A 60948-nucleotide genomic window follows, 5' to 3' on the forward strand; every position below is an offset into this window, starting at 1 on the left:
ACCCCATTTAATGAGGCCAAGAAGGATTTCAGTAGGCCTTACTGAGTTCCCTCAAGTCTGTTCTGTTAGGTATACCCTTCTTGTGTAAGCACATTTGCCTGTTACATTGAAGTATAAAAATGGAATTTTCCCTGGACCTTTTTGATTTTTATGCTGAAGGCTCTCTTGTGTTGTATGAAACAGTAAATGAATACATAAAACTTAAGGCTGTAGCTGCTATGGCATTGGATTGAATTTTCAGGTGTTGAGGATAAGAGCTAAATTACTGAATTGTGGAGCTAAGAAAATGTCTTACATTTTTATTGAGGAAGTTACTAGAAGAGAATCCGGTTTTGGGTACTGGTGGGAGAGAGACCTAACATTTTGTCATGTTGAATTTTATGTTTTAAAGATTTATTTATTTACTTAAACTTTATTTTTGCTATATCTATGCCTGTTTGAGGGTGTCAGATCCCCTAAAATTGATGCTACAAACAGTTGTGAGCAGCCATGTGGGTGTTAGAAATAGAACCCGGGTCCACTGAAGAGCAGCCAGTGGAGCATCTTAGCCGTAGAGCATCTCACTAGCCACTGTCATGATGAATCTCAAATGCCTTTGAGACAGCTGGACTCATGGGGCTTGAGGCTGAAGATACAGCTCACTTGGTAAGTGCATACCTCATAAACCTGAAAGAAACACTGATTTGTAGCACTGCAAATATTTCATTCAGGTCTGTAGCTCAGAGAGAAGAAAGTCAAGCTAGGGGTAGTATAGGAGTAGTATAAAGGGTGGGAGCAAGGGTAAGGGTTACAATTGTTGTTTTCATTCACAAACATCCAGTGTAAAGCTTTCTAGAGGTAAAGGGAGATGGGAAGAAACAGAGAGTCAAAAGTGGTAAGGACTAAGAAAAATCCTCGTCATAGAAACGGAATCAACAGAGAAGCTAAAGTTAATAGGCTTTAGCAATTCAGCCTCCCTCCTGGTTCTTCCTTAGTCAGACCTGTGAGTAGTTAAAAACTACAGCCTGAAAGACATTCACTGCCATCACACATTTGTATAGCTGGAGAAGAAGTACAAGTGCCCCAGTGCAATTATAGAAGTCTTTACTGAAAATTTTCCTCCTACTGGGTTGAAAGACTGCGTTTTCTCAGTTTATCCTTAGAAGGTTGCCTGAAGCAACTCAGATAACAGAGTAAGTATTTTATATGACAGTTCTTGAAATATTTGAAAGCTGCTATGTTAACCTTTGTTTATTTCTATCATAATGAACATACCATTTTCAAACCAGGTAATTTGTTAAATTAGTTCATGTTAACAACAACAAGGAAAACCTGGGTATGTGTAGTGAGTCATACCTGTGTGGTCCAGTGTTCAGGACATTGCAGTAGGATTGTCATCAGTTCTAGTCCCAAAAGCTACAGTGCGAGGAGACAGTCTTAACAACCACAAAATTGTGTGATAATGAATTTACCTCAGAGAGTTAATAGCCTTGTGAAGAGATCATCAGAGAGACAGATGGAATTCCCCATGAGTTTACCTTTGCCTATGGAAATTCAAGCACTGTTCCTGGGTGATGTTTGCTGGGTGTTGCCCTGAAACTATATAGCCAAGTCACAACTAATATATTTAGATGGCACATTCTAATTCGGTATATATATAAATCACACACACATCATACCATATATACATATACATACATACATATATATATGACAGTAGAGATCTCAGCAAGTAATAAGGAGAAGGATAAGCTGAAAAAGAGAGGGAAGGCAAATAGACCATAGCTAGATATGTGGGCTTCAGCAGGGGATGCTTTGTGGAGTCTCGGACTGTGATGGTGAGAAAGGGAGAGAAACCTGGAATCTCTTGCAGGTAGAGGATGAATTCAGATGAAGGGAAAAGAGAAAAGCTGGAATTTTATTATAGCAATAGCTGGTAGTAGAAAGTCCAAACACTGTGTAGTATAAACTTCTAGTCCTGGGACAAGAATCCATGAGGTGGTTTCTGCTAATACATACTGAGAAAATAAAATTGTCTCCTTTCTTCACTCCAGAGGTTCTTTTTGCAGTAAATTTTGTGTACTAGGTAAGAATATAAAGTGTATGGTGATAGTAGCTGCTTTAAAATGGAAACATAGGTTGTTGCTAGTTTTCTATGGAATAAAAAGATCGAGAAGTATTTTTGCACAGCCTTATCCCATGTGAGCAGTTCAGGAAATGTTGCTTTCTACTGAAGAAGAAAAAGATTTGATTACTCTCCTATCTCATCTGTCCCCTAAAAGAGAAAAGGATTTGGAAATATCTCTTTGCATTTGCAGTGACCTGCACATTAACACTGACCCAAAGGCCTAGAAGTCCCTGTGGAGGCAACTTCCTGATTGTATCAGCTTCCTGATGAGGGTTCTCTGAGAAGAGTGAGAGGCTGCATTTCAGCCCTAAGTCAGAACACAAGTGAAAGAATCATCCACAGTCTAGGGAGACAGTTTGTTTCTGCTCAGCTTCTCTGGTTAAAGAAACTAACAGTAGATGTAGAGAGAGATCCTGTCTCAAAACAAAACAAAACAAAAAAACAAAAAAAAGAAACTGACAGTAACATAATCTGGGAAAAATTTTAACAGCTCACGCTTAAACCCTGGACTTTTCCATTTAGAATGCCTTCAGAGGAAGCTGCAGATAGGCTCTTCTGTGATGCTGGCCTGGGCCTCTTGATGTGGTTAGAGCATCACAGTCAGCCCGGAGTATCAGGAAAGGCTATCCCATGGGAACTGCCTCCTCCCCCCCCTTCTCCTCCCACCAGTGAGTGCCCTCAAAGACTATGGAATCAGTGGTGCTTTGATAACAGAGCTTTGCACCTCCTGGCTTGCTCCTGGTCATTGCTGGTAAATATGTGACTGTCAAGTCTTGTAGCTCAGTGTCCAGCTATTTCTCTCACTTGCTCTCAACTGTTGATGCGCCTCCCATTGGCTCTCAGGTTTTGAAATGAAGATTAAAAACAAAACTGAAAATGCCCTGGAGCAGTCCTGCTGCCTCCTGCTGTTTCCATTTGCTTCCTCTGATAGCCACTGGTCTGGGGAGACTTCCCTTTCCTGCTCCAGGCAGTGGGCTGTGCACAATAGCCCCTGGCTCATCGCCCATCAGATAGCAAGGCTGGCTTTCTGTAGGCCGCAGTGTGGATTGGAAAAAGTGAAAGTCTCTGGCTGGAAATAAAAGCCCAGAAAACCTATGCTCTTACCACCCCCAACCAGGCCCTCCTGTGTCTGCAGCTGTGGCCCTGTGTGCTAGATTCATCCCAACTGCCAAAGCAAGGGGAAGCAGTATGCTAGTAGAGGAGGGAATGCTGTGGACAGTGTCAGATATTACCAACAAGAAAGGCTTTTTCCCTTCTAACTAATCGCTTGTAGGAGACCTTTTAAAAAATTTGTCCTAGGGGTTGGGGATTTAGCTCAGTGGTAGAGGAGCCCTGGGTTCGGTCCCCAGCTCCAAAAAAAAGAAAAAAATTGTTCTGAGTAAAATTATAGTATCTTTTTATTCTAGAGCACGCTAGAAAAGAACAATTGTAACTTGTTTCAGGAAAAGTAAAATTCTAGATTATGGAACCAGTGAGAGAGTGAGAGAAGCAGATTCTTATGCTCAAACACACAAGAGGCAAGGATCATCTAAGCATTTTTCAATGCAGCCCTGGCCATGCTGGAACTCACTTGTAGACCAGGCTGGCCTTGAACTCAGAGATCCAAGTGCCTCTGCCTCCTGAGTGCTGGGATTAAAGATGTGCACCACCGCCGCTTGGCATCTTAGCTGATTTTATTGCGCAGTGAGTTCACAGCAAAATATCCCTAAATTTATACTCAAAGCAGCTTCAGTTTCTATAGAGCTTTAAATACCTAGACAAACTGTCTCCTACAGGCTTCTGAGATCATTTCAATACCATGGCTCAGGTACTGACTTACTTCACTCTGCGATGGAGAGGTTGAGACAGTAAATATGCAAAATTCTTTGCCTATTTTCAATATAATATAGCTTTATGTCAGTCTTCTCATCTGAGACTATGTCCTTGGGTTGATGCTGTTGGGCTTCTGGAGTTGCCCCACAAACTACATGGACACCAGTCTCAATCAGACAGGGATAGTTTATTGAATGCACGTTCTAAGGCTGGTCGATCAGGGACATAGCTTGGACTTCAGGAACTGAGAGCTACTGCCTGGAGCATTTCTCTTTTTTTGTTTTTGTTTTTGTTTTTTTGTTTGTTTTTTGTTTTTTGTTGTTGTTGTTGTTGTTGTTGTTGTTGTTTTCCAGACCTGAGGACCGAACCCAGGGCCTTGCACTTGCTAGGCAAGCGCTCTACCACTGAGCTAAATCCCCAACCCCGAGCATTTCTTAGGGCGAGCTTATAAAGGCTGAAATTGCAAAACCCACAGTCAGCTCCTCCACAGGTGCAGGAAGTGCTGCCTGGTGGTTAGCCCTGACCCAAGCTATTTTAGACATAAAAGTTGATATAAACTTCAAGATGATGGGCCCTAAGCGAAGCTTATGGTTGTAGAATTTCTTGGTGTGTATGTTTAATAAACTATTCCTGTCTGACTGAGATTGGTCTTCATGTGGTTTGTGGGGTGGCTCCTGAGCCCCAACAGATACCTCCAAGAATCAATTGAAGTGTTCTTGGTGGTAATTCATCGAATGTCTTCAGTACAACCAAATGAGCCATATGTTGGAGCAACTGACTTCATGTGGAAGAATGTCTTGGTGAGAATCATCTAATCTCTCTAGAAGCTGTCCTTTAAGCACAAAATGTGAGACTTCTGTCATTCCAGCGCACAGGAGATAGAAACAAGAGGATGTGTTCAAATCTAGCCTAGAGTATATGGCTCTATCAAAAGCAAACAAAAACAAACCTGCTTTTCTCTAGGCATGGCGGTAGTGTATGCCTTTGATCCTAGAGCTCAAGAGACAGAAGCAAAGGGGTTGGGGATTTAGCTCAGTGGTAGAGCGCTTGCCTAGCAAGCGCAAGACCCTGGGTTCGGTCCCCAGCTCCGAAAAAAAGAAAAGAAAAAAAAAAAAAAAAAGAGAGAGAGAGAGACAGAAGCAGATGTATTTGAGTTCAAGGCTACCCTGGTCTTTCAGGCCAGCCAGAATTATATAGTGAAACCCTGTCTCAAAACAAAACAACAAAAACCCCACCCTTTTTCAAGCAGTAGTTTGCTGCACTTTTTTTTTTCTTCAAGTATTTTTCTTCCTTTTGTTGGTCCTTCTTGGTTTAGGAGGAGCCTCCCTAGCTCAGAAAGTTTTGTTGAGGCCAATTTATGTTCAATATATTTTCTCTGGGTATTAAAAGCATCTCAGCCAGACTCTTCAGCAGTCCTTACAGTATACATGGGCCTAACATCTCTCTGTCCTGGAGTGCAGGCTGAGTAAGCTGTGTACAAAATTAATACAGTACGAATACTAAATTTTCCTTCTAAAACTGGCATCTGTCAGGAAAGAGTGAAGTTGGGATGGCTGGTTACACCTTCCAGGGTAGAATGAGTCAAGTTCTTCCCCACACCTGCAGCTACTAAACTTGTTGTTCCCTTAGGCATTTCCACAGAACATCTTCCCTGCAGAGTTCTATCCCAGAAAACCCAATTTAATAGTTGTGAAATAATTTGTTTTTTTTTTTTTTTTTTTTTGGTTCTTTTTTTCGGAGCTGGGGATCGAACCCAGGGCCTTGCGCTTCCTAGGCAAGCGCTCTACCACTGAGCTAAATCCCCAACCCCGTGAAATAATTTGTTAAGGGATGACACTTTGCTAGAAGGTATAAAAGAGAAGGGATTCTTTTTTTAAAAAAATATTTATTTATTTTATGTATATGAGTACACTGTAGCTGTCTTCAGACACACCAGAAGAGGGCGTCGGATCCCATTACAGATGGTTGTGAGCCACCATGTGGTTGCTGGGAATTGAACTCAGAACCTCTGGAAGAACAGTCACTGCTCTTAACCACTGAGCCATCTCTGCAGCCCAAGAGAAAGGATTCTTATGTTTTTGGCTTTCTTCATGATAGAATAAATATGTTCCCCCAAACAGGAAGCAGGCTAGGGGAGTACATCTGAAGGCCAGAAGACAGCATGGTAGACTGAGCTCCCTCTTTAGACTGTGTAGGTCCTGAGGATTGAACTCATTTTTGTGAGGCTTGGTGCTGAGCCAGCTCACTGGCCTTGTTGGTATTTTTCTTCAACTGTTTAAAGATTGCTTTTTTTTTTCCTCAAGTAACAAAAATACCTTGCAGGGTGCCTGCCATTTAGCAGTTAAGCAGAAAATCTTTGCCAAAGGTCTTTTGCAAATTGTTGAAAATCAAATGAAGTAATTACTATGAATGTCCAACAAAAAGGAAACTTGTAATTAAGGACAACATAATATCACTTGTAGTAATCAGGAAGTGTGAGAGTAAATGGTAATGAGAGGCAGCCTCTGGTCACTGGCCAGAATGCCCTCACTGAGGCTGGTACTGCCTTAGCTTCTGGAGCGCTGGGATTATAGCATGTGCCGCCAGCCTAGCTCAGAGTTAACTTATCTGATACAGGTAGAAAATGGGTTAGAGCAGGTGCTTTGAGGCGCTGAGCCCCAGGACATAAGCCTAGGTATATCCAGGTAATTTTTCCTGGACCCCAGCTTCAAAATGTTGTTGGGGCCAAAGCTCAAAAGAACTCAGCTGGTAAACTAATGTGCAGGACCTTTTACTTCTTTTCATAGTTTCAGTCATTACCAGTCAACTATTTAGAATTTATGTTTGTTTTATTCATGGTCTCTTATATCCCAGGCTGGCCTTGAACTCATTATGTAGCAGAAATGATCTTGATCTTCCTGCCTCTACTTCCTAGGTGCAAGGATTATGGGCACATGCCATCGGATCTGGCTCTATTTTTAAAAAATTTTTTTTAAATTTATACTTGTGCCTTGGTTGGCTTCAGACTCAAATGGTCTTCCTCCCTCAGTTCTGACTCAGTCAGAACATATTAAATGAAGACATTAGGATGGAGGGTGGGGGCGCACACCTCTAATCCCAGCACTCGGGAGGCAGAAGCAGGCAGCTCTCTGTGTCTACAGAGTGAGTTCCAGGATAGCCAGGGGCTACATAGTGACCCTCTTTCAAAAATACCAAAGGAAAAAGAAAAGAAATCAGAAGTACACAGTTTCTTGATTACTTTTCTATTGCTGTGAAGAGACATCGTGACCAAGGCAATTTGTAAAAAGAAGCATTTAATTGAGGACTTGCTTAAAATTTCAGAGGGTGAGTCCATAGCCATCAAGGTGATAGACAGGTATGGCACTGGAGCAGTAGCTGGGAGCCTACATTTGATCCATAAACACGAGGCAGAGAGAGACTAGACCTGGGTGAGCTTTGAAACCATTAAAAGGTTTGAAGCCTCAAAGCTCACCCCCATTAACAGACACGCCCCTTAGATCTTCCCAAACAGTTCCATTAACTAGGGACCAAGCATTCAAACTTCTGAGCCTATGGAAGCCTATTCTTACCCAAATCACCACACATAGAGAGCTATTTTTGAGATAGAATCTTACTATGACTGGCCTGGAACTTGATATGCAGACAAGGCCAACTTAGAACTCACAAGAGATCTGCCTGATGTTAAAGGGCTGCAATACCACACTCAGGCTGAGGTTTTTTGGTTTGGTTTGGTTTATTTTTCAAGAGAGGGTTCCTTGGCTGTCTTGGAACTCGCTCTGCAGACCAGACTAGCCTTGGACTCAGAGATCCACATGTCTCTGCCTCTATAGAGTCCAGGGATTAAAGACCTCAGACACCATTGCCTGTCTTTTGTTTTTAAGATAGGTTGCATTTAATTATATGGATATGTGTATGAGTGTGCCAGTGCCAGCTGAAGCTAGAAGCATCCGATTCCCCTGGTGTTGTAATTACAGGCAATTGCGAGCTACCCAACAGGATGCTGGGAATCCAGCTCTGATCCTCTGCAAGAGCAGTGTGAATTCTTAACTGCTGAGTTCTTAACATGTCTCTAGGCCCAACAATAAGTTTTAAATTGTGCTTTACTCCGAGTTTCATGATAAAATCTTACACCATTCTACCTGGAATGTGAGTCATGCCTTTGTCCAATGTATCCATGATGCATTTGCTACTGGTCCATTTGTCACTTAGTAGCTACCCCAGTTACTAGGTTGTATTGTATTATTAGTGCTTGCATTCAAGTAACCCATTTTTTATCTAATGGCTTTAAAGAGTAATGATTTGTGTTTTGTGTCCTGCTGTTAATTTTATTGAAATATTTTGTTATTGTTGTATTTTATTAGTTTGAGTTTTTGTTGTTTGTTTTGCAGTGTGTAGTGTTGGGGATCAAACCAATGGACTTCTTTCTCTGAGCTACATTCCTAGCCTTAGTGGGTTTTTTATGTTTGTTTGGTTTTGGTCTTTTTTGGTACATATCTTATGGTAGTCCTGAGCTCAGTTTCTGTGCTCCTATTTCCGAGTCCTGGAATTATAGGAATACACCCATATGCCAGCTAGTTAGTAATCTCTTATACATTAAACTTTTGTTCCCCCTCCATACACACAGGGTTTGGTATTATTTAGAGTTTCAAGGCTTGCAATGTATCTCCCAATTATATGTATAGAGAATTGAACTGATCATTTTCCTAGGTTCTTCCTTGGATAGGAGGGTGAGGCATTGGTGCCAAAAAGGGAGAAAGAGAAAGATGTAGCATTCAGTGAGAATTCTGGTTAGTTGATATGTTTCTGTTCTAATCCCAGGTTTGGGATAAGGGCTGCTCTTTCTCCACAGCCATTGACCATGGTTGTCTCCTGCTGTAGGAAGGTTACAGTTTCTGACAGGTGCAGACAGTTTATGTTTGGAAGTCTGGATACTCTTCAGAGGGTATTAGTGGGGAAGCTCCAAGAAAGCCTGGGCTGCTGCTGCTCCCGCATTGCTGATTGCTTGTTGGAGAGCCTGATGACCACGGAGACTGGACTTGCCCCAGGGAACCCAGCTCCCTTAATCAGCAGGAAGTAGTTTAAAGAGATGTGCGCCCCTTTCCCTTTAACCTTCTCTCCTACCTCGTGTGTGGGAGTTGGAAGGAACTAGGGTGGAGGCAGGATTTGGAAGGGTGGTAGATTTAAGAACCCAGTAAAGTAAATAAGAAAATAATTGTGCCTGCAGTGACATTATCAAGCGAATTGACATTATGAATAATATATAGGAACATTAAATTTTTTATTACATTTATTGTGTGTGTATACACACATGTACACCTGCATGCCACAGCATGTGTGGTTAGAAGACAACTTGTAGGAGTCATTTCTCCTTCTATCATGTAGATCCTGGAGATTGAACTCTAGGTGTCATGCTTAGTGACAGGTGCGCTCACCTGTTGAGCCATCTCAAGGTCCTAAGAGCATTTTTTAAAGCTGGCTGACATCTAGCTTGCGTCACAGAGTTAGTTTTGATTCATGTTGGAGTCATGGTTTTTGCTTATGTATATTCTAGTGCCACTCCATCTCTGAAAGTTAAGAAGGGGATGATGTTTGCTTCTTCAAGCTGAACATGCTGAATTGCAGGACCATCGAAATTACATCCCTGACCTCTTGGGATCAGTATTCTACCTGGCCCTGCTCTTCTGTGCTACATCTTGGCTCTGTTGTTAAAGGGACTTCTTTCTGTGCTCTAGGCTCCCAGAACCCTGGCCGAAGCTCTCCTCCCCCTGGTTATGTACCTGAGCGACAACAGCACATTGCCCGGCAGGGATCATATACGAGCATCAATAGTGAAGGTGAATTCATCCCAGAGACCAGCGAGCAGTGCGTGAGTATGGGGGTGTGGGGGTGGGGTGTGAGGGTGTACCATGACTTGTGTCAGTCCAAGATTCTGATGGGACTCTGAGTGATCCCATTACAGATCTGAGGAATTTGATGCCCATCCCATAGTGCTTTGAGGACCATTTCTGCCCCAAGATGGGTTATTCCTTTGAAGATGAGATCTAAATATCTTAACCTCACTCGTGGTAGGTGAGCACTCAGTAATAATCCAACTTTGGGGTCTCTCACTAGGCCCCTTGTGAACAGCACTGTGCTGTGCTGATTGTGTGCTTAGTTTATCAGCAGTTTTACTTATGAGCAGCCCTGACCTCTGACAGATTGTTTCTCATTGGCTATATGACGGTGGGGCAGGAAGTCCAAACACGACTAAACTGGTTTATTCTCTCACGGTCTCACCGGGCTACACTCAAGGTGCTACTTGAGCTTTCCTGAGCTTACGATTCTTAGCACAATTTAGTCCTTGTGTTTGGTAGCACTGTAGTCCTTTGTCTTTGCTAGAGGTTGTTCAGAGTTTCTCAGACTCTTTAGGAGGCTGCCTACAGGTCCTTATTATTGACCCCTCTCATAGCATGGCCTTCAAGGCTGCTCTAAGGTTGCAATCTACAAAGATGGAGTCTTCTACAACATAATGTAATCACGGGAATGAGTATTCCTATTCTCTTTGCCTTAGGTTATTGGCTAGAACTAAGTCCCAGTTCTACTTGCACTCAAGGGAAGAGTAACTCATTGGTCACTTATGAAGTGTCCTGCACAGTGGCTTAACCCATTCTGATGGCCAGTTTTTTAACCAGTAGCTTCCTTAATAAAAATTACCCTTTGGATTAATGAACTGAGTAAGGGCAAGAACTCTGCCTTTTTTTTTTTTTTTTCCTTCTTCCTACCTGTAATTCCAGCTGCAGGGGATCTGACACTGTCTTCTAACCTTTGTGGTTATTGCATACCCTCCCCCCACACAAATATATATATACACATAAACAAAAATAAAAAGTAAATACTTAAAAGGGAGGTGGGCTGAAAAGATGGTATAGCAGATAAGAGTTCTTGATGCTCTTGTAGAAAACCCAGATTTGGTTCCTGTGAGCGATACCGGCTGGATTACGATTGCCTGTATTCATCTCCCGGGCATCTGCCATCTCTTCTAGGCTCAGTGAGCTCCGGTACTCATGTGTGAGCGCCACACACACAATTTAATACCAGCATATGTGGGCTTTTTACAGAAAGCAGATTACTGTACCTTTAATTATTCAAGCTATAAGGGATGTGAGAAGCCTTTTAAATGTTCTTTCTTCTGTATGTACGCTTTCCAGGTAATTTTATGTTTAGAGCAGTAAGCTGGACTGCCTTTAGCTTCAGATTTCTTTCCTGGGTTTTTTACTGACTGTATTGAACCTGTACAGACTTTTCTTTGTCATTCCCTAAACAATATAATTGAACAACTTTCCACAGCATTTATGTTACATTATTATATAGAAGTAATCATGATGATGTACAGTATACAGGAAGATGTGTGTTACCTACAAATACTATATTCTGTTATATAAGGGACTAGAGCATATGTAATAAATCTTAATATAAGGGACTCTGATATCGCAGGAATCTGGAACCAGCCCCCATGGATATAAAGTAATGACCGTTTTCTGAGTTTGAAGGCTACAGTTTCATCCTTACCACTTCTATGTCCAGGAGAGGGGAAAAAATGAAGCCTTTAGGAGATTGGTTAGAAAAAAATCTATTCTGTAGGTTCTTTGTTATTGCATTTGACTGGAAAAATATTTTAATTTATGTAGATACCTCTTACTTCTGCTTTAGAGCCAGGAGCTAGGGGTTTGTTTTTCTGGCACCAGCTGTGCACTAACCGTGTTTTATGTCTCTTCACCTTTCTTGGTCTGCAGTGTTCATTGTGAACTGAGGTAATGCTTGTCTGTACAAACTGTGATTTATAGAGTAGAAACAGAAGCATTAAGGTCCCACCCAAACTCCACTGGAAACCTATGCAGGGCAATTCCACATCAAGTGCCAGGCACCAATATTGATGGGCCAAGAGAGTGCCAACAAGAGAAACAGTGCCTGTGCTTGGCTCTGTTGGCAGAGCCCTAAGGAAGCCAGCCAGGTATTTTTTTCATCCTAGAAGCTTGCCTTCCAAACCAAGGGAGAATGGTACGCTATAACCCTTCCTCCACTACATGGGGAAACAAAGACACCTCCATATTCTGACAAAAAGGACCACATGCTGGCTCTACCTGAGTCAGCTGGCTGGGGTTTGAGTCAAACTTTGGTCTCATTGTGTGGCTTGCCTTACAGATGCTAGATCCCCTGAGCAGTGCCGAAAATTCCTTGTCAGGAAGCTGCCAATCCTTGGACAGGTCAGCAGACAGGTATGGAGCTGTGGTGGTTTGGCTTAATAAGTAGGCATTTTGGGGGCGGTTTTAAGAGTAGAATTGGCTAGTCTGTCTCTGATACAGCCACAGATCGAGGATGAAAACTGTTTCTAGAGAGTCCCTCGATTTCCCAGCACTCTAGGAGTGTTTAGAAACAGTAAAATAAGCTTGGTAATAGTTTGGAAGGACAGCTCATTTATTGCTGGCTGTATTGTTCCCATTGCTTTATGTATTGACTTCAGACATTCTACATTCGGCCTATTTTTTTACCTCGTTACTGTGATTTGGATGGAGAAGCAATGGTTTGTTGAAATTTGAAAGAAAAACAGGATTCTCATTGGTCTTTCCATTGTCTTTCTTTTTTCAAATGTTTCTGATTGAATCAGAAGCTAGAAATTAGAAAACAGAATATCCAGACTGCCTAACTTTTATCTCTTGGTGTAAAATACTTGTTCTAACATGCATAGTAAATGTTTTATATAGCCAAATGGCTCTATGGTTCACCCAGTGGTATCAAGGGTTTATTTTGTTATTTTGCTTTGTTGGGACAAGTTCTCACTAAATGGTTGGTCTGGAGCTCTCTTTTCCTACGTCATTTCCTATGTGCCATAACCTGGCTTGAAAGGGTCTTTGGAGCAAGCTGTCGCCTCTTTATGCTAAGAACTCGTTGATTGGGGATTGAGGAGTGGGAAACAGGAATACCTTCCTTCTTAATCATGTGATTAGTTGTCCATGAAGGCGCTGGTTTTGTGGACTAATCACTGTCCTCTAGATGTCACAGAATACACCCCATAGTCACTGGTATGTTGATGTCTTTGGAGCTTGCTCTCCAGTTAGGGAACAAAAGGCACAAATAACCATGGCAAGAGGCACTACCACAGGCAAGGTTGACTCAGCCAGGACAGGAACTGATCCTAAACTTTGGGAATCAAAGGAGAATGGTAGTCTAGTTGATTGAAAGTACAGGGCAGCCTTCTGAACTTCTGGAGAGTTTCTGACCTGTGACCCTTAAAAGATACTTGGAGGACTAGGAAGATGGCTTGGTTCCTAAAGTGCTTGATGTACAAGCCTGTGAACCTGAATCCAGTCTCCCAGATGTCAAGTGAACCAGCTGGGCTCAGCACTGCACATCTGTAAGCAGTGCTAGGGAGGCGGGGATGGGAGGGATAGCTGAGGCTCACTAGCCATCCAGTCCATCCGGGTCCAAAAGTTCAGGGCTCAGTGAGAGACCCTGCCTCTAAAAATAAGAGGGAGAGGGGCTGGGGATTTAGCTCAGTGGTAGAGCGCTTACCTAGGAAGCTCAAGGCCCTGGGTTCGGTCCCCAGCTCCGAAAAAAAGAACCCAAAAAAATAAATAAATAAATAAAAATAAGAGGGAGAACAATAGGGAGAGATACCAAATGCCAATCTCTTTACATGCACATCCACATCCACAAGGTCCATCCAGATTTAACTGGATGTTAGAAAAGATAGCTTAATTTACCCACTTTCCTCCTGGTTCTTGGTTTCTCCATCTCTAAAATGAGATGGTAGTCTAAAAAGAGAATGTCTGATACAGAAACAAACAAATTGGAGTAGCATACTAGGCCTTAAGATTGACTCTTGCTTCCTGGCTGTCTTTGAGCATATAGAGAGAAGTGTTATATTTAACCTATAAGTTATTGATTAGTAATAACACAGCAGTTACTCAATAACTGGTACCTGTATTACTTTTATTATTTGTCCTAATTTACAGAGGTATGAGGATTAAATGAGGGAAAGCTCAGTCTGTAAAATATAAAGCATACACCTTTAATTTCAGCACTCGGGGCAGAAGCAAGCAGATCTCTGTGAGTTCCAGAATAGCCAGGGCTAAAACCCTGCCTTAAACAAAACATTGTTTAAACTACAATGTTTTCATTATTACTGCCTAGGCCAAGTTGATTTGTTGCGGTGGTTTGGTTTGATTAGGTTATTGCCATTCCTCTCCTACTATAGAGATTAGAGAAAAGCCCAAGAATGAAAAGGGGTGAGCAGCTGAGGTGGAGTTCAGTAGAGTAGGTAGAAGTAGCCCTCCTGATTTTGGCCTCAGGCTACTGAGGTAGGGTGGTGAGCACTAGACACCAGCCTCAGGTAGAGCTGTTTTTTTCCACCTCTTTCTCTGAACATTTGGAAGGGGAAACCACTCAGATGCCCTTCCTTCTGCCCTCTTGGCTACTCTAGACAGGCACTGAAGTTTATTTTATAGTCTTTTATTTTTTCTAGCCCATCTTTCAGGAAATCACAAATGTCCCGAGCCCGGAGCTTCCCAGACAACAGAAAGGAATGCTCGGGTGAGTTTTACAGAATCTAGGTGGGCACTGCAGGGTTGCAGAAGTGTCTTGTTGGGATCATAGATGGCTCTAAATTGGAAAGCCAAAACTGTATAGTAATTTTCCTGGAAATTCTACTGTAATGTCTCAGGAGGCTTTAGGAGCTTAAGTGACTCATCCACTTTGATTCACCCTGGGTTTAGAAACTGACTGTTCTGTCTTCCTCAGATCGGGAGACCCAGCTCTATGATAAAGGAGTTAAAGGCGGAACCTATCCCAGGCGTTACCATGTGTCTGTGCATCATAAAGACTACAATGATGGTAAGCGGCCATCTATACTGGCCCCTGCTGGATGGCTGATCCAAGGCCAAATTTTGCCTGGAAAAAACCACCACAAAATGAGGGTTTAGGGGTGGATGGAAAGGAAACCAAGTGCTCTAGCCTCTACATTTTCTCTTAACTCCTGAGGCATTTTGCTCTAGGCTTTAGGCAAAAAATACAAGGAACTAACCAGATATGGGGTTTGAGAGTGTTAGTACAAGAAAATGCTGCCACTGGAAATGTTGTCCTTTGAGTACACGTATGGTCCAGGGTACATCTCTTTAATGTCATCTTCTGTGGCAGTGACAAATAGACTAAAGCTGAGGCAGAGGGATCAGGAGTGGAATGCTGAACAGGTCACACATTTGAGCTGTGGTTTGGCTCTTTGTTGGGCCTGAGGATCAGTCTTATGCCTTCCCTATGTTGGAGACTTCTTGAACCAAGCAACTTCCGAAGTTCTACTTTTGTCTTGATCTTAGGGGGCTGGGACAGCCTTTCTGGCATGAATCAGGTGTGGTGGTGGGGGTGCAGGTGGGATGCACCTGAGCTGGTTGTCCCTGTCCTCTGCTTTTCACAACTGGGGTGTTGGCCAGGCTCTGACTTGTTCTGTCCTCACTCTTGTACCCTTTCAGGCAGAAGAACGTTTCCCCGAATACGACGGCACCAGGGCAACCTATTCACTCTGGTGCCCTCAAGTCGCTCCTTGAGCACAAATGGCGAGAACATGGGTGCCGCTGTGCAGTACTTGGACCCCCGCGGGCGCCTACGGAGTGCAGACAGCGAAAATGCCCTCACTGTGCAGGAAAGAAGTGTGCCAACCAAGTGTGAGCAGTGTCCCTAACTAGGAGGGGGCTATGGGTGCTGACTAGCTGCAGAGGCAAGAGCTCAGCTGCGGTACATTCTTCTGGCACACCCTTCCCACTCTTGAGAGAATTTTGTAAGAGATAACACACCCTAGAATATAGGCCCGATCCTGTGGGTGGATGGATGGTGAACCATTTCTTCTTCGTCTTTAGTTTTCCCATGTTTAAGCTAGAGAGTATATATATATATATATTTTTTTTTTCTTTTCTTTTTTTTGGAGCTGGGGACCGAGCTTGCTAGGCAAACACTCTACCACTGAGCTAAATCCCCAACCCCGAGAGTATATTTTTTTTAAAGATTTATTTATTTTATGTATGTGAGCACACTGTAGAGTGAGTACACTGTAGCTGTCCTCAGACACACCAGAAGAGGGCATCGGATCCCATTACAAATGGTTGTGAGCCACCATGTGGTTGTTGGGAATTAAACTCAGGACCTCTGGAAGAGCAGTCGGTGCTCTTAACCAGAGCCATCTCTCCAGCCCTAAATGTATATCCCAGGCTGACCTCAAACATCTGATCCTCCTGCGTCTGCTTCCTTCAGCGTCTCCTTCAGCAAATCCTACTGGAGTGCACCACCACAACTGGCAAAAGCATATTATTCTTCATCCTTGCCATATTCAGATATTTAGGAGCAAGCTACGCATGGTGGTGCCTGCCTATAATCTCAGGACCATGAGGCAGACAGATCTAAAGTTTGAGACCAGCTTGAGTTATATAGTGAGCTCAGGCCAATGTGTGTTATACACCAAGGCTTTATCTTAAAATCATAATGGACAGACAGAAAATATGCATAGGAGCTTTGAAAATAAGGTTAGTTGATCAGCACAGAATGCTATTTTACTAGTCTTCTATTTTTCAGGACTCTGTCCTTAACGTCCTGTTGACCAAGGGCTTGGGCCTGCAAGAGAAGGAAGGGATGGATGGTGCTGGGTCCAGATACAGAAAGTTCATGCTCTGATGCTCTCTCCTGCTGTTCTCCATAGCTCCTAGTGCTCCCATCAATTGGCGTCGGGGGAAGCTCCTGGGTCAAGGTGCCTTCGGCAGGGTCTACTTATGCTATGATGTGGACACAGGACGTGAACTTGCTTCTAAGCAGGTTCAGTTTGACCCAGATAGTCCTGAGACTAGCAAGGTATGGCCTTCACCTCGCACCGACCTCCAGCCAAAACACCTATTGAGTAACTTGCCTGAAGTGATACAAGTTACCTCCCCATAACTTCTTCTCAGGCTCCTTTGCTGTTCCTCTTAGCTCTAGCCAAGGGGTAAAGGGTCAGTGTTCCAAAGTGTCTGGAGCCCCTGGGAGGACGGCCTCCATGCTAAAGTCCCAAGGAACCCAAACTGAGATGTGATGACCAGGAGGAAGCTGTGGAACTCACTCGTTTATTCTTTTAGAAGTAGGAGTCTCATAGTCTATACCTCAGTTTGAATAGGCAAATACAGTAGTTACTGTAACTAGGCTTCCATAGCCCTCCCTCCCACCTTCCTCCGGGTAAGGAGTACTGCATCCCAAGGGCTGCTGAGCATTGTGGCCGAGGGCTGGACAGTTGAGTTTGCTGTTTCCCAACTGAAGTTCCCAAAGCAGATCCCTGTGACACAGCAAGATAAGCTGACCCTAGGTGGTCAGAACTGTACCCTGAGTGCCTAGGTGACCACTGGTTCCTCTCTAGGAGGTGAGTGCTCTGGAGTGCGAGATCCAGTTGCTGAAGAACTTGCAGCATGAGCGCATCGTGCAGTACTATGGCTGCCTGCGGGACCGTGCTGAGAAGATCCTCACCATCTTTATGGAGTATATGCCAGGGGTATGTACCCTTGGATCCATGTGAAATTCACATAAGAGGGCTTGACCTAGGGCTAATAGCTGTGGGCATGAGTCACTCCTGACCTGGGTCTGATCCCATGAGCTAGGAAACTATGTGTAGTTACAGCAGGACTTGATGTCAGAAAGGCCCTTCCTATGGCTACAGAGAGGGTGTGAGGTGAGAAATGGCCCAGATTCCATCTGACTTGAGAGTCCTGAAGGGCTGGTCCATGTCAAGTAAACCTTTACCCAGAACAGGGGATCCCCTCACCCTGGACTTGCTACCACTTGCATGAGATAAGGACTGTTTGATACTTTTCCCCAAGCTTTCTTACAGCTCCTGACAGAAGTGGCTCATACATGCAAATGAGACTCATGCAAATGAAACCCTGCTCTACTACAGTACTGGGGACTGGAAATAACCTTGTCTCCTCTCACAAGCCAGCCATCAGGGGCACTCTCTTGACTCCTTGTGTTCTATTAGGGCTCTGTAAAAGACCAGTTGAAGGCCTACGGAGCTCTGACGGAGAGTGTGACCCGCAAGTATACACGGCAGATCCTGGAGGGCATGTCCTACCTGCACAGCAACATGATCGTGCATCGTGACATCAAGGGTGAGTAGAGAGGAAGCTGTAGCATAAACATCAAGTCCTAGGTCCAGCCAGACATGGTGGTGCAAACCTTTAATCCCAGGCAGAGCCCTGTGTTCTTTAAGGCCAGCCTGTCAGCATTGTGAGTTCTAGGTCAGTCAAGCCTACATAGTGTGAGACCTAAGTTCAAGACTACCATTAGTTACCAGTAGACCAATCACTACTAACCACTCTGAGCTTTCTGGAAAATAGGATCCCAATTATTTCCTTAATTGAAGATGAGTGTACAAATTGGTTAAACAGTATGGGGAAAATAGCCCAAAATGTAAGTAAATCTTGACTCTGGAGGCTTCCTGCAGCTCATGTCTAAGTCAGTGGTGGCTCTGGCCTTTCTGCACCTGGAAGGGGAGGTAATAGGGAAGTAAAAGAAAGGTGCAAAGTAGCAGCCTCTGCCCTTTGTGCCTTAGGAGCCAATATCCTCCGAGACTCGGCTGGGAATGTGAAGCTTGGGGATTTTGGGGCCAGCAAACGCCTGCAAACCATCTGCATGTCAGGGACAGGCATGCGCTCTGTCACTGGCACACCCTACTGGATGAGTCCTGAAGTCATCAGTGGCGAGGGCTATGGAAGAAAGGCAGATGTGTGGTGAGTAGTGGGTTATGCTATCTATCTCCCTGACTGAGCTGAAGGACCTCTGGATCAGACATGATTGGGGACTTGACCGTATGAGAAAGAGAGGCTGAGGACCGACTCTTGTTGGCTGGTGCACCCAGGGATCGATTCTATAGCAGGGTGAGGGGATAAATGCAGAGCTCACTGACAAATGGAACGAACTTTTACCCCAAGCAACTAAGGGCTATTGCTAAAGACTTAACCATGGGAGTCAAAATCTCTCATGTTTGATGGGTCTTTTTAAGAAGCAGGTTTGGGGTTGGGCCTAATGGTTAACCCTGTTAATCCCAGCACTGGGAAGGCAGAAGCAGTCAGATCTCTGTGAGTTCAAGGCCAGCCTGGTCTACATAGTGAGTTCCAAGCAAACCAGGAATAATGTAATGAGAACATGTCAGAAGGAAGGAAGGGAGGGAGGGAGGAAGGAAGGAAAGAAAGAAAGGCAGGTTCTGGGGCTAGGGAGGATGGCTTGATGGGTAATAATACTTGCTGTACAAAGTATGAGGACCTCAGTTAAAATCCCTAGCTCCCACATAAAGGCCAGGCATGCCTCTAACTCCAGCATTGGGAGGCAGGCATGTGGATCCAGAGAGCTCTCTAACCTTCCATTTTAGTGAGAGACACTTGTCCTGCCCGCTTCTGCACCCCCCCACACACAGCCACACACACACTCACTCTCTCACACTCACACAGCCACAGCACAGAATATATTCTGAAAGCTCTTAAACGAGTAAACCTAGCCCCTTCTTGTTCCCAAATGGCTTGCTTTTGACTTACTTAACTCTATAATGTAACCTACATGGATGGCAGCAGGGCTTATGGAACTGTGAGGCGCTATCCTCGAGTATCTGGGTGGGCATGGGGTAATGATGAGGTCCTGTAAAAGAAGGGCAGGTCAGAGTGGGTAGTGGGAGGTGTGGCAGAGGGTACACAGGTTAGAGTGAGTTAGTGAAGGAGGAGTTAGGGAATCAGAAGCCAAGAAACAGAAATAGCTTGAGGTAGCTATTACTTACACAAGGCCTTGGGTTCAGTCTCTCACACAACAGAGACAGGAAGAAATGCAGACAGCCCCCTCCCCGAAACTCAAAAATCAAGGAAATAGGAACTATTTTTACCAACAGGAAACTAATATAGTTATGTTGGAGGCTGTCAGTCCCCTTTCATAGTCACAGTGAGTACCCGAGTGACATCTTTGCATGGCAGCATATGTCTATAACCCTGTCAGCCTTTAGCTTGGCCCTTTTGTCTTCAGTGTGATGAGAGAAAGATGCCTCCTTCCATCACAGTGCATAGAGTGGCTGAGAGCCTGAAGCTGGCTGACAGGTGACATAAGGGTCTCTCTTCCAGGAGCCTGGGCTGTACCGTGGTGGAGATGCTGACAGAGAAACCACCTTGGGCAGAGTATGAAGCTATGGCTGCCATTTTCAAGATTGCCACCCAGCCTACCAATCCTCAGCTGCCCTCTCACATCTCAGAACACGGCAGGGACTTCCTGAGGCGCATATTTGTGGAAGCTCGTCAGAGACCCTCGGCTGAGGAGCTGCTCACACACCACTTTGCACAGCTAGTGTACTGAGCTCTCAAGGCTATGCTGCTGCCAGCTGCCACCTGCTGAGCAGGCGAGGGGCTGCTGTCCGGCGCAGTGAAGTTGCTGCTTCTCCCAGGCAAGGCTATGGACCAGTGGAGTGTCCCAGCCATTGTCTGTCTGTGCCCCATCTGCCGCTGGGACTCAAAGCCAGGATCTGGCATCAAGACTGGGAGCTCCAGCCTGTAAGACCCAAGAGCTTTGACATCCTAAGCTCAGTGTGGCAGGAAGGGCTGGGACCAGTATGTAAGACTGCCATGGGTCCTGCCTGCCCTCAGATGTGTCCTAACACTGCAGACAGCACTGAAGTCAAGAGGGACTAGGCACAGGACCTACTCAAGGGTATGAATAGTGTTACTTCATCCAGAGTGTTACTTTGTTTCTCTCCCAATGTTTGGAGACCACCAGAGAATCTCTGGGCTGCATGAGCCCACACAAGCCTGAGGTAAAGCCCAGCGTCCCCCAGCAACAGGAGGTAGAGGTTTGGGCTGCCCCACTAAGCTTCCAGGTATGCTGTGTCAGTCCTGTCTTACCAAAGATGAATGAAGCAAACGCTATGCTGCCTTATCCTGGGAAGGAGGAGCTACCCCAATAAGCAGGGCCTGAGAAGCGGGGCTGCCTCCAGTAACTGGGGAGACCCAGTCTTGTCAATGCAATTGTCTCTGTTTTACAGGTTGGAGTCACTCTTATGCTGTTCCCAGTTTTGAAACTGGAGACTTTGCCCTCTGAGCTCTGGAGACCCATGTGGGCTTAGGCCTTGGACTGGATGGGAAAGAGCTGATGGCCTCCACCCCTGGCCTGCCATCTGTTCCCTCACTGGAGCAGAGAAAGTAGACAACACAAATTAGGGCACCTGGCTCTGGGCAACTCAGCAAAGTGCAGGGGGGTCTCTCAGGCTATCTACATCTCAAATCTGTCAGGCCTGAGCCCACTCCATGGGGCAGAAAGTCCTTGTGCTGCCACAACCATGTCCAAAACCACCAGCTGTGTTCCTTAGCCCTCCTTGTCCACTTGTCATCAGCCTCATTTCCTTGTTCCTCCCACAGGGGAGGATGCCAGCAGGGGTTAGGGAAAAAGTTATCTCCGAGCAGCTTAGAGTTGGCCATATTTACCTCAGCCTGGGTGCTGGTCCTTTCTTCCAGCCCCTTTCTTCCCCTCCAAATGTGCCTATTGCTAGAGCTCCTCCCTCCTGATTCCCAAGTTTCTTGGGAATTATCATTAAAGAAAAAAAAAAAAAAGCCAGTGCCCAGGTGGGCATCTCCAGGGAGCTGGGGATCAGTGCCAGGCATCTCTTTGCCAGCCATGCCCACGTCCCCATGGGCACAGAACAAGCCAAAGCCTTCGTTGTCTGTTGACGATGCACTTTTATGAATGTAGTTCCTATCGCTGTTTTTAGCCTTTTCCCATCATGTAATGTGAGGCCTTGTACTTGTTAATTTATATCTCAGATCCATATTTGATGGTTTTTATATATATCAATTCTAGACTGTTACCGGTGATGGACTCCTGAAGAGAGAACAGAAATTGAAAGCAGCTGGTTTTGCAGATATGTGTGTTGCACGGTGCCAATTGGGCCTGGGCCCCTTTGTTTTATTTCCTTTCCCTTGGGGGTCTGTTAGGCCACTCTCTAACTGCTCTGAAGCCAGTGAGCAAAGTCCTGCTTCCACCTCAGCCTTTGCCCAAAGTAGGGACTGGCCCCCTCTTCTAGACCAAAGCTGCCAAAAGGCAGCTCGGCCTCTCCATGACCCCATCCTGCTGGCTATGTAGCACCCCTTAGCCTATCCCTATCCACACCCCCAAACCTAGAGGAAATAGAGCTTGGTGGGCTGACAAGATGTTAGATGAGACAACTCTGCTTGTCACAGGTTCAGGCTCTCACAGAGCTCCTCCCCCATTCCTCCCCTTGGGGGAGCTTATTACCTCATAGGGAATGTTTCTAAAGTGAACTTAAAAGTAAGTCAACAAATCCTGCACTCCAAAGGAAAAAAAAAAGACCCTTTTTTTTTGTGCCAAAAACTGTGGACATGCTGGTTCAGCATCCTCAGGACCAAAGCTATTAATTTATTTTCTCTTATTAACAAATTTAAAAGAGAATTGTGGGCCTCCAGGATGGCCTGGACCCAAAGGTTATGAAGGACAGTTTCCTAGCAGCCCTTGGCTTGCTGTGCAAAGATTCTGTGCCACCATTTGTTCTTCATTCCATGGGGTTTATCTGCCTTTGCCAACCCCATATGGAAGGGCCAGGCCTGGGTCAGGTGCATGCCGCCCGCCACCCTCCTGCCCCTCCCACTCACCCAGCTCTGTGTGCGTCTGAATTGTGGATTGTGCAGAAGAACCTGCAGGCATAGTTATTGACTATATCGTGACTGAGGGCTTGCAGTGCAAAGCCAGGCCAGTGCATTACTTAACAATAAAAGGGATCATTTATATCAGAAGGTCCTGTGACCATGCTTTTGGTTGAAGGTGGTGGTGGGAATTTTTACAGGGATGGGTTGGATACAATGCCTAACACCAAGTTTAGGCCTCCTAAGTAGAACTTGAAATGGCTGCCAAAAGTGGGGTCCTGGAATGACTTGGCCAAGCATCACTGCTAACCCAGGTGGTTCCTCTCTCCTCTCCTTCCCTCTTATCCCAGTGCTTTACTGGGACAGCACTGCTAGTCCATCTGAACTGTGTATCAATAGCTGAGTTCCTAGGACATTCATGACATCTTTTATCTTCCTGGCCCAGAGGGGCTCCCTTGGTCCCGTTCCTACAGAACGTCAGTCAGAAGCAAGGTCTCCCTATGTTGCTCTGCTGCCCTGGAGCTCACTCTGTAGACCAGGCTGGACTTGAACTCAGAGATCCACCTGCCTCTGCCTCCTAAGTGCTGGGATTAAAAGCACGTGGTACCATGCATAGCCCAGCCACTGTATCTGGACTGTGGCAAGAGACCATCCTTGTCCCCATAAATCCAAGGCTTTGTCACTGCCTGCTTCCCAAATGCCCACCTGAAGGAACAATCCACAGTGATTCGCCCATCAGCAGAACCAGAGCCTGGACTGCCTAGCAGTCTTTGACTTCTTGCTCACCAATTCATCTGTCCCATAGGCGGTTTGCAGAAGTCAGGACAGTAGGGCCCGGGGCAGGACAACTCAGACTTCCACTGAGGGAGCATCTTCACACATGCCTTGTTCCTCTGCTGTGAGCTGTCATCCCTCAGTGTGCATGAACTCTGAGGGGCAGTTTGCCCCTGGAGATCCTGGCACAGTAGCTATGCCATCCCACTTCATAGAAGAGGCTCTAGGAAGATGACAGGAATGAGGAGAAAGGGTAGAAGCCACTGGACTTTAGCAGCACTTGCTAGTCTATGGACTCCCATCATTCCTTGCAAATTTCTGGGCAAAGGGCTAGGAGAAAACTGGACAGCTAGGATCAGCTAGCAGAAAGGCAGACAGACAAGGTCTTGGCCAAATCAGAAAAGTTCTGTTTTGCACTCCACTCTACTCAAGTGTAGTAAGTTAACCTCTGAAGAACTGAGGCACACGCCTTGAATCTCAGCACTTTGGAAGCAGAGGCAGGCAGATCTCCGAGTTCTAAGCCAATCACAGCTATGTACTCAGCAAAACCCTGTCTCAAAAACCAAAAACAGTTTGTGTGGATGCGAGTCAGTGTGCCTGGCTTCTCTGGGACAAGGGTACACAGTGGGATTTCAGGTTTGACAGCTTAACACCCCAAGGTGGCAGAGACCAGTTTTTCCAGGTAATACATCATCCAGCCCCTTCAACGCCAGGAGTATTATGGGCTGTTCCCATCCCTGTGATGAGTCGGCAGCATATCTGCCACAAAGCCCCCCATCAGGCCACATAATAGAGAGTCAAGATCTGTTTAAACATTTTTAAAACAGGGTTGATCACAACAGTCAACAGCACAACAGAGGGGGAGCATAGCTATTGCCAACCCTGTCAGCTGAGGCTCTAGCAAGAGTTTTAGCTTTGTGATGCAAGGGACCCCCAGTCCCCCAAGGCTGCAGGCTGTCTTGCCTCTCCCCCAGCCCTCCCCCCACCAGCGAGGTGGCATCTATGAGGCCCAGCAGATGGCACTCTCCCTCTTCCAGTCTTTGTGGCTCACAACCAGGCTACGGGGCAGAGGTAGATGGGGAGACAAGGGGGTACACAAGGCCCAGGTGGCAGTGAGGGAGCTTGGAACCCTGAGGAGGGCATGCTGACTCCTTGCTGGAGAAAAGGCACCTAAATAGGGAAGCTGGGCTTGTGGGCCTCCCAGGGAGCCATGGGGTGAGGTGAGATGGGCTAAAGGAAGCAGTATGGTGAAAACTCCAATTCTGGTTCCCAAGGCCAACCTCCTATGGGGAAAGTTAAGGAATCCTGGAGCAGAGCCTTATGCCTGAAACCTGTCTGAGGGAGCCTCATCCTTTCCCACCCCGCTCCCCCAAGCCCAGGTTAACCTCCTTCCCACTGCCCAGCTGTAGGCCATGTGCTGGGAGGGAATGGATGTTAAAGGGGTCTCAGGCTGTTTTGGTGCCTGAGTCCACCTCCTTGTGGGCCCAGAGCTCCTTGTGCTGTTTACGACCAAACCCCTCATCGTAGTTGCCTTTGCTCTTAAACAGCTGCTGAAAGTGAGGTTTGCAGTAAAATTCACCGTGCATTGCAGCGTAACTGCCCAGGCTGTGGAAGCAGAGAACAGCTGGGTCAGTCTGGGTCAGGGCAGGAAGGCAGGGTAGGGTGGGCAAGCCAGAACAGGGCGGGAGCGCACCTGAGTTTGGTGTGGCAGTGTTTGCAACAGAAACAAGAGTTGTGGAAAATGAGCTTGTCTGCCACCAGCCGCTCCATAGGGTACACAGTCTTCTGGCAGGCTGCACAGGTCTCCTTCACCTGAGCCCGCAAGCTAAAGGACTGGAGTGGAGCAGAGTACACTCAGCAAGAAGCTGGACCAGCACCGACCCTTACCTCCACCCGCACCAACCCTCGGGGCCCTACCTTAGACCGCTGCACCGTGCTGTTGCCACTGCTGCCTTTGGCTTCCTGGGGAAGAGGAGTAGTCAGAGGGGTCAGCTCTCCGGTGGCCCAACCCAGATCCCAGGGACACTCCAGGTGGCCGAAGGTGCTAAGCAAACAAGCTGCTCCTATCCCCTTTACCCCTCCCACCTGACTGGTCACCTACATGAGAGGGGGTGGCCTGGGCGGCTCCGGCAGCCTGGAACATGGCTCTTCAGAGGTGCTTGGCGGCCCTGGAGGAGACGCCGAGCCAAGAAGGTTCTGCAAGGGGAAGTCAGTCAGTGGGGCCCCATGAGCCCTCCCTCCACCCTGCAGGCTGGGGTGTTTTTAGGCAGGGGGTTGGGGGGCTGCGGTTGGGACTTTCCCTAAGTCATTTCCTGTTGCTCTGGGTCTTGCCACTTCCGCCCCTCACCCACCCCCAACAGTCTGTCTGCCCCTCATTCAGCCCCCAAGGGTTAGGGGGTCCCTGAGTGGAAACATATGTGGGGACAGAACAAAGTTGGCGAGAGCGGCCGGGGACAGGGGCTCCGGTCTCTGCGTGTGCCTTTCTACAGGCAGAGACCCCGCCTCGGGTGAAGGGAGGTCAGCAGAGGTCTGGGCCGGTTACCGCCTGACCCGCGCTCCCCCGCACCAGGCTTAGACGTCCAGCCCCTGGACAGCGCTGGGCCTGGCCTCCTGCCTGGCCGGACTGCGCTGCCTCCCGCGCCCGCTCTTCTGGACCCCAGACCCTGAATCTCCACCCCACCACGGGCCGGCCCTGCAGGACCGACGCGAGCCTCGGGGTCCTGGCGAGCGCAACGCGTGAACCGCCAGGCGGCGTCGGCCCCGCAACGCTCCGCACCCCTCCCCCCGGCCGCCGTGGGTCTCACCGGGCCGGCCTGCGCCGCGGGGCGGGGGTCGGTCGCTGGGGGACCGCCTCGGGTGCAAGAGGCGCGGGCGCGAGCTGCCGCCGCTGCCAGTGGTCCCCGAGCGGCAGCCGCCGCCTCACCGCGGCGCCGCCCCCGCCGGCCCCCGCCCCGCGCCCGCCCATTGGCTCCGCGCGCCCGGGGCCGCCTCCGGGAGAAGCCGCCGCCGACCCCCTTCTGTGCTTTGTCTTTCCCTTGCTCGCCGTCCCCCCGATCAACCCTCCCGCCTTTGTCTGCCCCCACACCGCTTTCACAGCCCGCGCTCGCCTGCCTCCCGGAACCAACCTCCTCTACGGCTCGTGGAGAAGGGACAAACGGCGGGGACCGAATCGCATATCTCGGGAGGAGATGAGTTCGGTCTACGGTCGCCACCCAAGGCTCTCCCGGCACGGACCTTCTGAAATGGTCTGGGCCTTTCACTGCCTCGGTTTACCCGTTAGCCATTGTGAACGCCGAGTCCCACTAGCTCCGCCCCGCTCCCGCCCCCCTTGCGCGCTCGGAAGACCCAGTAGCTTGAGTTACCCCACTGTGGGGACTCGACCACTGGCAGCCACGGAGTCCTACAGAGGAAGATGGGAGGCGGCTAGCAGTCCCTCCACGTATCCCGATGTTAGGCCAAGGGAGCCGGCTGTGGGCCAAAGCCACTACATGAAGGGATGTGACAGGTCCGCTACCCGAGAACTCCTACAGCTGTGTGGTTTCCGAAATCACCAACCCCCTTAAGCCTGGCATCCGAAATGGTTTCTGTGACAGATTTTGTGGAATTAGTAACCTCTGGCCTTGCCATGACCCAGGTCAAGCCTTTATCTGAAAGGACCCGCTTCCTTGCATCAAGCACACCTTTGTTCCACCGAAAGGAGCCGAGAGCCATTTAGACTGGAGTTGTTTAGAGAACAAAGTGCAGCAAGAGCTGCTCTTGCCACTTCGCCCTAGCCCACTGCTCAGCAGGCTCGAGGACAGCACTGGACCTCTAGGCAATAGCATCTAGGGCACGGACCTCTGCTGGAGGCTTTGCCTAAAGCCCAGCTGGAGACTTTCACAAAGCACACAGCCCTCAGCGACATATTTCCACACCCCTGTAACAGGAATAGAACCGGTGGCTCTAGCACGGACCCACGCGTGTCAGGGAACAGAACAACTTACCGCCTCCTGCCTGGCAGGGGAACAGGGAGGCAGCAGGCTGTATCACTCATCACCCCCCTCCCCCACTGTGGTGCTTTTGTGCCCACGCTGTGCTTCGCTTTTCTCCCTCAGCCTCAGGTCCGTGTTTAGCCGTGGACTTCCAGATGGTTGTTACTCCACATCTAGGGTAACTCTTCCTGGGGAAAATTGTCCACACCTGTCATCAGATTCTCCAAGAGAGGTGAAGCCCTTTGGGACACCAGGAGGCTACTCCTGGCACAGACTGGCAGCCCGCCCTGCTGGGACCATCTGTGGGCAGAGCTGCAGGGAGCTACCAGACAACAGTTGACAAGGATGAGGAAGGCATTGCAGAAGGATGGAAGGCAGCTAGCTGTGGGCCCATGCCAGCGTTCTGAGTTTGAGGCCACCCTGAGCTACAAGTCAATATCCTAGTACACACATCAAAAAATTTTAAATGTTTTTTTCTTTTTTTTTTCTTTTTTCTTTTTCCGGAGCTGGGGACCGAACCCAGGGCCTTGCGCTTGCTAGGCAAGCGCTCTACCACTGAGCTAAATCCCCAACCCCCCAGTAGAAGTTTTAAAAAAGTTTCTCTAAATGTTCTGTAGCCCAGGCTGGCCTCAAACCAACGGTGTAGCTGAGGGTGATGTTCAATGCCTCTCCTCTTGTCTCTGCCCCCAAGTGCTAGGTTTACAGATGTACCATGCACCATGCAGTGTATAACGTGCAGAGGGACAAGTGATCAAAACATGACACTTCATGTATGCTATGCCAGCCAAGCTGGACTCCCAGACTCAACTGTAAAACTCTTCTTAGGTCTTTGATGGTCTGAGAAGCCTCAGAAAAAGGGGTGTAGGACCTCAGCCAGAGGAGGTGAGAGCCTCACCCAGGGGGCTAGGGGTGGAAACTGCTGAGCTGGGGTTGTACATGTGGGCATGCACAGAAACAAGGCTAGGACAGGTTCCCCATGCTCCTAGTCTCTGGCTGCCAGCCATGACGACAGGTCCTGGGGTTACGCTTGCTGGGTATTAAGGAGACACACATCAGGTTACAAGACAAAAGTCTTCCACCCGGGGGAGCTCAGTGGTAGAGCGCTTGCCTAGGAAGCGCAAGGCCCTGGGTTCGGTCCCCAGCTCCGAAAAAAAGAACCAAAAAAAAAAAAAAAGTCTTCCACCCTTTGCTGCCCAGCAATGGGCTTGGCTAGTTGACAGCACTGGTGCCCTTTCTTGATAATTTTGCCAAGGCAAATTTAATACTGAAACTCTAGGGAATGATTATGAAAGAAATCACTGCCAGGCTGGCCACACATCCACTTAGCCCACTCCGGGAGAAGCAGGAACCAACAGCGGAGCCAGCCTACAGCCTCTGCACACGTGAAACACTGGCGCCATTCCCAACATACTCTGAAAATTTTAATTTGTTCTGACAATGAAACTAATACAACTAAGGACTCTTAAGCCCTCAGATGAGGCAAGACATTTATGGCCCTTGGAGGAGGCACCAAGGCAGCAGCTGGCAGGAGGCATTAAGATGGATTCTTGGGAAAGGAGTGTAACAAACAAATGAGCTAAGATGGCTTCAGGTGTCAGGCCCACGAGATGCGGAGATGGGGACGGCCAGTCCCAGCCTTAACCCACCTGGTGCTCGGTAACCGGGGAGACGCCGGGGAGGGTTAGGCAGGGGCAGGCTGCTTAGGACTTGTCCCCTTTCAGCCCTACAGGATCTGTGGTCAGAGGAAAGAGGGAACAGCATAGCCGAGAGCGAGTGTTGCGGGGAGGATGTGAAGGTTCCCTGGGTCAAATGTTAACTCTGGGCTTGGACTTGAGCCTTGGGGCCAACAAAGCACTTCTTCCTTCTAAGGAGGTCCCCTGAGCTCAAAACAGGATGTCAGCATTCCAGCCTCTCCAAGTCCTTGGTGACTGGGATTCCCTGGGTCTCAAAAGCCACAAAAGCAGTGAAGTCCCTTCTAGAGTGTCCTTTCAAGTAGCCAGCAGCCAGCCCTGCCGGTAGAATGTCCTTTGAACCCAGCCTGCAGCCAGAGGCAGATGCTGGTCCTCAAGAAGGCCCTGGGCTCACACCCCACCCCAGCTGGAGGGTGCAGGCGGCAGAGATTCAGAACTCCCAGTCATCCACCTCCAGGTCTTCCAGGTTTGTCACCAGGCCTAAGATTCCACTATGATCCTGAGACTGGCTGCCCTCGAAGCTGGTGATGGGAGTGACTGGGCGGAGCAACTCAGGTAAAGCCTCGGAAGCACGTCGCTTGATCTGAGGGAGAGAGACAAGTACGGATCCTGTAGTTCAGGTCCCAGGACATCACCGGACCTTCGGTTACCAGGCCATAGCTCCTGCTCCAAAAAGGAAAGGAAGGGAGAGCCTCTCAGAGCTTCAGAAGCACGGCCATACCACTAGTTCAAACAGGCAGAGGAGGAACACCTAGCTGCACCTCAGTGGCTGGAGTCACAAGGAGCAGTGGCTGGGAGCCAGGGAGCCTTACCTGCTTGAAGAAGGAGTGGTTCAGGAGGGTGCTGGCGTTTGGCCTGAAGAGACAGGGGAAGAGACCCATATGACCCCTGGGCTCAGCTGTCCAAACCCAGACACTCAACCTCTCCTCAGAGACCCTGTCCTATTTTACTCGGCTTTCCCAACAACTAAGAGCCAAAGCCACCCCGCTAGTTTCTTTAATGAGATCTGTAATGGGATCTGATGCCCTCTTCGGCTGTGTCTGAAGACAGCTACCATGTACTCATATAAAAAAACCAGGGGTTGGGGATTTAGCTCAGTGGTAGAGCGTTTGCCTAGGAAGCGCAAGGCCCTGGGTTCGGTCCCCAGCTCCGAAAAAAAGAACCAAAAAAAAAAAAAACCAGTCACAGCCTCTGGAATACTGTCTGCAGCTCCTAAGCTCGCTCTGCTCCCTGAGGCCCAACTGAAGGCCAGCAGGGTACTTACCTTGCATCAGGGTTGCGCTGAAGGCACTGCTCCACAAAGTTGTGGAAATGGGGTGAGAAGGTTCGGTGGTAGGGGTGGGAAGGGGAGTCACCATTGGCAGGCCGGAGGCTACCAGCGGCCAGGCTGTCATTCAGGCCAGGGTTGGCAATGGAGCGGGAGGGACTCATGGTCAGCTCCTCAGCAGGGATGGTGCTGGTGTCCAGCAGGCAGGGCACGGTGCCATTAAGTTTCTCTAGCAGCATCTAGGGAACAGAGATGGGTCTGGCCTGAGAGACCCAGGAAGGCCAAGAGTCTCCTCAGAAATCTCCTCCTCCCTTGAATGAATGGGATCTCTGGCAGAGAAGACAGATGTTGGAGGTGCTGGCTAGGTTTATGTGTATTTGACACAGAGTAGAGTTATCTAAGACAAGGGAGCCTCATGAACGGGCTGTAGGCAGGCCTATAGCGCATTTCCTGAGTCAGTGACTGATGGGGGAGGGCCCAGCCCATTGTGGATGGTACCCCCTTGAGCTGGTGGTCCTGGGTTCTATAATAAAACAGGCTGAGGAAGTCATGAGGAACAAGCCGGGCCAGTAAGCAGCCCCTCCATGGCTTCTGCCTGAGTTACTCCTTCTGGGTTCCTGCCCTGTCTTCTCTCAATATGCTGTTTCCTGGAAGTATAAGTCAAATAAATTTTCTCCTCCCCAACTTACTTGTGGTCATGGTGTTTCACCACAGCAGAAAGCCCCAAGACATCATGTAAATCTGGCTTTTGCAGAGGAACACGGGCCACTTGCTGGGAGAGAATGGGCAGCAATGGCCCCTTCACCAAGGCTGGACTCAAGGACCCAGCTTACCCACTCCCTTTGCAAGGCATCGAGCTGCTGTGATTACAGCCCTCTCTCTAGAGTAGAAGCAGAGTGACACCCGTCTCTGTAGCCCACCTCCACTCTGCCAGGCGCAGATGGGTTCAGTGGAGCCAACAATGGGGCATCCCAGCACCCTGGGTGGGGGGCATGCTGCACAGGAGTGGCCCCAGCTCAGGAGCCTGGATCAGAGCCTTCACATGACACATGCAAAACAAGCTGTCTCTTGAAGATAGGTAGATCTTTGCAGGTGACCTCATGAACCCGCTGAACAATCTGAACAGAACTTAGAGGTGTCTCTAGGACTGTGCTAATGTGGCAGCCTCTAACCACACATGGCTATACTTACGTTAGCCTTAAAACTCAATCCCTCCAGCTCCGTGGCTACAGTTTACGTGATCAACGTAAGTGGCTAGTGGCTCCCTTCTTGTGGACCGTGCAGGAGCAAAGTTTTATTGGACAATGTTGCTTCTGGAAATGAACCTAATGTTCACACTAACTAGGTTTACACTAACGAGGCCCACGCTAACGAGGCCCATACTGACAAACATCTAACTCCTTCCTCAGCATGTCCTGTTTGTCAATTTTTTTCTTACACATTTCTTATACCCAGGCTCTACAACCTAATTATTCTAACAGTTAAATTAAGATAAGAACCAGAATTGATAGATTCGAATCACCTTTCAGATGGATGGATGGATAGATGATCTGATACTACCCTATACTTAGGCCGTCAACACTTCTCTATTCTTTGGGACAGGAACCACATGGGACGCCCTTGCTTCCTTCTCCAGCCCTGTCTACACTTGCAGTCCAAGAATAAGCTTCCTTCCCACTCTTCATGTGGTCACTGCTATAGCTTTTTAAAGCTAGACCAGGGGCTGGAGAGGTGGCTCAATGGTTAAGGAAGCTTACAGAGGACCTGAGTTTGGTTCCTAGCACCCATGTCAAGTGCCTCCCAACTTCCCATGACTCCATTTCCAGGAGTTCTGATACCTTCTTTGACCTCCTTAGGCAACTGCATACATGTGGTCGCATACACACATGCAAGAATATACACACATGTAAGATTTTTTCTTTAAAAAGTCTTAGACCAGCCTTGCTCCAGGTAGTACTCGGCAATTCTCTAGCTCCAACCTGTGACCCAAGGTGTGAGCCGAGGGGGCAGTCTGTGAACCTGAGGGGAGGCCCTGCTCAGTTTCTTGTTTCCTTTCTGATTCTAGATTTTGTTCCAGGTACCTGAGACCCAGGAAACACTTACCCGAACAATCCCAACCTCATTCCCTGGGTATAACGGGGCCTGAATAAGTTTCTCTGGGTCTGTCTGTCCAACGCGAGCAGACTACACCTAAACTGTGGTCAAAAGGCAGCACACGCAGGAGCGTGAGCTTTTACTGGATGTACAGAATGCAGGCTCTAAAAGTGTGTGCTACAGCATGGTGGCACAAAACGCAGAGATGCCTGAAAATCTGAATCCACTTCTCAGGGAAGGAAGGAGGGTTATGGCTGCTCAGGTAGGCATGGTGGTGCAGGCCTGTACTCACAAAGCTGGGAAGCCGAGGCTAAGGTTTGCTTGCTACTAGCCTGAACTACAGAAAGAGTCTCTTTCACAAACAAAGCACAACAAAGTTGGTTCGTGTGGTTTACGGTTTGCATAGCCACGTGGTACCGTGTTATGTGGCCTCTCTCTGCCCTGCTGCCCTACTTGCCCCACCCTTGGGTTGGGCTCCGGACCACAACATTTATCACCAGAGAAGGGAACAAAGAATTGCACAAGCACCCTCCACCAAGGGTAGAAAACTTGAAGAAAAAAGGGTGACTTTCTTTTATGTCAGTGTCCAAATGTGGCAGGAAGCAGCAGACACGTGTGGAAGGCAGGCAGGCAAGAAGGAAGGGAACACGGGCTTGCAGGCTCACCTGAGTAGCAGGCATGTCTTTGAAGGGGACATGGCCATTGGCTAGTTCGCACGCTGTGATTCCCACACTGTAGATATCAGACTTGGCGTCATAACCCTGAAGATTCTAAGTCAGGAGAAAAAGCCACAGATGACTCCATTTGCAGCCCTGGTCTTTCTTAAACAGGAAAGAATAAAGCAGAGGCTGCCATCCCAGTCAGGACCACGTGCGGCTGGTGCTTACCCCCCAACTGCTATGTGAGGAGAGCAAATGTTTGGTGCTGCTGTGAAGTCAGCAGGCACACGGAGATGGATGTGCCTGTGCAGCACAGGAATCTAAAGCACCAAGTGTTTCCAGAATGTTCTCTATCCTAGGATGGGCAGCATCTCTGAGGCAAACACAATAGTGCCAGGTCCAGCTGGGGGCCATACACACCCAAAGCAGGCAGGAAATGCACACCTGGCCAACAAGGACTCTTCCTTCTAGAACCCTCTTACCAGGGACAGGAGTAGCCCCACCCCGCACATTCCTGTGCTCCCCTGGGAAATCAAGGGGCTCCTTGTGTTCAAGGACACAGACCTGCTGGAGGACTTCTGGGCTGAGCCAAGGCAGGACCTTGATGCTATATTTGGGGAAATCATGGACCGCACGCTGCCGTTGTCCATGACTGATCATGCTAAGGTTGCTGCGTAAGCCAGACAGGTAGACCTTCCCATCCGTGGAGATCAGAATGTGGCTGGCCTTGACACTCCTATGGGAGGTAAAGACAGGTCACGGGCACGCCCTAATGCTACAGAAATGCAAGCTTTGTGTAGTGGACATGGCTCTTTCCTATGGGTATATCACATGTATGTAACTGCTTCTCACACATATGTAAATGTACTTACGAACATTTTCAAGTATATCTGAAAATGAGAAAATAACATGCTCACATTTATGTAGTTAGATTTTTATTTTTATGTATTTATTTTGTGCAGGGTTTTGAGACAGGGACTTTTTCTGTAGCCCCAACTATCCTGAAAGTCCTCTGTAGACCAGGCTGGTCTTGAACTTTTCTTTGTTTTTTAATATATATCCAGTTATTTATTTATTTAAAGATTTATTTCATATATGTGAGTACACTGTCGCTGTCTTCAGACACACAAAAAGAGGAAGAGGGCATCCAATCCCATTACAGATGGCTGTGAGCCACCATGTGGTTGCTGGGATTTGAACTCGGTACCTCTGCAGTCAGTGCTCTTAACCACTGACTGAGCCATCTCTCCAGCCCCTGGTCTTGAACTTATAGAGCTCCACCTGCTTGTGCCTCTGGAGTGTTGGGCCTGACTTGCATTTAATTATCATTATATTCTATAAAGTGCCCTCTAAGTCTGTGTCTTCACACCCACAGATGAGCGCACCTCAGCCTTCTTCAGATCTGCCCCGTGGATTATCAGTGTGGAAATTCACAACTGGTTGAAATGCAGTTGTGTCTGCCAATGGCCAGCCATAAATGGCATATTTGAATCACTCTCCTCCCATCAAGGCTCAAGGACCATCACAAAAGAAGGGATAGAAAGACTGTAACAATCAGAGGTAGGAGGACCTGACCAAAACAGAATTTTCTAGACACAGCAGGACCACTGTACCCATGAACTCAAACAAACTGTGAGTGCCTGCACAAGACCTGAAGAAAGCCAGTCAGCATTGTAGCATGAAGGAGAGAAGGGCTCAAGGGTCTCTACCCAAAACTGGCAGGTCGACGGCTGCTGGGGGAGAATCAGTTTCATTTAATAGCATGGCCCCAGGTGTGTTGACCATATCCAGTGGTACGTCCCAGCTAGCCTGGAACTCACTAGGTCGACGAGCCTGGCCTTGCTCTCTTGACAGAGATCAGCCGTGAGCTCCAGCCTGGCTCCTACTGAAACTTTTTACTTTAATTTTTTTCTTTTTTGAGATGGTCTCACTATGTAATCCCAGTTGCCCTGAAACTTGCTATGTAGACAAGACTGGGCCCCACTTCAAAGAGACCGGTCCACCTGCCTCTGCCTCCTAAGTGCTGGGTCAAAAGGCCTGTGTTATACTATGTCTGGCTAGTCCAACACTTTTTTTTAAAGCTCAATGTACTTTCTCTCTCTCTCTCTTTTAAGATTTATTTATTTATTTATATGAGTATACCGTCGCTACTAGAAGAGGGCATCAGATCCCATTTCAGATGGTCGTGAGCCACTATGTGGTTGCTGGGATTTGAACTCAGCCCCCTACTAATACTTTTAATCTGCACTTTTGTTCTTGAGTGTTCTTGGAAAGTGCAAGATTACCTAATCACTTTCTGTTAAGCAACTCCCCTCTCAATGCTGAGCCAGGCTTGTCTTTGCTGCTACCTGTATACATCCGAACCTTGCTTCTGATTGGCATCTCTAATCCAGGGATCTAACATTTACCCATCCTCCATGGAGGGACATTCAAGTACTTCCACTTAGCACAAAAGTCACAGAGGTCAGCGTGCAGGCACACTGATGGGCCCACGGCCAGGCCTGATGATGAGCCTGGGTCCCTTCAGCCTCCTAAGCAGCTCCAGTTATGCGTGCAGTGTGATGGCATCTTCATCTGAGATCCCTGATGGCCAGGGCTGGGCGTGTCGGCCTGCTGGGGCCTACTCTGGGGTAACGTTCCAACCTGACTTTTTGCTGTCCTTTCCTTGGTTTGACAATCTTCTTGTTGCTCATGTGTGTTCACACAATGCTAACATCTGTCACTCTGGTACACATTATTTATAATGTCATTTATGAAATGGGAATCTTTAAACCTGATATAATCAAATTCATCATTTTCTTGCTCTATGCTTCTTAAATGTCTAGAAGTTCTGTGTGTCTCAGGTCTGAAAGCTAATCCCTCATACTGACTTCTACCTAAGTCTGCAGTTTGGGGCTTGCAATATGGCTCAGTGGGTAAAGGCACTTGCTGCCAAGCCTGACCACCTCAGTTTGATCCCTGGAACCAACAAGGGGGAAAAAGGCTCCGGTTCCATTATCTTCCCCACCAGGAGCTAGTTTTCCTGACACAAACTACTAAGCAAACTGGTTTTGCCCTGGCCATAGGCCTGCTCTGAAGCACAAAGGAGTAAGGCAGGGGAGTCTACAGCAGAAGATCCTCTCACACAATAAAGATCATATGACTTCAGCACTGACAAGCTAATGACTGTCCCCACCGAGGTGAGCTCAGAATCCAGATCCTTGATTATGACTCTAGCGTGACTAGTAAAGGGTTAGGTGGCTTGGAACACACCTGTGCACATAGCCCATGTGATGGATGTAGTCTAAGGCCTTTAGCACCCCCTGCAGGATGTACGCAATCGCCAGTTCACTCATGCCGTCCATGAAGTGTGTGCCAATGAGATCCTTTGCAGAACCTGAAAGGGACACCAATAATGACAGGAGGAAGCAGCAGCGCAGAACCCAGCAACACTCTAGGAGCCTTCGCGCTCACCGTACGCCATGAATGATGTGACGGCCCACAGCTCGTTGTCTGCGATGAAGGTGGCTCGATACGGCACGATATTGGGATGGCTGAAGAGTTTAGAGACATGAAGCTCCCCCTGAAAGAAATAGCAAAGCTGAGGGCAGGAAGGCCTACCATGTTTGAGGAAAGTCCTGCCAGCCACCAACACCCAAGAGCCCTAAAAAACAACCTTCACCAAGCAGGGACACTGCTGTCAACACAGTGAGAGTTAACCACCTCAGAGACAACAAAAATAAAACGGTGGCTGAAGATGTGACCATGATTCACTTAATTAAATCCCAAAGGCCAAGGTATAGTCCTCTTTAAGTCACGAGTATGAACCCAACTTGGGCACTGAGGCAGGAGGACTGCCAGCTTGAGGCCAGGCTCAACAGGTAACAGAGCGAGATGCTATCTAAAAATGAACAAAAAATATTTTCCCACTATAGATCAAAGTAGAAGAGTTGACAAAACTAATGGACAAATGACAACTATGGAATACAGGGAGACATTTCCAGCACCTTGACTGGAAACCCCTTCCCTGGAAGCAGGCATATGAAACATTTAAAAAAAAAAATCAGGGGCTGGAGAGATGGCTCAGTGGTTAAGAGCACTGACTGCGCTTCCAGAGGTCCTGAGTTCAATTCCCAGCACTCTACATGCACACACACACACACAAATTTTATGTATAAGAAAGAGTGCACTGTAGCTGTCTTCAGACACACCAGAAGAGGGCATCAGATCCCATTACAGATGGTTGTGAGCCACCATGTGGTTGCTGGGAATTGAACTCAGGACCTCTGGAAGAGCAGTCAGTGCTCTTAACCACTCACCCGTCTCTGCTGCTTTCTGCTTGTGGGCCTCTCTGTGTGCTACTTAGCTTCTTTGGATAATGCAGAACAAACCAGAGAGAAATGTTTAAAGAAGAGGGGATAGCTGGGCAGAGCAGCAGTGCCACAGCCTGCTTGAGGGTCAAATACTAAGACCCCTCATTGATGCCTCATGACTTCTCAACACATGGTCCACGTTAGTTTCCTGCAGAAACCCCTAGTGGAATGGCCATGTAACCAGGAGCCTCCCTCCAAGGGTCGCACTACGGTTCATTACCTGCAAGAACGTCACCATCTCATTGGAACAAGCTTCTAGGTTGATCCTTCGTACTGTCACATACTCTCCTGTTGGTTTGTACCTGGCTAAATTCACTGTCATCAAGTCCTCAAACCCTTTGCCTGAGAGAAAAGAGGAATGACTTAGACAAAACCAGCCACAAGGATCATCTACTCTAAAGAAGAAGGAACTCTATTTCAGCAGAAAATCCTAGTTACAAAGTTTCACTACTGGTACTTTCATGGTTGACACTTCTAGGTTTGTCCATCAGTCCTTCTGTAGCAGACTATGGCCTCCTGGAAACGACTTCTTCCCATACTTGGTACAAGAAACCGACAGAAGCCTGTTGTCACCGTGATCCCTCCCAGATAGCTGAGGGAGCTGTAGTGGGAAAGTAAGCATGTCCCTGGGAGTTACCTATGACGGAGAGCAGCTCGTAACACCCGCCCTCTGGCAGAAAGCTACTCATGATCTCTGGTTTGGAGAAGGATGCTATGGACTCTGAGCTCGCCTCATTGGCCTAAGGAAAAAGAAGAAGAGGTTAACTGAGGAAATGGAGGTAGGGAGTGGAGCAGAGGCAGTCACAGATGCACGAGGAGCCTCGCCTCTGCCACACACTGCAATCTGACGGTGCCAAACACAGCATACGGTGTTCAGTCGGCACTCCTGGCAGAACAAGCAAGGACGCTACCCAGTTGGCTGCTACTCTGCTAGTCCTCCCCAGTGACTGACTGCTCGAGTCTATCAAGTTCTAGGTTGGGGAAGGACGTATGGAGAAACACACAAAAAAAGCCAACAGGTAGAGAAATACAGGGTTCTGTGCCTTCTGCTTCACTAGGGTTCAGTTTTTAAGGGCCCAACTGCAAGATTCTAAAAGGTCAGACCTGCAATCTTGCTCTAGAGCAATTCTCAATCTATGAGTCAAGCGACCCTTTTACAGGAGTCACATATCAGGTGTTTACACTATGATTCATAACAGTAGCAAAACTACAGTTATGAAGTAGCAACGACATGATTCTACCTATGGTTGGGAGTCACCACATGAGGAACTGTATTACAGAGTCTCAGCCTTAGGAAGGTGAAGAACCACCGATCTAGAACTTTGCTGGTGGAATCCCATTCCTTTAGTAAACCAAGATCCCAGGCTAGTCATTCCTGAAGTTCCCAAAGTAACAGGAGAGTAACTGATTCCAAGCTACAGACCCAGAGAGCCAGCATGCTCAGCCACCTGGGTCCCTCCCCATTCAGGTTGGGGATGAAACTGGACACCAGCCATTTGGGACTGACAACAGCTCTCCTTTTACAGGCTTGCTTTCCCTTTAAGGCTTGCATTCCTATGACTTGGGGAGAGGATGCTATGGTCAAACTTTCTTCCTTCAGGTGTGTCTAACTGCAATGGACACCACAGTTATGTGCCTGCCTTTAAGCCAGAGGTGCTGGTACCCACCTGTAATCCTAGTACTTAAGAGGTGGAGCCAGAAGGACCAGGAGTTCCAGCTTTAGCTCCAGGAGACCATATCTCAAAGAGTCAAACAAAATAAAGCAAACCCGGCCTTGATTCAGAAAGTGTACAGAAGTCGGCACTGCCTACAACAGTTGACACCACTGACAAGGTGGGCAGCTGGGTAATCATCAGGCCGTGATACGCAGAGAAGCCCCACCTAAATACCACATACTCTTCAGAGCCTACATGCACTGGATCTGATCCTCCTTCCCCATGCTAGACAAGAAACAGAGCAGACACATCCTCCCCCCACCCCAAGACTGGGGACCGAACCCAGGGCCTTGCACTTGCTAGGCAAGCGCTCTACCACTGAGCTAAATCCCCAACCCCGTTTTCCCCTTCCTGAGGAGGCCTTCGTAGACCAGGCTGGTCTTGAGCTTACAGATCTGCCTGTCTCTGAACTTCTGAGTGCTGGGGTAGGGCATGCACCCGAGTACCCCTGGCTCCCTGGAACTCACTATGTAGGCCAGGCTAGCCTGAAATACATGGCAATCGTCCTGCTTCTGCCTTCTGGAGTTCTCCATCACACTAGCTCCGTTATTCAATAATAGCAAGGGCCCAGGAGGTAATCAATTGACTAAGAAATCAGAACATTGCTGTGTGACATAGGTAAGAACCAGGCCCCTTCAGGGAACATGTCCTGCTGATTGAAGTTTTGAGTCCATCTGGTTTACAATTAATAATGCCTATCTCCGAAGAGCAAGGCCCTGGGTTCGGTCCCCAGCTCCGAAAAAAAGAACCAAAAAAAAAAAAAAAAAAAAAAGCCTATCTCCATAAAAAGGCAAAAATGGATCGGCCTCCCTCAGCACGTCAGCGTGAACAAAAAGCTTAGTGGCACACACCCTGATCCCAGCACTGAAGAGGCAGAAGGACCTAGCTCCAGGCCAGCCTGATTTACAGAGTTCCAGGATAGCCAGAGCCACACAGTAGAACCCTGTCTCAACAACAAAGAGAAAGAGAGACACTAGGAAGACTCTAGTTGAGCAAAATAGATATCAATTAATAAAGTCTATTTCTAATTTAACCATCTGTGTATTCCAAGACTCAGCCATAATAGTCTATTTAGTTACAGTTCACTGACTTTCACTGTTGTCTATTACTCCTTTGAGGAACCTATCTCGAATTATCCAGCCCAACTAATGGGACTGGGTTCTTCTCCAACTCTGCTATGACAAACTGTACTACCACTATAAACATGTCTGACTAAGTCTCCTGACTAAAGCTGGCAGCAAGTAGAAAGTATCACTGAATCACATGACCAGCCAATGACACTGCTTTCCAGAACACCATTCTCACAGCTTTGTGTGTGTGTGTGTGTGTGTGTGTGTGTGTGTGTGTGTGTATGCGTGCGTCACGTGTAATGTGCATGTGTAGCTGTGCAGGCATATTGCTTTGGAGGTCAGAGAGCAAGCATCTCTGAGGAGTCAGTTCTCTCCTTCTATCTGGGAATTAAAGTCAGGTCACAGGGTTTACACAGCAGTGACTTTACCTAACAAGCCCTATGGCCAGTCCACTTGAATAGTCTTAGTGAACCTGTCAATCATCTCAATCTGAAAAACGCCTTCCCCCTTAGGACTGATTTATTTTTATTTTGTGTTCTGGCTAGTTTTCTGTCCATCCTGACACAAGCTGGAGTCGTCTGGAAGAGTGACTCCCAGGGGAGACAAATGCTCTGTCAGGTTGACTGCAGGCAAGTCTAGGACACGTTCTTGATCAGTGACTACCATGGGGGTGCCACGCCCAGGCACTGAGTAGGCTGAGCAAGCCAGTAGCCACTGTTCTCTGTTTCTGCGTCTGGGATTCTGCCCTGACTCCCCTCAGCGACAGACTGTAATGTAAGCAGCAAGGTGAAATAAGGGCCACATTTGTTTTCTCCCTGTTTTGTCCGCACATGTGTAAGTGAACCAAGTGTATGCAACGTCTGGAGGGGACAGAAGAGGAAGCCATATTCCTGGGAACTGAAGTTTTGAGTCACCACATAGGTGCTAGCAATGGAACCTGGGCCCTCCATAAGCAGCCAGTGCTTTCAACCTTTGAGCGCTCTCTCTGGGTTCTTGACTGGAGTGCACCTACTTGGCTACAACTTTTGTCCCCATTGACTTTTGTTGCTGTTGGTTTTATTGCTTTGTTTTGAGACAGTGTCACAGAACCCAGGCTAGCCTCAAACTCACTATGTAGCTGAGGCTGCCCCCTCTGGTTATAACACGCACAAGCACGCATGCTTCCATCATTTTCTTATCATGGTCTTATCATTTAGGTCTCAGTATAATTTCTCCCAAGATGACCCCACCCAGCTAAGCAGAGTCAGCTCCTAACACTTTAGTATGTTACGCTGGTTTACGCTCTTCACACAAGTCGGTGCTAAAGTTGAGCAATCTATTTTCTGTCAAGTCCACTACCACACGAGAGGGTCCTGCTGCATTACCTGTAGTAATAGAGCAACACTGGACAAACCTAGAGACTCGGAATCACAAAGCAAAGTAGGAACTCGGGCAGTGGTCTGCCTACAGTCCTCCCTGGAGAACCAGAGAGTATGGTGAATGCCGGTTCCTCTGGGAAGACAGCTCAAAGTGACGGTGACTTCGGTCCTGAGGCACTTTTCCGGAGTCTGATACCTTCCAGCAACAAAACATTACTAGGGTTTTTTGTTTTTTTGTTTTTTGTTTTTTTTTAAATCTAGTAACACTACACAAGTGACTGCTCTGTGTTTTGTGTTTAAAGCTTTCTCTGCATTTCCAAACTTCTCAAACTTCCTCTAGTGTGAAAAAACAAACAAACAGATAAGGAAGAATGATTACGTCCTCAGAGTTAAATATTTACTAGATGTGCTTTCAAAAATTTTATATATTAGCTGGAGAGATGGCTCAGCGGTTAAGAGTACTGACTGCTCTTCCAGAGGTCCTGAGTTCAATTCCCAGCAACCACATGGCGACTCACAACCATCTGTAATGGGATCTGATGCCCTCTTCTGCTGTGTCTGAAGACAGCTACAGTGCACTCACATAAAATAAAATAAACTGGTTTTTAAAAATGTATATAATTTAAACAACTCCTTGGAAAGGTCCTTCATTACCTGTGTCCTACTTCTTGGCAGGGAGGCGTACAAGACACACTACCCATGGGCCTCCAACTATGGCATCTCTTGCTGAGCACAGGCAAGGAAAGGCTCAATGAATTTCTTAGGACTTTGCGAGATCCTTCCAATCTAGTACAGAAAACAGCTGGAAAGTGTAACCTTTAGCAACCAGTTTTTCTGGAACTAGAAAATGTGGGACTGAAGAAGATGAGCTAGCCCAGAGGCTGCTGCAGGTTCTGCCGGGCTGCCTGCCTGCCTCACCACAAACATTGCCAAAGCAAGCTGTCCCCTTCGGCAGGTCTGCAGTCAGAGGCCAGCACACAGCAAAAGACAGGGAAAGGTTTTGTAAACAGCACGGAAATCATTTAATGCTCTTTGGGTAACTTAAGATTGGTCCTATCTGTGGTTAGCGACGATGCTCTCTCTTTAGATTACTGCACAGCTTCATTTCTAAACAGACTTGAAATAAACTGTGCATCTGAACTGGTTTCCATAGATGAGTTTAAAATGCAGAAGGACTTCTGAAATGTCTGGCCTGCTACTGATAAGCTTTCTGTCAACCTGACCCCGCTAGAGTTATCTGGAGGAACCTAACTGAGAAAACACTTGCATTAGATTGTCTGTAGACAAGTGTGTAGAGCATTTTCTTGATTAGTGAGTGATGTGGGAGAGCCCAGCCCACTTTAGGCAGTGCCACCCATCAGTGCTGTAACAAGAGGCCCGAGGAAGCCAATAAGCAGCATTTATCCACAGCACTGGCTTCAGCTCCTGCCTCCAGCCTCCTGCAGTTAAGTTCCTGCCTTGACTCTCCCAATGGAGGTTGTGGCTCAGGATATGTATGCTAAATAAGCCCTTTCTTTCCTCCCCAAGTTGCTTTCAGTCATGGTGCTTACCACAGCAATAGAGAGCAAACTAAGAGAGTGGTGTCAGGGTCATAGGGACTGCGGTGACAGACATAATAACCATGTTTTGCTGGGAGACTGTGAAGGACTTTGGAATCTAGGCTGGAAATGCCGTCGAGTGTTGTGGGAGCCTGGAAGACAATGCTGAGAGCGGGACAGATGTGGAGGTCACTGGGGAAGTCTCAGGAAGAAGCAGAAACTCTGGGGCTGTTCAGGTGATATTTTAAACTAAGAATTTTTGGTTTTGTCAGCTAAGGCTGAAGAATCAGCTGTGATTACAGTAAGCCCAGAGTCACTGAATTAAGCCCTGTGCTTTACCAGAACAGGGTTAGCGCATTACACAAGTGCACATCTTTAAAGCCAATGTTCAGAACAAAGAGATGAATTTTTAGCTCATTCTCCTGACACACCGCACAGCATAGTTATACCAGTGTAATCTGGAATTTCAAATTGCTCAAGAAAAGACTAATTCTCTTCATTTCTTCTTCAGGTTTCTGTAACATTAAAAGCATTTTACTTCTTGAAACATTTTAAAAACATAGAAAAAAGCCATCAATACCTAGAAATGACCATAAAACAGTAGCACTGCTTAAAATAAAATCCAAAAAAGCATACAAAGACAATATAATACTTATGAAACACTACCAAATGAACGCATTCAACTAGCCACAGATTTCACCAAGGATAGGTTTTGCCAGAGCATCAGCAGCTAAGCATATGAAAATTATGTACTTAGAATTTTCTTTCTTTCTTCCTTTTTTGGTTCCTGAATGAAACCCATGGGTCTGACAGGCAGGAGCTCCCAACAGACAGTGTCAGCTGCCAGCACTAATCTGAGCATCACTGCCCTCGACTCAGCCTTGAGCTGTCTGCAGAAGAACCCACAGAGAGGCCTGTCCCTCTCAGTTCCCATCCTCCTCCCTACCTCTCAGGGTCAAACTGGTAATCCTCCTGCCTCAGCTTCCTGTGCTGAGGGACCACAGTCACTGTGCACTCATGGGCTTGCTTGCCCACCCCCCTCCCTTTCTCTCCAGTGATTCATGTTTTCCAAAATAGCTGTGCACATATGGTGTTATTTACTTGGGGAAAATAGAGCACAAGCGGAGGGAAAGCAGCAAGAATCTTGCAGCTTGTGCCAGTTTTTAAAAACATCCCTGTTTTGTATGGGTTTTGGGGGAAGGAGAAAGGCTGAGTTTAGCATTTCAATTGTGTGTGTGTGCATGAGCAGGAAGGCATGTGTGAGGTCAGAGGATAACCCTGTGTGGCCAGCCTCCTCCTACCTTTAAATGGGTCCCAGGGATTACTCAGCTCCTCACTCTGGTGCCCAGGCTTCTACAACCTATGCCTTCCCAGCTGAGCCAGCTCATGGCCTCGGGCTTCTTGTTTTAAGGCAGTCATGCCATGTAGCTCATGCTGGTTTTGAACTTGCCATTCTCTTGCCTCAACCTCACAAGTGATGGGACTGTAGCCATGTACCGTCATGCCTGGCTGTGGCTGTCTGTTGTCTTCTGTCCTGTATGGAGGGTGGCTCTCAGAACCTTATGCGTGTCTGACATGCACAGACTCCTGGCCCTCACTTCTGAGAGGTAGGGAGACAGGCGTGGTGGGCCTAGCCTCTTTTGTACTTTTGAATTTTGGCTTGGTTTTTACAGTAGGACACGTGAGGTTCTGCCTAATGAGTCAGAGAGATCTGTGTTTTCGGCATGGACTGAAACTTGCTGCTGGTAGTCTAATGATGAGGAAGTGACACTGAGACTGACATGTCAAACTGATGAACTTATTTTAAAGTGCAAGGGAGGGGCAGGTGAAGAGGAGGGATGACGGGGAAGGAGACTTTTGTCCCTAGACGAGACTTTTCTGCTCTTTAAAATACACAATAAACTCTTTCCAGGGTGAAACCTGAAGCATCACAAGTAAAATAAGAAAAAAAAAAATAGCATTGTACTTCACTTCAAGCCGAGAACACAGAAGAGCAGACGCAGAACACACAGCCAGCAGGACACAGGCATTGCCATGCAGCAGCCACCGTGCCAGAGCCCAGAAAGCCACTTACTTTTCTCCGAGTGTCACCCGGAGGCTGCTCTGGGGTAGAGAAATCGATTGTTGGCATTTGTTGTTAGCGGAAGACACACCCACACTTAGGACTACAGTTAATAATAGAAACCACGTATGTCATTACTGTACACACACAGACTCGCAGTGAGATGGCTGTGGCCTCTCAGACCTGCACGTGAACAAGCAGCCTCTCCCACAGTACAGCCCTGGGCACACTTACCTACCATCCGCATAGTACATTATTTTGAACATGCTGGTTTCTGGGCCTTATACTTTGTGAACCAAAACCTACTTTTTCCCTTCCCCTTGTTCTTTAGGGCCTTGCTCAGGCCGGGCAACTAACTATTCTATGACGTTCTCAGATTTGTTATTCTGAAATTTTCTTTTAAAATTTTAGCACTTGTGTGTGTGTGTGGAGATAAGAGACAACTTGTGGGAAGGCTGTTTCCCTTCCAAGTGGGTTCCAGGCTTGGCAGCAAGTGCCCTCACCCACTGAGCCTCTCATTGGTCTTTGCTCTTTTTTGAGACAGTATCTTGGCATACAGCTCAAGCTGGCCTGGAACCTGTGGCAATCCTCCTGCTGCAGCCTCTCAAGAGTACTGAGACTACAGTTATGACTCACTGCATCAGGCTCCAAAATTCATTTCAAAGGCAGAGGGATGCTGGGCCACTTTTTTTTTTTTTTTTAGATTTATTTATTTCGTGTGTATGAGTGCACACCATAAGATTCCATTACAGATGGTTGTAAGCGGTCTTGTGGGTGCTGGGAATTGAACTCAGGACCCCTGGAAGAGCAGTCAGTGCTCTTAACCACTGGCAGCCCTGTGGGCCACTTCTGAGCAATGCAGAGACTAGGCTACCTTCTGAGGAGTGTGTGTGGGTGGGAGGCGGGGCTGGTTTAAGGCGCACACACATTTTAGCAAAGCAGTACATGTCTAAGGGACTGTTTCCCAGCTCAATTCTCAGTCAGAGGCATTGGAGTCTAAGTTCAAGTAAGCAGTGGCTTTGGGCATCAGCAGCTGGGAACAAAAACAGACACACCACAGGACAGTTAACTAAGTCACCTCCTGCTCACAAAACTCTCCGCCCCTTGACTTTTTTCCATCTTCAAGAGTAACAGAACTCCATTAACATGGGGCTAGAGATGTAGTACAGAGGGAGTGGGCCTGCCTGGTACATGCCAGGCCCTGGGCTTCATCTACCCTGCACTGGGACAGTTACTAAAGGTAAGGGCTAGTTAGACATTTTCAAAGATCTTAAGTCATACAATTCTAAGTACCGTAAACTACCATGGAAATTGCCTCTCATTCAATACATTAGAGCAGCCCACTCCCTAGCAACAGAAGATCAGAGGAGAGTGATTCGGCCTTGGCTTTTCAAAGGAGTGAGTGGTAGACAGCAGCTTTCTTTATAAAAACAGAAGCAATTGCTTATGGCAGTTAGTCAAAGGGAAGAAGCCAAGTGAGGGGTTATACGAAATACACCTCAATTTTCTTGACAGAAAGCAATTTCCAAGTTGTGGGAGACTGGGTAATGCTGGCTATACGAAGCTGTGACAGTGCGGAGAAGAGCTCTGCAGCACCTCAGGTCAGAGGCTAGGATGCTGTCAAAGAAGCTGGTGGCCAGGCATGGTGGCACGTTCCTTTACTGCCATCCCTTGGGAGGGAAGAGGCAGAGGGATCTCTAGGAGTTTGAAGGCAGTTGAGACTATAGAGTGAGACCCTATTTCAAACAAATATACAAACAAGAAGACCAAACCATAACAAAAACCCAGGTATCCAGAGACCCCCACAGTCAGAAACTGAATTAAAAAATCCATTCATTCCAGTCACATTTTCTGCAATATTTGTGACTAATTATTATAAGTTGAATTTCTAAAACAATTTCTATTAAAAATATTGTTGTGTGTGAGCACACGTGCCATGGTCCATGCTCCATGTACAGAGGTCAGAGGACAACTCTGTGGAAGGAACTGGTTCTCCTTCCACCTTTACATGGGTCCCAGACACTGAACTCAGACAAAGCAAGAGTTTCATGCAGTGAGCCATCTCATCAGCCATGGTGTTGAAAGCACTTTATTCCCATTAGTGATGGGAAGAAGAGACTACTAACAAACCTATTTTTTGTTCCATTAGTTTATACTATAATAATTTTTGTTGGTTATAAATAAAACAAAAGGGGTTGGGGATTTAACTCAGTGGTAGAGCGCTTGCCTAGGAAGCGCAAGGCCCTGGGTTCGGTCCCCAGCTCCGAAAAAAAGAACCAAAATAAATAAATAAATAAATAAATAAATAAATAAATAAATAAATAAATAAAATAAAACAAAAAAGATCCTATCATTTTTTGGTGAGTTCTTACCTAAAGTATAACACTGACAAAGTCCATAAAACCACTACTCTAAAATTTCTTTGAGATTATTTAAGGAAAATAAGTTACTAGTACAAGTACATCTGAGTTTTCAGTTCTTTTGCTCTTTGTGGATGCTGTGGATTCTTCTGTTTCTTCACCTATAGGATACCTGGAACATCATGAGAGTTGGAACTAAGACCGGGACTACACTGTTCTGTTATTATCACTGTCTTTCGGTTTTTGGCGACGGTCTTATTATACAGACCATCTGCCCTTGAATTCCCTTGTAGTCTAAGATGGCCTCAAACTCTTCTGCTTCTGTCTCCACCTCCCGAGTGCTAGGATTACAAACACGTGGGTGCCAACACGCCCAGACACGACTACCATTTCTACAGAGAGAACGTTTTCTTTGCTTGATCATCGTTTCTAAGAGGCCTTACTTTGTAAAGAGCCAAACAGGAAGGTCTGAGCCTGTTAAACCTCACAGCACAAACCTATGGAGGTTTTACAATAGGGCGATAGTATTTCTGCCCTAATGTTTTTCTTAGTTCTATTAACTCTCATGATTTCTTCTCTGAAAACCTGAGTCAACTCTATGAATCAACACAACCAGAACTTTTATATCACTTTTACATGTGTCTTGACCTGTTGTTTTACTTTTAAAGTGTGTGTATGTATACACAAGTGTGTGTATGCATGCATGTGCATATGAATGCATGATTGTGTGTGTGTGTGTGTGTGTGTGTGAGAGAGAGAGAGAGAGAGAGAGAGAGAGAGAGAGAGAGAGAGAGAGAGAGAGACTGGAGATTGAACGCTGCTAAAGCTTTGCATACCTGTGTTCCTGACCTGTGTTCCTGGCCTTTTAATTTTCAGTTTGACATAGGGTCTCACTAAGTTGCCCAAGCTGGCCCTGAACTTGTAATGCTGCTCTTTCAGCCTCCCAAGTATACAGAATTACAGGTTTTTACCACCAGGCTTGCCTTAGGGATTTTGAAGATTTTAATTTAATAGTATGTGTTTCAGCTTGACAAATACTTATAAAAAATGTACAGGCCTTTAACCATTGCGTTTGCTTTCTAACAATCAAGACAGGCCAAGGACAGCGGTTTGATTCATTTGCAGATTTCTAGGAAGCATAGGATTAAAGAGGAAGCCTCATGAATCTAAGGACATAGTTTACAATGGCTCTTCAAGCTGCTACTGTCTATAAACTCATGTAGTCAGCAGGAAAACAGTGGCGATTATCCTGAAATGACGGCTAAGTGACATACATTACTTACCTCCAAACAGTTCCAAATCTCTTAAGCCCTCAACAATGAACTTTTCCGAGACCCACCGCTAAAGAGGAAAACCCCAAAGAGAATTAGTATGTCTTCTAAGCCACAACAAAGTAGCTATCAGCCTTTAGAGACAAGACAACTACCCCACAAAAACATAAAACCAAGCAGTACAATAGGACTATTTTCATGGAAAAGTAAGGATCTAGAAATTGGCTACAAACAATAGATTCATTCCTTTCTCTAGTCTAACCTTAAACAAAGTGAAATTGGTTCATAAATGTGATTGAGGAGAAATACATGGAACCACCCTAATAATGAATATTATTTTTTCTCCCAGACAGAAAATATCTTTGTTTATTCCATAGATAGTCCTTACAAGGTCTGCATCATCAATGTCCATTTGAAAAAGTATTTGAAAAAGTATTACTAGAATTCAATACACAGAGAGCACGAATAAAAGAAATCTTCACAAGCCTCTGCTAGTTTATAAAACGAGACCTAGCACATCCCATACTTTTTTTTTAAATTGACGAAGTTTTCTTCTTCTGTTTGGTTTTACCTTTTTGAGACAGGGTCTCGCTCTGTAGCCTAGCCTGCCTTAACCCCCTCGATCCTCCTTCCTCAGTTTCCCAAGTTCTGTTGTTGTTTTAATAGCATTTATTCACTGTACGAGAGGACAGGTCTCCTCCTGACATTTTCACACATGCAGACCGTACAGCCCAGCACCCTCTCCTTGCCCCTCCTCCACTCTGGGTCCCCGGTTTTCTCAAACAGAACTCCTGCTGATTTCCTGTCTGCAGGTCATCCTCGCGCTGAGCACTCTCAGCCTCTCTGTCACTCTGAGGGCACAGAGGCTGCTGGAGCTGCACAGTTACAAGGGTTTCTATCAAGTTCACAGGACTAAATGAGCACGATCATTGTGCACCTCGCCAGCCCCCTTCAGATGAGTGCCAGGTTTCCATTCTACCACCCAGGGGTCCAGTTTCACCTTAATCAGGACAGGTTAAAATAGGAATGTGGCTCCTACTTAAAAGCAGTGGAATCCAGGTTCTGTTTCACTATGACTGGGGTTAAAGTTTGGCACAGAGGCGTTCTTTCCACTGAGCAGAGCTCAGGCTAAGGAGTGAGTTACCTCTTCCTCTTAATTAACACTGAAGTTTATTCCTCACAGTGTAACTGTTTTTATAAGTGTATACACAAGAAAGGGAAGACTAAAGAACATTCTAAAATAAGCTATATAATAAGCTATGTAATATAAAATAAAATATAAAATAAGCTATATATAATATACACTATAAAGTTCCTTTGTCGTTTCCTGTAACAATTTTTTCTGAATTAAAAAAATCAAATTTAATGTAAAAATTTCTATGCACTATACTACAAATGATAATTTGTGCTTTAATATTTGAGAGTGGTAAATTCATCTCTCATAAATGAGAAATCTTTAAGTATAATTTTAAGAATCCTTAAATATTAATTAAAATAATAAATCTTTATTAAATATCACTAAAATCTTTTTTTTTCTTTTTTTCGGAGCTGGGGACTGAACCCAGGGCCTTGCGCTTGCTAGGCAAGCGCTCTACCACTGAGCTAAATCCCCAACCCCATCACTAAAATCTTTAATCATTATTGCATTTTAAAATTAAGTACTTGATGAAAGAGATAACATACTTTAAGAAAATTTTAATTATTTATTTTATTGGGGAAGGGCTGCACATATGGAGGCCAGAGGACACCATGTGGGATTCATTTCTCACCATGGGGGTGTCCAGTGATAGAACTCAAGTCTCCAGGCTTGATAGCCAGCCTCTGTAGCTGCTGAGTCAGCTCATGGCCTTTAAGATACTGAAGTCATTGGCACTTATAAAGACGCCAAACCCAGTATTTGTCTTTAAGGTCAATCGAATAATTTTTTTTTTCCTAAAATTTTTACAGGGGACAGTGGGTAACAAGTTCCCACTACCACAAAGTATACAGTTGAATTTTCTAAATTTGGGGAAATTGCAGGGGTCAGCACATCTGAGTGCTAAGTCTTCGCCTGGGAAACCACCTTTATGGTATCTACCCTGTCGGATGACTATAATGTGCGTGCGTGTGTGTGTGCGTGTGCGTGTGTGTGTGTGGATCAGAGGACATGAGAGTCAGCTCTCTTCTTCCACTGGGTAGGTCCTAGGAACTAAACTCAGATATCAGGCTTAGCACGAAGCACTTGGACCTGCTGGGCCAGCACACTAGTCACTGATAAAAATTAAGATATAATAATACATCCTTCAAGTTAATGTTAAAGATTATTCATGATTATATTTAGAAATGTGTTCTGGTAACTATAGTCTGACACTGATTTTAAAAACATAAATCCCCGAGAAACAGAAGCAAAGAGAGTTTTACCAACTGTAACTACACAGAAAAAGCTCAACCCATTTAACTTGTGACCAATCAACTCATAAAATAAGTTGCCTTCCTGTTCCTTCCTTTTCCAACAGACAATTCTGAGTATCACATAACACAACCCACTATAATATTAACCCAAGTACTCTTCAGAAAAGACAAATAGAAAGCCAGAAGACTGGGAACACTCACCCTAATTCGCTCTGGTTTACTTACAAGAAAAGACATGGGTTCCTACTGTGTAGACCTACTTCAACTTCAAAAACTTAAACCTAAAAGGAAGACAGAAAGAGGGAAAGTTGGTTAAATCACTATTTATGGAAATACTTTTCTTCCTGAATTAGTCTCCTGTAGTAGAGGCTGCCCCAAACTCACTACAAAGTAGAGAAGGACCTTGTACTCCTGAAAGCCTCTACACCCTGAATGCTGGGATCACAGGCGAGCACAACACCTGGGTTAAGTGCTGTTCGGGATGGAGCTGGGTGTTTCCCTGGATGCTAGGTAGGCTCTCTGCTGGGCAACATCCCCAGCCCAGACAAAGCATTTGTTGAACAGAACATACTACTGGTCTTCCATTCAAGGCACAATAGCAGACATATAACTTGCTAACTTCTGACTATTTTTTTAGAAGAATGTTGAAAGACAATACACTTAGATATATTTGTGCAAGTACACTGTGATGCTGCCATTTCTGTAAGAAAAGAAGTATGGAGTCAGGGGTGTTAGTACATTCCTGTATTCTGAGAACTCAGGAGGCTCAGGCAGAAGGCTGGAGAACTGCAGGCCAGTGTGGGCTCTGCACACGGCAGGACTGCTGAGAGGAATGCACAACAAAGTGGGGAGAAGTGGGGTGCAGTGGAGGTGTGGCAGGAAACTTCTTCCACTTGGAGAGAGGTGAGAGGGAAAGCCGTGGTAACAGACTTAAAAGTGAGCTTCTTTTAAGAACACAGCAGGGGTATCTGCCAACCCAGTACAAGACAGCAGCAGAAGCTACAGGCACATGGTGTCTGAAGCATAAACCTCTCTGGCTTTTCCCCACTTCCTTGAGACCAGGTTTCGGGTACCCAGGATGATCTGTCACCTCAGCAGAGGATGGCCTTGAAGTTCTGACCCTCTGATCTGCCTATCTAAATGTTGGAGTTATGACACCACACATGCCTAAAAATCTTTGTCTGCTGAATATTGTAAATACAGGTGCGATCTTTAGTTTGAATTAAAATGCTCAGTAAACTGAAGTGACTCTGCTCATCCCTGAGAGGCTTCTGGCAGGGTAGGCAGGCACTCTACCTGTGAGCCACCAGCACTGCTATGTTTGAGACAAAGTCCTTTACTCAGACTCTAACGGCTAGGATTATAGACACACCAGCTGCACCTATCTGAAAATATACAATGACTTCCTGATAACATAACTGTGTGCTGAAAAGACTCTAAGGAGTCTATGAAAGAAAAATCATTTTTAAGATGGGTATGGAGCTGCATACCTGTCATCCCAGAACTAGGCAAACGGAGGCAGGAGGATCAGGCATTCAAGGTCATATTTGCTTATTTGTGACTCTGAAGCTAGCCTTTGCTACATGAACTGTGCCAAAAAATAAACAAATAGGACAAAACAAAACAAGAATTTAGACCTACCTACTGTATAGCAGACTGGGTATCATAGCAAAGACTTGTAGTCTTAGAACTAGGGAGACTGGGGCAGGAGGATCAAGAGTTCAGAGCCAGTTTGGCTACGGAAGAGATTCTGAGTCAGGGGGAAAAAAACCAAAACCAAAAACAATCTAAAAACAGATAGACATTCACCTGAATGTTGAGGGACTTCCCTTTTCTATTTCTTGTAGAAGGATTTTAATCCAGCAACATGGCTACTGTGGCGATGTGGAATAGAGTCAGGCCCTTAGTACACACTTTTAAACCCAATGAAGGTAAAATTAGCTTGTAGAAGGAAGCACCCATGTTTGAAAGTGATATCTAATTGAGTGGCAGGGAAAGTGACAAATTAGAGAAAGAGCTGACAGAATAGAATATGCCCAGCTCTCAGGAGAACAGAGAGGAAAGAGATGTGACTTAAAAGAGCAGCAGGGAGAGTGGAAAAGGGAAGAGGTAGCTTTACTGGGATAGTTGTACAGAGACAGGTTGCAGAGAAAGAACAAGCTAGACACAGGTGAAGACCGAACGAGCCAGAGAATGAGAAGGAGCCAGAGGATTAGAACAGACTGCCAAAGGTCGTGTAAGGCCAAGCAAAACAATTCAGTCAGAAGCTGAGAGAAGCCAGTTTGAATCAGTCAGCATGGACAGGTGTTTTGCGCCAGAACATCTGGGTTGACCAGCCAGTCAGAGTTCAGAAAGAGCTAGAAAGGGGGAGCTTATTCAGCAGTAAGTCTCAAGAGGCTGAAAACATTCTAGGCCTAGATTAAATTACATGGAGGCTAAAAGCTTCCAGGATTAGGCCTAGGTTAGCAGAGGGAGGCAGTAAACCTTGGAGACAATAATTACATTAGGTGAAGAAAAGATAATTGAACAATCTCTATTTTGTGTGACATTCAGATCACTAGGCTGCTTCAAATGTCCTTAAAATAGAAAACTACAGCCCTGTTGGGGATTTAGCTCAGTGGTAGAACGCTTGCCTAGGAAGCGCAAGGCCCTGGGTTCGGTCCCCAGCTCCAAAAAAAAAAAAAAAAAAAAAAAAAAAAAAAAAAAAAAAAAAAATAGAAAACTACAGTGGAAGGATAAAGCAGATGAACATGTCATTCAAAACATAAATCCATTTTTATCAACATTTAATACCACAATACATTGGCAAAGCAATATTCATAGTTGACAGGTACCAAAATAGCCTTATAATTTACTGACTTGTGGTGCTAAAGATCCAGCACAGGGCCTCACACATACTGGACAAGCACTCTACACTGGGGTGCATACCACATACTACATACACACATACTAGACAAGCACTCTACACTGAGGTGCATATCACATACTACATACACACATACTAGACAAGCACTCTACACTGGGGTGCATACCACATACAGCTGCATTATTTACAATCAACGGTTACTTATTTTTAAGACTCTACTAGGACTTGAGACAACTGAAGTCCTCAGAAGTAATATCAAAGCCTCAGTTATAGCTGGTGTGACTAAATCCTATACACTCTGCATAAACTGAAAATCCACTTTAGGGCAGCCCATATTTACAAGTACAGATTAGGAATAGCTGAGCTGTGTAGCATCTGCCTAGCATGCCCAAAGCCCTAAGTTTAATCCCCAGTATAGAAAAAATTATTTTTAGTTTTATTTTTCTTTACCTGAAAGAGTAGCTATGATGTTGAGGTTTATACATTAAACTTGGAAGAGGTGTGGCTTATGCTAACATGTCTTAAAACCCGAGTATGTGTTGGTGTCAGTCATACGTGAGAATACATTGTCCTCAAGTATGACTATCCCTTCAACAGGGCCCTGGTACCCGACACATACAGAAGCAGAAAGTGTGCCCTTAGCTGGCTATGGAAGTGGTAAGCACACCAAAAAGGGTGGGGAAACAGACAAGGAATGAGTAATTTATAGAATTCATCAAAAGCACGGCTGAGTGGCAGTGGGACTAGAACATCAAAGGTGACTTAAAACAGAAATTCCAAGCAAAACAGCATAACTATTCCCCAGTATCTGCTCTGTCTTGTACAAAGGTGTACCACCAACTTCTACAACAGTGCTTGCCACATAGGAACCACCCAGTAGCACTAAACGTAACACTGCCTGACTGAAGCATCAGCTCTTTGAACATTCTCTAAGTGTGTGTGTAGACAGCACATGGCTGTACCAGCAGGGAGTGGAAAAGCACCCGAGGCTTTGACACACAATGGCGGTCTAAGCAGTGTGTCTTACATCTTGTGCCCACAAATCACTTAGAGATCTTCTGAAATTGCAGGCTGCAGCTCAGACGGTCTGGAGTGGGCTGGGAAATCCTAACTCACTCCCTGGAGACGACAATGTGGTTGCCATGTGGACCATGGTTATTAACTAACATTTGAGACATCTTGTTTGGAAGAACATTCCAAGAAATGTCAGTCTATGAAGGAATGAAGAAAGGGAGGGGTAAAAATAACCCAGAGAAAAGTATGCTGGTTAGAAAACAACATCCCTGGAGTCTGTAGCACTGGAAACACCAGGAAACGGATGGATGGCTAAGATTGAAGTATGAAGCACACAGCACCATCCCAAGCCATCTGCTTCATCCTCTGCATGTTGGACAATTTGCTTTAAGACAGGGTCCCCTACCACAAAGTATACCATGAAGTCACTATGTAGCCGATGGTGACCTTGATCTCGATCCTTCAGCTTCCACACTCCTAAGCGCTAGGATTACAGGCCTGTGCCACCAAGCATAGTTGGGGGACTATCTTTTACAAACTCTCCTAGACATGTGGCTGTGTAGTCCCTGACTGAAAACTTAATACCTCATCCGGGAACCCGTTCTATAGCTGATGTTGTGTTTGTGTTCCTGAGTACTCGGAAAATGATTGATGTGCCACGGAGCCAATGGCAGAGGTGGGAAAGCTCTGAGGTATTAGTGGCTTTAGTGGAAGAATAAATTAAAATATTGATCCACTTAGTGTATGAGTGTATGTTGAAGGTGTGCAGGAGGGGTGCGCAGCAGGTGTCTTCGCTATTGATCTCTGTCAAGTTCAAGTTTAACTAATATTGAGAGTTCAGCTAATGTTGAGGATTCTATCTTCCAAGAAGTGGGGGAGGAGTGGGGTGGTAATTTGCCAGAATAGTAGTATTGATGTTTAAAAAGAGGCTAGAGATGGCTCACGCATGGCATCTCAGCACTCAGGAGGATCAGGAATTCAACATCACATCTGGCTACAGTCTCTTTTGAAAAAAGAAAAGAGTGTAGTCTAAAGACTCTGCTTCCCTTTTTGTCCCTGGTCTATCTTTTTTCTTTTTTTTTCCCCCCGGAGCTGGGGACTGAACCCAGGGCCTTGCGCTCGCTAGGCAAGCGCTCTACCGCTGAGCTAAATCCCCAACCCCTTGTCCCTGGTCTAATGTTGACACTCAGTAATCACCTCAGGTACCCTCTGTTACAGCAGCTCCCACTAACTACCTACATTCCTCACCTGTGTGGCCCTGGCTGCCTGGAACTCACTCTGTAGACCAAGCTGGCCTTGAACTCAGAGACCTGCCTGCCTCTGCCTCCTGGGTGCTTGTTTTAAAGGCGTGTGCTATCGTGACAGGCTCCCACATTAACTCTTATACTTACCAATATATGTGTGTGTGTGTGTGTGTGTATAATATGTTTGTGCGTATATATGTTCGTATGTATGTGTATACCTGTTTGTATGCTTGGTGAGGCTAAGGGACACTACTCTGCCTGGACACAGGCTGGCGGCCAGTGAGCTCTGGTGTTTCTCTTGTCACAGGCTCATGGCCACACATGGCTTTTTACATGAGTGCTAGAGACTACAGTATGTCGTCTTTTTCACAGAGCCTCCTCTCCAGCCACCCAACGATAGAATTCTCTTAGTCTGACTTTTTTTTTTTTTTCTATTTTTATCACTGGTCCTCCAAACTTCATGTCTGGGGTCACAACTATAAACACAGCCAAACATCTAAGAAACCTAATTAAAGGGTAAAGAGAGTTCAGTGCTCTAACTAATGGCTAAACTATTAAGTTCTTGAACTAAGACAGAGGCAAGATAGCAATTTTCTTCTTGGTAGTGTTAGGAATGGAAAGCAAGTCCTCACTAGAGATAATCAAGCCACACCCACAGTCTCAAATTTGGTCTACCACCTCTCAAGATCTGAGTCTCAGGTGTCGGGTATCTCTGGATAAGCTAACAACTAGTTCATAGAAGACCCATCCAAATATTGGAACATGGTACTACCTCAACGGGTATTTCAGTAAGACCGATTCCAACAGTCTGGGAGAAGGAGGTCAAGTTGAAGTACCTTAGGATTTTAGCAGAGGGCTGAGTTGAGAAGTTATCCTATTTCCTAAAACTATGAACAATTTTATTTAGCCACTCCCCTTCGGTCGTGCTCACTCTCAGCCACCATACTCGGTCCCCAAAATTGCTGGGGAAACTAAGACAAAAAGACAATTAGAAGCTCTTCGTTTTGACCAAAGCAGAGGATAGCCCTGATCTTGCTTCCATATGAGAGTTCAACCCCAACTGGAAGCCCCGGGAAAGGTGGGGAGGCCATGCGGGAGCTAGCCTCTCCGGTCCGGCAACTCTGCTCAGCATCTCCCCAGCAAGGCCCAAGCCTAATTTTGCTCTCAGGCTGTAACCTCAATGCGGGAACCCAGAACCCAGGTTAAATGAGGGCCAGAGGAGGGCGAGGGTGAGCCGGTATGGCCGCTTGGGGCCCAACCCCGAGGAGATGGACTCGGAGTCGGGAGAGAGGAACCGGCCCTGGGAGCGCACCAGGCGGGCCCGCCACCCGGTACCTGGTCTAGGAGTCAGAGCGCAGTACCGACTCCGTCTCGGCTCCGCCTCCTCAGTTTTGTGGCCGCGCTGCCGCCAGGCCGGTTGCTGGGAGGGCGGTACGCAACGTGCCATGCGCAGTGGAGGGAACCAGGGAGACTGGCCGAGCCTCGCCCCTCCCGTAAGGAAGCCCCGCCCCTTCACGGAAGATGCTCCTCCTTACCCCGCTTCACGGAGGAAGTCCCGCCCCTCCCTTACTAGGAAGCTCTGCTTTACCCCATCCAAATAGGAAGCTCCGCCTCTCGCCTCCTGCAGAGGAAGTCCTGCCTTGCCCGGCTCTCCGCCTTACCACCGCCCACGAAGGGCTCGGCTCCGCCTTGCCCCACCCATACCCTCCAGTAGAGGAAGCTCCGCCTTTCCCCAGAGAGGTTCTCCCTGCTTCCCACCTTATCCTTATCTTATCGGAAATGATAGACCCACAGTCTCTGTGTAGGGGAGAGTTATTAACTAGCCTTTTCCCTTTTGCTGAGGTCGTTCCTTATCTAGTACGAAGGCAGGTTTCCCCAAGGATATGGAAGCGAAAGACCTACTAGTTTGTCTTTGTTGCAGTCCAAAAGGGCCCCTTCCAGCAGAAAGAAAAGGGGCAAGGGCTAACTATAGCTATTCACTTGGCTACCAGGGGTATTCCCACCCCTCATCCCATTCTGCCGCTCCCAAATCATTTCACCTGGTAGGACTTAAGTGGAAAAACACACGTCTTACTTGGGTCTCTCTCAGGCCAGGCATTAGAAGAGGAAACTTTGCCCTCAGTGCCCAAAAGTTCCTTCTTTCTCCATAAAACGAGAGATTTTGTTTCTGTTCATAACTTTTTTTGGTAATGAGGTAATTTTGATAGCGTCGCATGTTGCCTGCACTGGCCTTGAACTCAAGAGATCAGCTTCCCTCTGCCTCTGCTGGGATTAAAGGTTTGGTTGCGTGTCCTCTACTTGTAGAAATCTGTGATGATTTACCTTTGTCAAATAAGACAGCTGCAGGGGCCAAAGCATATAGGACTGATAAAATGAGCACTCCATTTTGTCATGAAGTAATTTTTAGTACTTCAGTTATTGTGGGGTAAGGACCCAATACATCTGTATATGTCCTGTCAAGTAATGAATACATTTTTTTCCTAGTGCTGTCTCCTCACAGATTTATACCGGTCTATTAACTTCCAAGAATTTTAAGTTTATCCACATCCAAACAGACTTGATGAAAACACACACCACCCTCATCTGTGGTTCTTGCTGTTTTATACACAGCTGTAGCCTTGTCCAATGTTTTAACATCCCAAATTGCAATCTCAGTCTTAAAATATTTCAGCATCGATCCTCATGAATCCACAAAAAGCAAGGGAGTGGAGGAAAACTCAGTTTCTGCCAGTTCACACAGTCTTTGGAATCCAGAACGTTAGGGAAAGCAGTACCTGAAAAGGTGTCAAGCTTTGCTTTTTTTGTTGTTGTTGTTGTATGTTGTGTGTGTACTTCTATTTGAATGTATTTGTATGTGTATGTGGACTTGAATGTATGTGCACAAACCATGTGTGTGCAGAAGCAGGCAGAGGTCAGAAGGTGTCATACCCTCTGGAACTGGAGTGACAGAAACTTGTGGGTGCTAGATCCTTTCCAAGAGCAGCAAGTGCTTCTTACCGCTGACCCATCTCTCCAGCCCCAAACATAGTTTTGAGGCAGGGTCTCACACCTAATCCAAGCTAACCAGGCTGACTTTAAACCCTGTAAACCCCATCTCTTCTGGGATGACAGTATGAACCACTGCACCAGACTGTAACTGACAAGGCAACCTCAAATTGAAGTTTTCTTTTCTTTCCCTTCCCCTTCTTTGGACTGTACTAGACATTGAACCTAGGGCCTCATAGCATGCTAGACAAGTGCCTGGGCCCTAAAACCTTAGTCATTACGATGGGATGTGTAAACACTAGGTATTTCGTCCAATACCACATTTTCTAACAGGATGTTGCAGTTTGAGAGTCAGCATGGCTAAAAGATTTTACCAACTGGATGACTACCCACAGTAAGTGCTCTGAGAACCCCCTCCTCCCAGAATCTGCCGTGACTATTTTGGTAGGCAAATGCACAGCTTCTCATGCACCAACCCTGCTAAGTCAGAATGAACTGTGTATTGAAAGGTCAACATTCAGAGTTCGAGTGTGAGCCCTGGAAGGCACAAGCTCCTGATGCTTTTGAACTTTTTACAATGTTAGGGTGTTTAAAGATTTGACTTGAAAAATTGGCTGCTTGTTTTCCTGCAGTGAAGAACAAGTCAACGAGAATTATCTGATCTGCAAGGTAGTTTCAACTCCATGTCCTTAAGCACTTTTCACTCTACTACCTAATGTGAGCTTTCAAATAGCCATTTTAGGAAGGAGTAGGAAGACAAAAGGAAAGAGCCTTGATAAAAGCCCTGGAATTGGAGGGCTGGAGGTGTATCAGCAGACACCCAACAGGCAGGAGGCCTTGGGTTCGAGTGTGTGTGTGATTATACATGATGCACAAATCCAGAGCTTTCTTTTTTTTTTTTTTTTTTTTTTTTTTGGTTCTTTTTTTCGGAGCTGGGGACCGAACCCAGGGCCTTGCGCTTCCTAGGTAAGCGCTCTACCACTGAGCTAAATCCCCAGCCCCAATCCAGAGCTTTCTTAGCACAGGAAACCGACTTCAGTTCTAGCTCTGCAAAGTGATAAGCTAAGCTACAGAAAAATATATGAATGGAAGGAAGCTATATAAATGTAAAATATGAATGGAAGGAAGCTATATAAACGTAAAATATGAACGGAAGGAGGGAGAGAGTACTGTGAGAACAAACAGCAGAGTACAAGGTTGTGGGTATGAACGTGTAATAATGAGACCCATTATTCTGTGTGCTACCTAGAAATATGTTTCTTAACGATTATTTATTTTATGTAATATGAGCACACTGTAGCTGTCTTCAGGCACACTAGAAGAGAGCATTGGATTCCATTACAGATGGTTGTGAGCCATCATGTGGTTGCTGGGAATTGAACACAGGGTCTCTGGAAGAGCAGTCAGTGCTCTTAACCACTGAGCCATCTCTCGTTTGAAAAGCATTTCACCAGGTAAGGCAGTACCACCTTGTCCTCAGTAATGCCCAAGGAAAAGAATAAGAAGGCCAGAGCGAAGGCTGGAGAGATGGCTCAGCAGTTAAAGAGCACTGGCTGCTCTTCCAGAAGTCCTGAGTTCAATTCCCAGCATACATGTTCTGGTTCATGACCATCTATAAAAGGATCTGATGTCCTCCTCTGGCATGCAGGTGCACATAGAGCAGAGCACTCATACATAAAATAAAT

General features: G+C 46.5%; 3 protein-coding genes across 22 annotated transcripts in view; 1 reads left to right on the plus strand and 2 right to left on the minus strand.

The window, feature by feature from the left end:
• Map3k3 (mitogen activated protein kinase kinase kinase 3) overlaps window positions 1–22731 on the plus strand; it is a 68414-nt gene extending 45683 nt beyond the window's left edge. Inside the window, exons 7-17 of one of the 2 annotated variants that reach the window (XR_015630647.1) lie at window positions 9652–9785; window positions 12101–12174; window positions 14421–14488; window positions 14696–14788; window positions 15421–15612; window positions 16638–16786; window positions 17322–17453; window positions 17937–18066; window positions 18510–18687; window positions 20059–20741; window positions 20970–22731. Coding sequence is in view for 1 of the 2 variants with exons in the window: in NM_001107058.3 (NP_001100528.1) it covers window positions 9652–9785; window positions 12101–12174; window positions 14421–14488; window positions 14696–14788; window positions 15421–15612; window positions 16638–16786; window positions 17322–17453; window positions 17937–18066; window positions 18510–18687; window positions 20059–20287 (1379 nt within the window). In the remaining variant the exon portion in view is untranslated. 2 annotated transcript variants of the gene reach the window in all.
• A 1427-nt stretch (window positions 22732–24158) lies between these two features.
• On the minus strand, window positions 24159–26659 carry Limd2 (LIM domain containing 2). 3 transcript variants are annotated; one of them, XM_087573246.1, is made up of 5 exons: window positions 26481–26659; window positions 25457–25551; window positions 25273–25317; window positions 25049–25188; window positions 24159–24960 (listed from the first exon to the last, which is right to left on the minus strand). In XM_087573246.1, exons 2-5 carry the CDS (start codon window positions 25496–25498, stop codon window positions 24801–24803), a joined length of 387 nt encoding a protein of 128 aa, XP_087429372.1. In that variant the 5' UTR covers window positions 25499–25551; window positions 26481–26659; the 3' UTR covers window positions 24159–24800. The 3 variants fall into 3 exon arrangements, with proteins under 3 accessions (XP_087429372.1, XP_087429373.1, NP_001020886.1); XM_087573247.1 differs by lacking the exon at window positions 26481–26659 and adding an exon at window positions 25922–26268; NM_001025715.1 differs by lacking the exon at window positions 26481–26659 and adding an exon at window positions 26160–26239.
• A 2066-nt stretch (window positions 26660–28725) lies between these two features.
• Strada (STE20 related adaptor alpha) lies at window positions 28726–57720 on the minus strand. 17 transcript variants are annotated; one of them, NM_001415111.1, is given in 13 exon segments: window positions 28726–29600; window positions 29830–29872; window positions 30282–30523; window positions 33044–33148; window positions 33602–33773; window positions 36290–36413; window positions 36491–36599; window positions 37610–37731; window positions 38027–38129; window positions 45145–45173; window positions 48776–48833; window positions 51356–51435; window positions 57614–57720. In NM_001415111.1, coding segments are annotated over 12 exon segments (1296 nt in total). In that variant the 5' UTR covers window positions 51392–51435; window positions 57614–57720; the 3' UTR covers window positions 28726–29447.
• Window positions 57721–60948: the final 3228 nt, after the last annotated feature.

The sequence above is a fragment of the Rattus norvegicus genome, chromosome 10 (genome assembly GCF_021556685.1).
Source record: "Rattus norvegicus strain SHRSP/BbbUtx chromosome 10, alternate assembly SHRSP_T2T, whole genome shotgun sequence".
In the NCBI taxonomy this organism is placed as follows: Eukaryota; Metazoa; Chordata; class Mammalia; order Rodentia; family Muridae; genus Rattus; species Rattus norvegicus.

Excerpts from the sequence above, each read along its gene's own strand:
- Strada (XM_087572425.1), bottom strand. The coding sequence starts at position 51,391 with ATGTCTTTTCTTGTAAGTAAACCAGAGCGAATTAGG. Across the intron at positions 38,130-45,144 it reads CGGGTGACACTCGGAGAAAA|GCCAATGAGGCGAGCTCAGA; the intron begins GTAAGTGGCTTT and ends CTTTTTCCTTAG. Across the intron at positions 36,414-36,490 it reads CACATCATTCATGGCGTACG|GTTCTGCAAAGGATCTCATT; the intron begins GTGAGCGCGAAG and ends TGTCCCTTTCAG.
- Limd2 (XM_087573246.1), bottom strand. The coding sequence starts at position 25,498 with ATGTTCCAGGCTGCCGGAGCCGCCCAGGCCACCCCCTCTCAT. Across the intron at positions 25,318-25,456 it reads CCCAGGCCACCCCCTCTCAT|GAAGCCAAAGGCAGCAGTGG; the intron begins GTAGGTGACCAG and ends CCTCTTCCCCAG. Across the intron at positions 24,961-25,048 it reads CACTGCCACACCAAACTCAG|CCTGGGCAGTTACGCTGCAA; the intron begins GTGCGCTCCCGC and ends CTGCTTCCACAG.